We start from the raw sequence: 72089 nt of genomic DNA, 5'->3' as shown, positions 1-72089 counted from the left end.
AATGAAATCAAAAGTTTGTTCTTCAAAACAGCAACAAGATTGGCAAAACTTTAAGTGGACTTGCCAAGAAACAGAGAAGACACAAATTAACAAAATCAGGAATGAAAGAAAAAATTTCATTAGCCCCTACAGAAAGAAATTAAGAGAATTATAGCAAATCCTATTAACAATTTTATGCCATCAAATTAGACAACTTGAAATATATATACAAAGTCCTAGAAAAACAATTACCAAACTTAGAAAGAAATACTCGAGATAAATTAAAATCTCAATTTGCAATAGCCAAGACATGGAAACAACCTAAATGTCCATCGACAGAGGAGTGGATCAAGAAGATGTGGTACATATACGCAATGGAATGTTACTCAGCCATTAAAATGAATGAAATACCAGCATTTTTAGTAACATGGATGGACATAGAAATTATCATACTAAGTGAAGTCAGCCATACAATGAGACACCAACATCCAATGCTTTCACTGACATGTGGAATGTGAAAAAAGGACAGACTGAACTTCTTTGCAGAACCGATGCTGACTCATAGACATTGAAAAACTTATGGTCTCCAGAGGAGACAGTTTGGGGGGTGGGGGGATGTGCTTGGGTTATGGGATGGAAATCCTGTGAAATTGGATTGTTATGATCATTATATAACTACAGATGTGATCAATTCATTTGAGTAATAAAAAATCAATAAAAAATTAAAATCTCAATATACCTATAACAAGTAAAATACTAAACCAGACATCTTGTCACAATGAGAAGCCCAGGCCTAGACTGCTTCACTGGTAGATTTTAACAAGCATTTTAAGAAGAAATAATAGCAATCCTTAATAAATTTGTCCAAAAAATGTGATGTGGCATCATCTCCCAATATTTTATTAAGCTATATTAATCTGATACAAAAGACATAGACATCTTAGAAAACTAGAGAAGTATATTTCTCTTGCTTTTTTTTTTTTTTGGCCATTCCCACAGTATGCAGATGTTCCCAAACCAGGGACAGAACACATGCCACAGCAGTGACACAAGCCACAGCAGTGATGACACTAGATCCTTAACTGCTAGGTCACCAGGGAACTTTGAAAAATATACTTATTGAATATAGATACAAATTTTTTATAAAATGATAACATAATGATATGTATGATATGTATGATATGTATGATATGATATGTATGTTAAAACTATAAAACACTGATGAAAGAAATGAATGTCAAGATAAATGGAGCAATCCAAGTTCACTGATTGCAAGGTCAATAATGTTAATATGTCATTACTAGAATTTGGAGAATGCAATCTCAATACAATTCCAATCAAAATTTTAGCAGGATTTTTGTTTGTTTGGAAATTGACAAACTGATACTAAAATTTATACGTAAAGCAGATATTAATAGCCAAAATTTTCTTGAAAAAGAAGAACAAATTTGAAGGATTGTGGTTTCAAGATTTATTCTAAAGCTATAGCAATCAATATAGTATGGAATTGAAAAAGGATATACTACAGATGGCCAGCAAACACATGAAAAAATGCTCAACATCGCTGATTATAAGAGAAATGCAAATCAAAACTACCATGACATACCACCTCACACCAGTCAGAATGGCCATCATTAATGAGTTCACAAATAACAAGTGCTGGAGGGGGTGTGGAGAAAAGGGTGGGAATGTAAACTGGTACAGCCACTATGGAGAACAGTTTGGAGATACCTTAGAAATCTATACATAGAACTTCCACATGACCCCGCAATCCCACTCTTGGGCATCTATCCGGACAAAACGCTACTTAAAAGAAGCACATGCTCCCGCATGTTCATTGCAGCACTATTCACAATAGCCAGGACATGGAAACAACCCAAATGTCCATCGACAGATGATTGGATTCGGAAGAAGTGGTGTATATACACAATGGAATACTGCTCAGCCATAAAAAAGAATGACATAATGCCACTTTCAGCAACATGGATGGAACTAGAGAATCTCATCCTGAGTGAAATGAGTCAGAAAGACAAAGACAAATACCGTATGATATCACTTATAACTGGAATCTAATATCCAGCACAAATGAACATCTCCACAGAAAAGAAAATCATGGACTTGGAGAAAAGACTTGTGGCTGCCTGATGGGAGGGGGAGGGAGTGGGAGGGATTGGGAGCTTGGGGTTATCAGACACAACTTGGAATAGATTTACAAGGAGATCCTGCTGGGTAGCATTGAGAACTATGTCTAGATACTCATGTTGCAAGAGAACAAAGGGTGGGGGAAAAATGTAATGTATACATGTAAGGATAACTTGATCCCCATGTTGTACAGCAGGAAAAAATAAAAAATTTAAAAAAAGGATATACATAAACCAATGCAAGAAATAGAAACATAAAGTTGAACATAAAATCCAAGCACAAGAACACATTATAGTCAAATTTTTCAAAAATAATAAAGAGAAAATCTAAAAAGCAACCAAAGGAAAAAAACACATTATTGATAAAGGAAAAAATAAAAATAACATCAGATTTCTCATTGAAAATGATACATATGAGAAGGAAATGAAACAACATTGTTAAAATACTGAAAGACAAAACCCATTCACTTGAATTCTATATTGAGCAAAAATATATTTCAAAGATGAAGGAAAAATACAGATGATTCAGATACAAAAGCTGAACAAATTCATTGCCCAGTAGACTCACAATAAAAGAAATGTTAAAGAAAATTCCTCAGGCAGAAATAAAATGCCTTGTGGAAATCTGGAGCTAAAGGAATGAAGAGCACCAGAAGTGGTAACTTCATGGCTAAGTATATAACCATTTTTTTTCTTTTTCGGCCAACCCACAGAATATGGAAGTTCCCAGGCCAGAGATCGAATCCAAGCCAAAACTGTGACCTATGCCACAGGTGCAGCAATTCCAGATCCTTAACCCAGTACGCCAGGCCAGGGATTTAACCGGCACCTCCACAGAAACAAGCCAGATTATTAATCCACTGCACCAAAGTGGGAACTCCTATATAACCATTTGTATTACTTAAATCTCTTTAAAGGAGAATTTAAAGTATAAAATAACAATACTGTAGGGTTTACAATACCTGTGAGAGTATATTTTATGAAAATAGCATAAAAGCGAGGAGGAGAGAAATGGAAGTATGTTGTTGTTAGGTTTTTGTATCTTTTGTAAACTGGTAAAACATCACCTTCAGATAGACTGAGATGAGCTAAAGATACATACTATCAATTCTACAGCAGCCACCAAAAGGACAAAACAATGAATCATTGCTAATAAACCAAGGAAGGATAACAAAAGGAATCATTAAAAAATAATCTTAAAAAGGAGGAAAAGGGGGGAAAGGAGAACAGACATGGGACGAATAAAAAAAAAATAGCAAGACTCAATCCTAAACATACCAATAATGAGATTAAAAGTAAATGGTCTACGGAGTTCCCGTCGTGGCACAGTGGTTAACGAATCCGACTAGGAACCATGAGGTTGTGGGTTCGATCCCTGCCCTTGCTCAGTGGGTTAACGATCCGGCGTTGCCGTGAGCTGTGGTGTAGGTTGCAGACGTGGCTCAGATCCTGCGTTGCTGTGGCTCTGACGTAGGCTGGCAACTGCAGCTCCGATTAGACCCCTAACTTGGGAACCTCCATATGCCGCGGGAGCGGCCCAAGAAATGGCAAAAAAGACAAAAAATAAATAAATAAATAAAGTAAATGGTCTAAACACCAACTAAAAGAGACTGTCAAATTGGGATTTTTTTCTGGCATGGAGGGGCAAACCTGTGCCATGTGGAATTTCCCAGGCCAGCTATTGAATCTGTGCCAGACCAGCAACCCAGACCACTACGGTGACAACACTGGATTCTTAACCCACTATGCCAAAAGGGAACTCCCAAATTAGATTTAAAAAAACAAGAACCAAATATATGCTACCTATGAGAAATGTACTTTAAATATACATGCACATAGGTAAAAAGTGAAAGGACGAAAAAGATATATCATGCTAAAACTAGTCAAAAGAAAGTTACAGTGGCTATATTTATATCAGACAAGATAGAGTTCAAAACAAAAAATATAAAGTGCATTTCAGAATGACAAAATGGTTAAGTTCTCTAGAAGAAAGGACAATCCTAAATGTTCATAAGATTTTCAAAATACACAAAGAAAAAACTGATAGAACTAAAAGGAGTAAGAAACATCGATAATTATGATCAAAGATTTCAATATCCCTCTCTCAGTAATTAACATAACAAATAGGCATAAAATAAGCATGGAGATAGTAGGCATAAGCAACACTACAAACCAATATGACATGATTGATGTCTATAGAGAATTCCACCCAACAACAGAAAAATACATATTCTTCCCAGGAACACATGAAATATTTTAGCAATGTAGGCCATACTTTGGGCTGTAAAACAAGTCCTGATAAATTTTAAACATTCGAGTTATATAATATTCATTCTTTTACTGCAATGGAATAAATTAGAAATCAAGAACAGTAAAATCTCTGAAAAAGCCCAAATATTTGGAAGCTAAATAACACACTTCTAAATAACCCACAAATCAAGAAAAAACAAATGGGAAATTGGAAACTATTTTGAACGTGATGAAAACATGACATATTAGAATTTGTGAGATGCTGCTAAGGGGTATTTAGAAAATTTATAGCACTAAATGCCTATATTAGAAAGAAAAGTTCTCAAATCTATAACCTCAGCTTCCTCATTAAGAAATTAAGAAATGAAGAAGAATTAAACCCTAAGTAAGCAAAATAAATGAAGCAATAAAGATCAAACCTGAATCAATGAACATGAATACAGAAAAAAGAGAAAAATTAATTAAACAAACTCTGGTTCATTGAGATGATTAATTGATAAGCTTTTAGCCAGTTTGATCAATAAAAAAAGATACAAATTACCAATAATATCAGGAATGAGAACTGTGACACCACTTTGTGTTAGTCCTTCAATTTTGTTCTTTTTACATAATTGTTTTGGCTATATTCTAAGTACTTTGCATTTCTGTACGAAATTTAGAATCAGCTTAGCAATTTATAAAAAAGGATAGTAAGAGACTATTATCAACAACACAGATAAATTTGACAAATTATTTCAAAAAATAATTTCCTTTAAAAACTAATTACCAATCCACATGTAAGAAGAAACAAAAAGTTTCTATAGCCTTATATCTACTTTGTAAACAGAAATTATAGTCATAAACCTTCCCACAAAGAAAACTTACAGCCTAGATGGCACCACTAGAGGGCCCAAGAGCCAATCCCACACAACAGTGCACAAGCACTAGATCCGAGACTTCCAGGGCCCTACAGCCAGAGACCCCAGAACCCAGATCCACCCACCAATAGTCAGATACCATCTATAAGAAAACTGCAGTCCAACAAAGATTTAAGGAAGAAATGAAGCCACTTTTACACAACTCTGCCCCAAAAATGAAGGAAAGGAAACATTTCCCAACTAATTCAGAGGCTGGCATTACCCTGATACCAAAGGAAAAGGCATTAAACAAAAAACTTCAAGCCAATATATTTTATGAACATAGACACAAAAATTCTAACAAAAAATTAATAATTTTATCTGTGGTAGACTGAATAATTCCCCAATCCTCCAAAAATGTACAAGTCCTGGAATACTGAACAAGATGGTGGAGTAGAAAGAGACTGAGCTGACCCCATTCCATAAGTACACCAAAATCACAACTATTTACAGAGAAACATTTGATGAAAAAGATAAGAATCTATCAGAAAAGAAATAAAGAAGGAACCATAACAAGATGGATAGGAGGGGTAGAAACATGATATAGTGAAATCCTATACTCCCAGGTGGGAGATCCAAAACCAGAATAGCTACAACTGCAGAGGTTCTCACAAAGGAGTGAGAGGTCAGAGTCTCACATCAGGCTCCCCAGCCTGGGAGTCCTGCACTGGGAAGGAAGGCTCCAGAACATTTGGCTATGAAACCCAGCAGGACTTACTTTCAGGAGTCCCAAAGGGCTAGGGAAAATAGAAACTTCATTCTTAAAGGGCAGAAACCAAATCTTACAGGCTCTGGAATCCAGGACAGAAGCAGTAATTTGATAGGACCCTGGGTCAAACCTACTTGCTGATCTTGAACGTCACTGGGAGAGGTAGAAGGCAACTGTAGCTCACCCTGGGGACGTAGGCACTGGCAGCAGCCATTTTGAGGAGTTCATTCTACCACATGAACATGGGTACTGGCAAGTGCCATTTTGGAATCTTCCCTCCAGCTTCATAGCCCTAGGACCAAACCCCACCCCAGCCCAAACATCTACAGGCATGACTACTGGGACACCTTAAGCCAAGCTACTAGCTAGACATGGACACAGCCCCACCAACCAGTGGACAGGCTGCCATAATATCCCCTGAGCCCACAGATGCCTCTGGATAGGGTCTTTCCCACTATAGGGCCCAAGAGCCAATCCTACACAACAGTGCACAAGCACTAGATCCGAGACTTCCAGGGCCCTACAGCCAGAGACCCCAGAACCCAGATCCACCCACCAACAGTCAGATACCATCTATAAGAAAACTGCAGCACCACAGTTTTCTGTGTTGCTGTTTTCACATGTTTCTTCAGAAACATCCCACCTACCAACAGGTCAGACTCAGCTCTGTGATCAGCTGGGCCCTGGCCCCATGCACCAGTGAGCCCATACTAGTCACAGATCCAGCTCCAAACACCAGCTACATGAAGACTGAAATTCTACAATCTGTGGACCTGACCCACTCACTAGCAACCCAGATCCTGCCCTGGAAAAAGTTGGGCCCTGGCCTCACCCATTTGCAGGCCAACACAAACTTCAAGACACCCCAGGGCACACAGCCAAATGTATCGGGAAGAGGGCCCAACCACCAGTGTTAAACATCTACTCCAGGACCCTGGGCTTGAAAGCAGACCTGGCTTCACCAAACAGTGGGAGGGCAACAGCCCTAGGGTCTCCTGGGTCACGACCCCACCAACCAGTAACCCAGCACTAGCCCGGGGCCTGCCAGGTTCTGCAGTCAGCTGCCTCATGACCCAGCCCTACCAACAACTAGCTGACAGCTACTGCATAAGGCAGGACATGAAAACCAAATGAACCAGGGGCCAACCAAGCCATCAGACTGTCCATGTGGTGAGCCCACCACAACAGAAATATACACACAGCCATCATAGGGAGAACCCCTAGATATATAGGCAATCTACCCAAGAAAGAGTTCAGGGTAGTGATCATAAAGATGATCAAAAAGTTGAGGAGAAGAATGGATGCACAATGAGTTTAACAATGAGTTAGGAGTTCCCATCATGGCTCAGTGGGAATGAATCTGACTAGTAACCATGAGGATGCAGATTCAATCCCTGGTCTCCCTCAGTGGGTTAAGGATCTGGTGCTGCTGTGAACTGTGGTGTAGGTCACAGACACGGCTCAGATCCCACATTGCTGTGGCTGTGGCATAGGCTGGTGGCTACAGCTCTGACTCAGCCCCTAGCCTGGGAACCTCCATATGCTGTGTGTGTGGCCCTTAAAAAAAAGACAGTGAATTAAAAAATAAAAAGAACAACCAGAGATAAAGAATAAAATAATTGAAATGAAAAATACACTAGAAGAAATCAAAAGCAGACTAAATAATACAAAGAAACAGATCAGTGAGCAGGAAGGCAGAGTAGCAGAAGGCACTGATGCTAAGCAGAAAAAAGAATGAACAAATGTGAGAACAGTTAATGATACCTCTGGAACATCAAGTGCCCTAATATTCACATTATAGGGGTCCCAGAAGTAGGAGAGAGAGAAAGGGTCTGAGAACATAACTGAAGACATAACAGCTGAAAATTACCCTAACCTTGGAAAGGAAACAGACATCCAAATCCAGGAAGTACAGAGAGAACCCAAGAGAATCCAAAGAGGAACACACCAAGACCAATTGTAATCAATGTGGCAAAAAATTAAAGAGAAAGATAGAATATTAAAAGCAGCATTACATACAAAGGAATTCCCATAAGGCTATCGTTGACTTTTCAGCAGAAATTTTACAGGTCAGAAGGGAATGGCATGATACATTTAAAGTGATGAAAGGGGGAGTTCCCGTCGTGGCGCAGTGGTTGACGAATCCGACTGGGAACCATGAGGTTGCGGGTTCGGTCCCTGCCCTTGCTCAGTGGGTTGGCGATCCGGCGTTGCCGTGAGCTGTGGTGTAGGTTGCGGACGCGGCTCGGATCCTGCGTTGCTGTGGCTCTGGCGTAGGCCGGTGGCTACGGCTCCGATTCGACCCCTGGCCTGGGAACCTCCATATGCCGCGGGAGCGGCCCAAGAAATAGCAACAATAATAATAACAACAACAACAAAAAAGACAAAAGACAAAAAATAAAAAAAATAAAAAAAATAAAGTGATGAAAGGGAAAACCCTACAACAAGAAAATGAAGCAAGGCTCTCATTCAGATTTGGTGGAGAGATCAAAATGTTCACAGACAAGCAGAAGCTAGAACAATTCATGGAGTTCCCTGGTGGCCTAGAGGTTGAAGATTTGGTATTGTCTCTCCTGTGGCTTGGGTTTGATCCCTGACCTGGGAATTTCTGCATTTTGTGGGTACAGCAAAAAAGAAAAAAAATGGAAAGAAAGGAAGAAATAGAAAGAAAGAAAGAAAGAAAGAAAGAAAGAAAGAAAGAAAGAAAGAAAGAAAGAAAGAAAACGAAAGAAAGAAAAGAAAGGAAGGAAGGAAGGAAGAAGGAAAGGAAAGGAAAGGAAAGGAAAGGAAAGGAAAGGAAAGGAAAGGAAAGGAAAGGAAAGGAGGAAAGGAAAGGAAAGGAAAGGAAAGGAAAGGAAAGGAAAGGAAAGGAAAGGAAAGGAAAAAGGAAAGGAAAGGAAAGGAAAGGGAAAAGCTAGAACTGTTCAACACCAACAAACAAGCTTTACAAAATATGTTAAAGGAATTTCTCTAGGAGGAAAAGAAAAGAATTCAACAAGAAACTTGAAAACCATGAGGGAAAAAGTTCATTAGTAAAGACAAATATATCAAAGAAGGAAATCATCCATGCACAAACCTAGTCAAAAGTTTAAAAGTAGTAAAATCATTGATAATACCTAACAATAAGCAATTAAGGGATACACAAAATAATTAGATGTAAAATATGATATCAAAAACAGTAATCATGAGGGGAGTACAAATGCAATGTTGTTAAAAATGCATTATCAGTTAAGAAATCAGCAACTTAAAACAGTCATGTATATATATATAGATGGCTATATGTAAACCTCATGATAACCATAAACCAAAATTCTATAAAAGATACACACACATAAAAGAAAAATGGATCCAAACACATAACTAAAGATAGTCACCAAGGAGTTCCCATTGTGGCTCAGTGGAAAGAAACCTGACTAGTAACCATGAGGATCCAGGTTTGATCCCTGGCCTCAGTCAGTAGGTAAAGGATCCTGCATTGTCATGAGCTGCAGTGTAGATCACAGACGCAGCTCAGATCTGGCATTGCTGTGGCTGTGGTGTAGGCCAGCAGCTACAGCTCTGATTCAACCCCTAACCTGGGAACCTCCATATGATGCAGGTGCAGCCCTAAAAAGACAAAAAAAAAAGATAGTCACCAAATCATAAGAGACAAGAACAAAAGAAGAAGAATGAAAAAGACCTTAAAAAACAATTCTCAAACAATTAACAAATGGCAATAAAAAACATGTATATCTATAATTATTTTAAATGTAAATGAACTAAATGTTCCAAACAAAAAACATAAAATGGTTGAATGAATATAAACAGAAGACCAATATGTGTGCTGCCTACAAGAAACTCACTTCAGATCTAAAGACACACAGAAACTGAAAGTAAGAGGATGGAAAAAATATTCCATGGAAATGTAAATCAAAAGAAATATGAGGTTGCAATAATATCAGATAAAATAGACTTTAAAATAAAGGTTTTGTGGCTTCAATTGAGATGGTGGAATAGGAGTTCACTGGTGGCCTAGCAATTAAGGACTCTGCAATGTCACTGCTGTGGCTCAGATTACTGCTGTGGTTAAAGTTCAATCCCTACCCTGGGAATTCCCACATGCCATGGGCATGGCCAAAAAATATATATATGGTAGACTAGAATATCATAGAGCTCACCTCCTCCCATAGATACATCAAAAATACATTTACATGTGGAACAATTCTCACAGAATATCTACTGAACACAGGCAGAAGATTTCAGACACACAAAATTGCAAATCACCACAAAAGCAGGTAGGACAAAATTTTAAAAAGGGAATCAGGATGGGACCTGTGCCCCTGGCAGGGAGCAGTGAAAAAGAAAGTGTTCCTTCACCCCAGGAAAACACTTTATTTTTGTGGGAATCAACGAGACAGAAGAAGAGTTTCAGAGGCTCATAGGAAGAGTGTAGTAGCTGATTTGTGGCAGGCAGAACAGAGAGAGACCAGGACAGATTGTTCATGCCACCTCTCTGCATTCCCCAGGCTGAGATGTGCATCTGCTGGTGTGCACAGGGGCGGAGTGCTGAAACTCAGGCATCAGAGGACAGACCAGGGGAGAGGACTGAGGTTGGCCATGCAGACACAGCCTGAAGGGGCTAGAGTATGGTGTGGGCTGCAACTGGGGGGTGTTTGTAGAGGTATCCCAGGATGCCATACAAATAAAATGGCATTGTTAACGGGTGCACAAAGGAGGGGAAGGGCCCATAATAGCAGCCTATTTTTCAGTGTGCTCCCAGAAGGAACAGCACCACCTCTACAAGCTCTGGGAGCATGCAAGCACCAGTGGGTTGCCCACACATGGAGACCGGGGTCAAATCAGAGCCAATTTCCAGGGGCCACACAATTTACAAAGCAAGGCTGAAATCTGAGCCCTCTTCCTGTGGCTCAGCAACCCACACGTTTATGCCACCTCCACCAGCTTTGTAAACTCAGCACCTGTGGGATATTTGAGTGGCCTACAGGTGCTCCTGTGGCTGAGCCAAGTCTAGGGTTAGCAGCTGTGAGCTTTGCAGGCATGCATACACAGAGGCATGGCCAGAATCTGAACTGCTTCCATAGTTCCAACAGTAGGTTCAAATGCATAAGTACTGAATTCTTGGTAACTGACTTCAGTGGATCTACATTTAAAGATCTGTGCTGGTGGCTTTGGGAACACAGCACCTAAGGGACACCAGGGCTGACTGCCTGCATTCCCACCATTGAGGTAGGGCTAAAGTCAGTGCCAACAACAATGTTCTTTGTGAACCAGCAAAATGGATGACAAGCAACACTACAGAGAATACTCCCTGACAGACAGTTCCTGCAGAGTAATATCAAGTAGCTCCAATCCCCTAGGAGTGCTCCAGTCCTGCGTACCTAACACCAGAGCTCATGAACAGTTCTGGGGGTTTCTACTCCAAAACTGGGGAGCAAATCCTGCCCCTAACAGGGCAGTGACAACCACCAAGCAAAAAAAGGAGTCCTACTCAATATCCAGTGCAGGCTCTAATCACAAAACAAATTATGCCCCTTATCAAGGGGATAATGGCCAGCAGACACTGAGGAAAACCACAGCAGGCATCCATACTAAAAACAGCCTTCACACCAAAGATATTACACTCATGCAGGCTACAAGGGGGATACTCCTACATGAAAACAGCCCTCTGAGATCAGAGTAGGTAACTGTTTCTCCTAAAAACATAGAGTAAGAGAAATATAAGTAAAACAAAGAAGCAAAGGAACCACTCCCAACTAAAAGACAAACATAATTCCATGAAAGAACAATGAAACATATTTTTCCAGTCTAATAGGCTCTGAGTTCAAAAAGGAAGTAATAAAAATGTTGAAGGAATTAAGAAAGGTCATTGACAGAAATACAGATTACTGTAAAATGGGGTTAGGAACTATAAAGAGGAACCAACAAAAATTAGAACACTCATTTGCTGAGACTAAAGCTGAGCTAAAGGCAATAAATAGTAAGATAAATAATGCAGAAGAATGAACAACTGATCTGGAAGACAGAATAATATAAATGACACCATCAGAAGAGCAGACAGAAAGACAACTGAAAAAAAATGAAGCCTATGGTATAATATAAGGTGTGCCCATTTATGCATAACAGGGACCCAAGGAGAAGAGAGATAAAAGTGGATCAAAAATGTACTTGAACGGAGTTCCCATTGTGGCTCAGTGGTTAACAAACCCAACTAAGATCCATGAGGACACGGGTTCAATCCCTGGCCTCGCTCAGTGGGTTAAAGATCCAGTGTTGCTGTGAGCTGTGGTGTATGTTGCAGATGCAGCTCAGATCTGACATTGCTGTGGCATAGGTTGCCAGTTATAACTCCTATTCAACCCCTAGTCTGAGAACCTCCATGTGCCACGGGTGCATCCCTAAAAAGACAAAAGACCAAAAAAAATGTTCTTGAAGAAATTATGCAGAAATTTTCCCACACCTAAAGAAGGAAACAGATATCCAAGAACAGGAAGCACAGAAGGTCCCAAGCAAGATGAACCCAATCAGATCTACACCAAGCCATAATTATAATTTTAAAAAGCAAAAGTTAAAGAGAATATTCTAGGAGTTCCTGTCATGATTCAAGAGAAACCAATCTGACTAGCATCCATGAGGAGGCAGGTTTGATCCCTGGCCTCACTCAGTGGGTTAAGGATCTGGCGTTTTTGTGAGCTGTGGTATAGGTCACAGATGTGGCTCGGATCTGGCATTGCTGTGGCTGTGGTGTAGGCCAGCAGCTTCAGTTTCAATTCGACCTCTAGCCTGGGAACCTCCATGTGCCTTGGGTGCAGCCCTAAAAAGACAAAAGACCAAAAAAATGAAAATGAGGGAATGGATAAAAAGATACTTCATGTAAATAGAAATGACAAGAAAGCAGAGGTAGCAGTACTCATATCAGACAAAAAAGACTTCAAAACAAAGGCCTTAAAAAAATAAAGGACAACATATAGTGATAAAAGAATCAATAATGAAGAGAATATTACACTAATTAATATATATATGTGTGTCCAATATAGAAGCACCCAAATAATAAATACTAATAGACATAAAGAGAGAAATAAAAGGGAATACAATAATCAAGAGAATTTAACACCCCACTCACATCAATGGACAGATCTTCCAGATAGAAAACCAGTAAGGAAATAGAGATGTTAAATAATACAAGTTACTTAACTGATATTGTAAGGACATGACGTTCAAAAAAAAAAAAAAAAAAAAAACTCTTTTCAAATGCATATGGAACATTCTCTAATATTGACCATAAACTAGGAAACAAAACAAGCCTGAACAAGTTTAAGAGGATAGAAATTATATCAAACATCTTTTCTGACCATGACATGAAACCACAAATCTATCACAGAAAAAGAAACAAGAAAAAAAAAAACCATTACATGGAAACTAAACAGCATGCTACTAAAATAAAAGGTTCAATTATGATATCAAAGAGGAAATTTTAAAATATCTTGAGACAAATGACAGCAAAAACACAATCATAGAAAATTTATGGGATGCAGCAAAAGTGGTTCTTAAAGGGGAGTTCATAGTGATAGAGGCCTCCCCCCCCCAAAAAAAAAGGAAAAAACCCTAGGAGTTCCCACTGTGGTGCAATTGGATTGGTAGCATCTTAGGAGTGCCAGGATACAGTTTTGATCCCCAGTCCAGCACAGTGCAGTTAAGGGTCTGGCATTGCTGCAGCTGTGGCTTAGGTTGCAACTGATGGCTCAGATATGAGCCCTGGCCCAGGAACTCCGTATGCTGTGGTGTGGCCAAAAGGGGAAAAAAAAAGCCTAACCTACCACCTAGAAAAAGAAGAACAAACAAAGCCTAAAGTCACCAGACAGAAGGAAATAATAAAAACCAGAAAGGAAATAAATAAAATATGGATTTAAAAATAGAAAAAAAATTTAATAAAACCAAGAACTAGTTCTTTGAAAGGATAAACAAAATTGACAAACTTCTGCCCAGGCTTACCAAGAATAAAAAAGAGATGGAGCCTAAATAACAAAATAAGAAATGAAGAAGGAAAAATAACAATAAATACTGATGAAATATAATAAGAGAACACTAAGAACAATTGTATGCCAACAAATTGAACAACCTAGAAGAAATGGACAAGTCTCTAGAAATATGTATGTAGCACACCAAAACTGAATCATAAGGATAATTAGAACAGACTGATCACTAGAGGTGTGATAGAATCTGAAATTTAAAAAAAATTTAAAAAAAGACTCCCTACAAACAAAACTCCAGGACCAGATAGCTTCACTGGAGAAATCTACCAAACATACAAAGAAGAGCCTATACCAATCCTTTTCAAACTCTTCCAAAAGAATGAAGAGGAAGTGGCACTCCCAAAGTCATTCTATATAGCCACCATCACCCTGATACCCAAACCAGACCGAGACAAATTTGTCTACCAAAAAAGGAAATTATAGAACACTATCTTTGATGACTACAGATATAAAAATTCTCAAGAAATATTAGCAAATCATATACAACAACAATTAAAAGATCATATACCACAGCAAGCTGGATTCATCCTGGGGTCACAAGGATGGTTCCACATATGCAAATCAATCAATATGATGCACCATATCAACAAAAGAAAAGACCAAAAAAAATGATCATTTGAATAGATGCAAAAAAAAACTTTGATAAAATTCAACATCCATTCATGATAAAAACTCTTACCAACGTGGGCATTGACGGAACATATCTAAACATAATAAAAGCTATTTATGACAAAACCAGAGTAAACATAATACTCAAAAGTGAAAAGCTGAAAGCCTTCCTGCTAAACTCTCAAAGAAGACAAGGATGTCCACTCTCACCACTTCTATTTAACAGAGCAATCAGACTAGAAAAAAATAGGTATCTATATTGGAAGAGAAGGGGTAAAACTGTCATTATATACAGATAACATGATACAATATATAGGAAACTCTAAAGACTCTACACAAAAGCTACTGGACCTGATAAGTGAATTCAGCAATAGAGAAAGATAAAAAAAAATTATCATACAGAAATTGGTTGCATATCTTTACACTAACAATGAAATTTCAGAAAGGGAATATAGAAAGCAATACATTTTGGTTTTGGTCTTTTTAGGAACACACCTGCAGCATATGGAAGTTCCTAGGTTAGGGGTCAAATCTGAGCTGTAGCTGCCAGCCTACCACAGACACAACAGTGCCAGATTGCAGCTGCATCTTTCACCTACACCATAGCTCATGGAACACTAGATCCTTAACTGACTGACCGAGGCCATGGATTGAAACTGCATCCTCATTGATATGAGTCAGATTTGTCACCACTGAGCCACAATGGGAACTCCTAGAAAACAATGCACTTTTAAATCACACACAAAAAAATTAAATATGTAGGAATACAACTGACCAAGAAGGTGAAAGACTTCTATGTTGAAAACCATAAAACATTAATAAAAGAATTAAAGAAGAGGGGAGCACAGGTTTAAGGCATTAGACTGCTGTGGCCCTCTTTGCCTGGCAAAGCAATAAAGCTATTGCTTTCAACTTTACCCCACAAAAAAGCATTACAGAGGATGAAAAGAAATGGAACAATATCCCATGTTCCTGGACTGGAAGAATTAATATTGTTAATTAGCAATACTACACAAAACAATCTACAGATTTAACATGATCCATATCAAATAACCCATGACATTTTACACAGAACTAGAAAAAATAATCCAAAACTTTATATGGAACAATAAAAGATCCAGAATTGCTAAAGCAATCCTAACGGGAAAAAAGCAGAAGGCATAACTGTCCCAGACTTCAGATAATACTACAAAGCTGATTCTCTCGCCAGCCTGCACCAGGGCCAAAGGGGGATTTTCAGAGGGATTTCTCAATGGCCAGATGGAGAAACATCTTGCCCATGAGACTCACTGCTCCTGGCCTTGCCAGGAAAAGCCACAGAGCAGGGTACACTAAAAGGATATAAGTGCTGAACATTAAAAAAGAGAGACAAGAGATGGGATTAAGATGGCAGAATAGAAGGAGTGGAGCTAAACTTCTCTCCTAAAAACAACAAAATTCACAATTAAAGGCAGAGCATTCCTCACCCAAATGGACTGGAAACCTTAAAAAAGATATCCTAATCCAGAAGAAAAAGAGGAGGCCACATCAAGAGGTAGGAGAGGTGATTTCACGAATTAAACAATGCCTTACCTCCTGGGTGGGAAGCCCCACAGACTGGAAACTAACTGGTTCACAGAGACTCACCTACAGGAGTAAGAGTTCTGAGCCCCACATCAAACTCCCAACTGTGGGAATCTGGCACTGGGAGAAAGAGCCCCCAGAGCATGTGGCATTGAAGGCCAGTGGGGCTTGTGCCCAGGAGCTCCAAGGACAGGGGGAAACGGAAACCCCATTCAGAAAAGGTGCACACAGACTTTCACACGCACTGGGTCCCAGGGCAAAGCAAAGTCTCCATAGGAATCTGGGTCAAACCTGACTGCAGTTCTTGGAGGACATCCTGGGAAAACAGGGGTGAATGTGGCTTGTTGTGAGGGAAGGACATTGAAAGCAAAGCTCCTGGGAATATTCAGCAGTGTGCCATTCTCTGGAGGTGGCCATCTTGGGAAAATCTGGCCCCATCCATCAGTCTGAGAAGCCCCAGAGCAAACAAAAATCCAGGTGGGATCAAAACCCCGCCCCTCAGTAAACAGGCTACCTAAAGACCCCTCAGGCAAACAGCTGCCTCTAATCCCAAGCAGAGACTAAACCCCACCCACCAGAGAGAATAGAATCAGCTCCACCTACCAGTGGGCAGGCATCAGCCTCTCCCATCAGGAAGCCTACAGCAAGCCCCCAATACCAACTTCAGCCACAAGGCGGGTAGACACCAGAAGTAAGAGAGGCTACAACACTATTATCTGTAAATAGATCACCACACAAAAAAATCTATAAAAATGAAAAGACAGAGAACTATATAACTCAGATGAGGGATAAAGAAAAACCCCATAAAACCAGCTAAGCAATGAGGAGATTCTCAGTCTCCAGGAAAAAGACTTTAGACTGTTGATGCTGAAGAAGATGCAGGACATTTGAAATAAACTGGAGGCAAAGATGGATACCTTACAGGACACACTGACCAAAGAGATACAAGATATCGAACATAAACAAGAAGAGATGTGAAATACAATACCTAAAATAAAAAACTCACTAGAAGAAGCTAACAGCAGAATACAGGAGGCAGAAGAACAAATAAGCGAGGTGGAGAACAGATTAGTAGAAATTATGGATGCCAAACACAAAAGAGAAAAAAGATTGAAAACAAATGAAGAGGGTCTCAGAGAACTCTGGGACAACATTAAATGCACCAACATCCATATTATAGGGGTGACAGAAGGAGGAGAGAGAGAGAAGGAGACAGAAAACATATTCCAAGAGATAATAGCTGAAAACTTCCCTAACATGGGAAAGGAACCACTCACTCAAATCCAGGAAGTGCAACGAGTGCCATATAAAATAAACCCAAGGAGGAATACACAGAGACACATATTAATCAAAATGACCAAAATTAAAGACAAAGAGAAAATCTTGAAAGCAGCTACAGAAAAGAAACAAAACACATAAAAGGGAACCCCAATAAGGATATCAGCAGATTTTTCAGCAGAAACTCTGCAGGCCAGAAGGGAGTGGCATGATATACTTAACATGATGATAGGAAAAAACCTCCAACCAAGATTACTTTACCCAGCAAGGCTCTCATTCAGATTTGAAGGAGACATCAAAACCTTCACAGATAAGCAAAAGTTGAGAGAACACAGCCACACTAAACCAGCCTATGACAAATACTAAAGGAACTTCTCTAGGCAGAAAAGAAAAGACAGCAACAGGAAACAAAAATTCCATAAATGACTAGGCTCACCTGTAAAGGTATATATACAGTAAAAATATGAAATCATCCATGAACAATTATCTCACCAAAATCAGAAATCATGAGAAGAGGTGGGTACAAATGCAGGACACTACAGATGAACTTGCAATTAAGAGAAAAACAACTTAAAACAATCTCATATACATATAGACTCTTATATCAAAACTTCAGAATAACTGAAAACCAAACATATACAATTGATACACTAACAAAGAAAAATCAACTCAAATAAAACACTAAAGTTAGTCATCAAAACACAAGAGGAGAGAACAAGAGAAGAAGGAAAGTAAAAACAGCAACAAAAACAAATCCAAAGCAATTAATAAAATGGAAATAAGGACATACATAGCAATAATTACCTTAAATGTGAATGGACTAAACACCCCAACCAAAAGACATAGACTGGCTGAATGGATACAAAAACAAGACCCATATATATATGCTGTCTTCAAGAGACCCACTTCACTTCTAGGGACACACACAAATTGAAAGTGAGAGGATGGAAGGATATAGTCCAGGCAAACGGGGATCAAAAGAAAGCTGGAGTAGCAATACTCATAACAGACAAAATAGACCTTAAATTGAAGAATATTTTAAGGGACAAAGAAGAACATTACATAATGATCAAAGGATCAATCCAAAAAGAAGATAAAACAATTTTAAATATCTACGCACCCAACATAGGTTCACCACAATATATAAGGCAACTGCTAACAACCTTAAAAGGAGAAATCAACAATAACACAATAATACTGGGGGACTTTAACACCCCACTTACAGCAATGGACAGATCATCCAGACAGAAAATCAATAAGGAAACACAGGCCCTGAATGATGCATTAGACCTGATGGACATAAGAGATATTTATAGGACATTCCATCCAAAAGCAACAGAATACACATTCGTCTCAAGTGCACATGGAACATTCTCTAAGATTGATCACATCCTGGGCTACAAATCCAACCTCGGTAACTTTAAGAAAATTGAAATCATATCAAGCATCTTTTCCAAACACAATGCTCTACGACTAGAAATCAACAAGAAGAAAACTGCAAAAAACACAAACATGTGGAGACTAAACAACATGCTACTAAACAACCAATGGATCATTGAAGAAATTGAAGAAGAAATTTAAAAATATGTAGAAGCAAATCACAATGAAGATATGACACCCCAAAACCTATGTGATGCAGCAAAAGCCATTCTAAGAGGAAAGTTTATAGCAATACAAGCTCACCTCAGAAACAAGAAAAAGCTCAAATAAACAAGCTAACTTTACACCTAAAGCAGCTCAACAGAGAAGAACAGACAAGACCTAAAGTTAGTAGAAGGAAAGAAATCATGAAGATCAGAGCAGAAATCAATGAAATAGAAATGAAGAAAACCATAGAAAAGATCACTGAAACGAAAAGCTGGTTCTTTGAAAAGATCAACAAAATTGCTAAACCTTTAGCCAGACATATCAAGAAAAAAAAGAGAGAGGACTCAAATCAATAAAATTAGAAATGGAAAAGGAGAAGTAACAACGGACATCACAGAAATACAAAGGGTCATAAGAGACTACTCTGTGCAACTATATACCAATAAAAGGGAAAACCTAGAAGAAATTGACAACGTCTTAGAAAAGTACAATCTTCCAAGACTAAACCAAGATGAAATAGAAAAGATGAATGGACCCCTCACAAGAACTGAAATTGAAACTGTGATTAAAAAACTTCCAACAAACAAAAGTCCAGGGCCAGAGGGCTTCACAGCCAAATTCCATCAAACATTTAGAAAAGAGATAATACCTCTCCTTCTGAAACTATTTCAAAAAATTGCAGAGGAAGGGACATTCCCAATCTCATTCTATGAGGCCACCATCACCCTGATACCAAAACCAGACAAAGATACCACAACAAAAGGAAACTACAGGCCAATTTCACTGATGAACATCAATGCAAAAATCCTCAACAAAATACTAGCAAACCACATCCAACAATCCATTAAAAGGATTGTACATCAGGATCAAGTGGGATTTATCCCAGGGATGCAAGGGTTCTTCAATATCTGCAAATCCATCAGTGTGATACACCACATTAACAAACTGAAGAATAAAAACCACATGATCTTCCCAAGAGATGTGGGAAAAGCCTTTGACAAAGTCCAAAACCCATTTCTGATAAAAACCCTTCCGTAAGTGGGCATAGATGGAACCTACCTCAACATAATAAAGGCCATATATGAAAAACCCACAGCGAACATCATTCTCAATGGTGAAAAGCAGAAAGCATTCCTGCTGAGATCAGGAACAAGACAAGGATGTCTGCTCTTGCCACTACCCTTCCACATAGTTTTGGAAGTCCTAGCCATGGCAATCAGAGAAGTAAAATAGATAAAAGGAATCCAGATTGGAAGGGAAGAAGTAAAATTATCACTATATGCAGATGACATGATTCTACGTTTAGATAATCCTAAAGACTCTACCAGAAAACTGTTAAGAGGTCATCCACAAATTTAGCAAAGCCACAGGATACAAAACTAATACCCAGAAACCAACTGCATTTCCATACACTAACAATGAAAGAGCAGAAAAATGAATTAGGGAAGCAATCCCATTTACCATTGCATCCAAAAGAATAAAATACCTAGGAGTAAACCTACCTAAAGAGACAAAAGACCTGAACTCTGAAAACTATAAGACACTGATGAAAGAAATCAAAGATGACACAAATAGATGGAAAGACACATCATGCTTGTGGATTGGAAGAGTTAATATTATCAACATGAATATACTACCCAAGGCAATCTACAGATTCAATGCAATCCCTATCCAATTACCCAGACATTCTTCACAGAACTCAAACAAAATAGTTTCAAGGTTGTGTGGAAGCACAAAAGACCCAGAATAGCCAAAGACATCCTGAAAAAGAAAAATGGAGCTGGAGGAATCAGGCTCCCGGACTTCAGACTATACTACAAAGCAACAATCGTCAAAACCATATGGTACTGGCACAAAGACAGAAATATAGATCCGTGGAACAGGACAGAAAGCCCAGAAGTCAACCCACACACCTATAGCCAACTCATCTATGACAAAGGTGGCAAGAAGATACAATGGAGAAAAGACAGCCTGTTCAATAAGTGGTGCTGGGAAAACTGGACAGCCACATGGAAAAGAATGAAATTAGAACACTCCCTAGCACCATCCACAAAAATCAACTCCAAATGGATTAAAGACCTAGATATAAGACCAGACAGTATAAAACTCTTAGAGGAAAACATAGGCCAAACACTCTCTGACATAAACGACAGCAACATCTTCTCAGGTCCACCTCTTAGAGTATTGATGATAAAAACAAAAATAAACAAATGGGACCTAATCAAACTTCATAGTTTCTGCACAGCAAAGGAAACCCTAAACAAAACGAAAAGACAACCCACAGAATGGGAGAAAATCTTTGCAAGTGAATCCACTGACAAGGGATTCATCTCCAAAATTTAGAAACACCTTCTGCAGCTACATACCAAAAAAACAAAAAACCCCATCAAAAAATGGCCAGAAGATCTAAACACACAATTCTCCAAAGAAGACATACAGATGGCCAAAATACACATGAAAAGATGTTCAACATCACTCAGTATTAGAGACATGCAAATCAAAACCACTCTGAGGTTCCACCTTACACCAGCCAGAATGGCCATCATCCAAAAGTCTACAAACAATAAGTGCTGGAGAGGGTGTGGAGGAAAAGGAACCCCAGTACACTGTTGGTGGGATTGTAAATTGGTGCAACCACTGTGGAAAACGGGATGGAGATTCCTCAGAAAACTAAAAACAGAAGTAGCATTTGATCAAGCCATCCCACTCCTGGGCATCTATCCAGAGAAAACAATAACTGGCAAAGACACATGTACCCCGATGTTCACTGCAGCACTATTTGCAATAGCCAAGACATGGAAACAACCTAATGTCCATTGACAGAGGAGTGGATCAAGAAGAGGTGATACATATACACAATGGAATATTACCCAGCCATTAAACAGAACGAAATAACGGCATTTTTAGCAACATGGATGGACCTCGAAATTATCATGCTAAGTGAAGTCAGTCAGACAATGAGACACCAACATCAAATACTTTCATTGACATGTGGAATCTGAAAAAAAGGACAGAATGAACTTCTTTGCAGAACATATGCTGACTCACAGATATTGAAAATCTTATGGTTTCCAAAGGAGAGAGTTTGGGGGGGGTGGGGGGATGCACTGGGGGTGTGGGATGGAAATCCTATTAAATTGGATTGTGGTGAACACTGTACAACTACAAATGTAATAAATTCATTGAGTAATAAAAAATAAATAACGGCACAGTCCAGAAGCGCCCACACGTGTCCTCCCAACTCGGCCCTAGGCCTGTTGGTCCCGCTGTTACCAGCAATGGGTCTTGCCGGACCAGCGCACACCGAGTGTACTCCCTGGCCTGCCAGATGAAGGCGAAGCGGCGGCGGCCGGACCTCAATGAGATTCACCATGAGCTGTGGCCCCAGGTTGCCACAAGGACCCGACCAGACCCCGGCGGCTAGCCCGACCTCGACCTGCCAGGGGGCGGCCTGCATCGCTGTCTGGCCTGCGCATGAGTCCCGGCCGGGTGCGGCCTGAGGAGGAGAAGGGTCCGCCGTTCGGGCTGGGGGTGTTGAGATCCGGGCCCTAGGGAACGCAGGGTCTTCTTTCCTGGGATTCATGGGTCTGCTGGCCTCCCATCCCTTCAAGCCTGGAACCTAGCATCGGGAAATGAGCTAGGGTCAGGGAGATAGGAGTACCTGAGAGGCATCACCTTCTCACTTCTCCTTACCCCCCATTCCTACAGGAGATACTTCATCGATTCTGCCAACCTGAAGACCCACTTCCGATCCAAAGACCACAAGAAAAGGTATGAAGGTATAAGAAGAGAATTAACGGATGGGTGTCCGGCAGGCAGGACTCGAATCTGGTCAGTTCTCAGTTCCTGTTCTTTTTCCCAGGTTGAAGCAGCTGAGCGTGGAGCCCTACAGTCAGGAAGAGGCAGAGAAGGCAGTGGGTATGGGTTCCTATGTGCCTCCCCAGCGGCTGGCAGTGCCCACAGAAGTATCCACTGAGGTCCCTGAGATGGACACATCTGCTTGACAGATCCTGAGAATTCAAGGCAGAAGAGTTGCCCATGGACAGTGACGCAAGGGCCAGTCTGGGAGAGACTGTACCAGTCTGTTTTGGCCCGGGCTTTGGGGAGTGGATGGCCTCTTCCCAGTGCCCTCCCTCCCAATAAAATAACTGGATAAAGGGGGCTTGCCCCTGACTCTTTAGCCCCCAGGCCACTACTCCAAAAAAAAAAAAAAATGGAGTTCCCGTTGTGGCACAGTGGTTAACGAATCCGACTAAGAACCACGGGGTTTCAGGTTCAATTCCTGGCCTTGCTCAGTGGGTTAAGGATCCGGCGTTGCTGTGAGCTGTGGTGTAGGTCACAGATGCGGCTCGGATCTGGCATTGCTGTGGCTCTGGTGTAGACCAGCGGCTACAACTCGGATTAGACCCCTAGCCTGGGAACCGCCATATGCCGCGGGAGCGGCCCTAGAAATGGCAAGAAGACAAAAAAATAAATAAAGAACAACAACAAAGAAACTACAATGAGATACCAGTACATCCTACTAGAATAGCTAATGTCAAAAAACTGACAATGGGGGGGTTCCCATTGTCTCTACTAATACCCATGAGGATGCAGATTCAATCCCTGCCCCCACTTAGTGGATTAAGAATCCGGCATTGCTGTGAGCTGAGGTGTAGGCCACAGACACGGCTCAGATCTGGTGTTGCTATGGCTGTGGCATAGGCTGGCAGCTGCAGCTCTGATTCAACTCCTAGACTGGGAACTTCCATGTGCTGCAGGTAGAGCCCTAAAAAGACTAAATAAATAAATAAATAAATTTTTAAAATTCTTTGCCATTTGGTTATAAAATGGCCTTAAGCTGTCCTGATATCCAATTTTTCATTGTACATTGTTATCTACCAGGAGAGTTTGATGGTACAATAGTGTGAAATAAGTTGGACCCCATTCAAGGGTATTTTAGAGTATTTTAGACCCTCTTCTTCAAAATTTAAAAAAAAAAAAGAGAATATATCTGAAGAACTTGATAATAGAAGCTAACATGTGGTAGATGCTTAAACAATGTCATGGAGGTGGTACAATGCAAAAGAAAGGGCCTGCACAATGTTTTTAATCACACCTGGGTTCTAATCCTGGCACCACCACTTAATATGTTGTCTTGGATACGTCCCGACAACTTTGAGCCTACTTATCTTTCATAAGGAAAGACTAATCTCTTACTGGTAGAGCTGTATTGAAGGTTTAAAGGAGGTAACGGGTTTCCAGGGCTTGGTGCAGTATGTGTTCAAGCAGCACATAATTCTCGTCTTTGGCTGCCCCAGAATGCAGGGGTCTGCAATTCCCTGGCAATCATCCTGCAGCCAAGGGCTCGCCAGTCACATAGTTTCAGTCTTAAACTTTGAATAGGTAAATTAGGGGGTGCCAGCAAGAGGCAAAGCTAAGATGTGGCTGTGGATCCAACTTGCACATCAAAGGCGAAGATGTGCAAGTTTTTGGTGGAGGGCAAAGTCTGAAGTAATCTAATACCCACTCCCTTCAAATTATGTCCAGTCTGATAAGACTGCTGGGAACTGAGGTCCTGGTCGTAACTCAAACAATCCCTGGTAAAGTAAGATTTGTTACTGGTGCCGTTATCTACCCTAGTCCCTTTCTGAGGATCCCTGACACTGCCTGTGCCTTGTCTGATGGGGTGGGCTTCCTCAGAAAGGTGGCTAATATTTTATGTGGTATAATGACTTTTAGACACCAGAAAAGGAGTTGGCTGCTACACCCCTGATGTAGTCGCTCTCTTTAGGATGCAGTCGATGAATAAATACCAGAACCTTTTGAATCGTGGAATTCAAATGCTGGTGCTAGGTGAGATATGATCACACAAAGGCAGGGCCCAGCCAGAGTGCTTCAGTTCAAGGGATTCCTCCAACTCACAGCCAGTTCAGAAATGTCCCCAAGGCAGGCTTTGCCCCCAACACACCTGCCAACAGGTGCCTTGCTTTCTCTTTGCATGAACAAGGCAATGCTGACCACACCTCAGTGCCAGCCAGGCTTGTGTGTGCTCTTCTTTCCACTATCCTATTCCTATACCTTTATAGACTCAGAAGGCTCATCACTGTTCCCCCTACTCTCACTGCCCCCCAGGTAAGGATTTGTGGACTTGGGTGGGGGGAAGACCTGTTGCGGAATGTCTTGCTGCTGAGCTCTGCTGTGGATTGGTAAAGAAATCATCACCCTCCCAGGAACTCCTAAATCTACAAGCAGCCTAGCCCCTAACTGCATCTTTAGCTGTCCAAGAGGGTTTTGTGAAGGATCAGTCTTCCAACCAGCAAAACCTATATGGTGGGAGATAAACTGTTCACATAAGTGATCTGTTGATTATTTTATTTATCTTACAAACAGAGTAGGGGTTAAATAAAGAGTATTGGGTTTGCCAGTATCAGACACTTGGGACTGTTTTGTTTATTTTTTTCCCCTCAAAAAAAATAGAGGGAAAGAGCAGGGAGAGTTCTTTTAATATGCAGGTGCTTCAGGGAGAACCAAACCATTTCATTTCATCTGTTATTTCCCATCCCACTGGATCTGGTGCTTGGAGGAGGGGAGGGAGATGAGATCAGTGGATCAGTCACAAGCACTGTCATCAGCATTGCCAGAGAGGTCAAGGACAGACATCATGGAATCAGACAGCTTGCTGGCGAGTTTGTCTGCAGGTAGAAAAAAACGGTCAGTTACTTGGTTATTGGCTTGCCAACAGGAGGCCCACAAGAGCTAGCCTACGGTTACCTAGGTCTGCATCAAACTCCCAAACTGGCTCACTGATCACCTTCCAACACTAAACAAAACAACTGGTGGCCTACTGGCAGCCACTGCTCAACCTCGCAGGTAGACCCATTCATCTACCTGTGAAATGATCACCCCAACATAGCCTGAATCTCAGAGTGTCAGACTTACTAAGCTTCAGTATTTTTATCCCTTCCTAGTATCAAAACAGCTATTTTCTTTCACTATGTTGAACTTAGCACCCTGCCATTACCCTCAAATCTCTCACAAGAAAGAGGCAGCATAGCAGTAGGGGCTTTGATCTGAGCCTGAATGCTCACCTCCATCCTCCAGCCACACCCTACTGTTCCTCAGGATTGCCTCAGACATCACCTCCTTCAGGAAGCCTTCTCTATCACCTCAACCCCACCACCACCTCCAGGCTGGGTTAGGTTCCCTCACCATGCTATGTCTTCAGTGACAATTTCCTCACCAAATAAGACTTTTGCAATGAGTTAGTGAAAATTAATATAGCATGTGACCCAAATGGACCAGCCACACAACGCACTACCATTAACACAAAGGGGAAAGTTCTTTTGTGAACTGAGGCATAACTATCCATAATATATGTTGAGTGGAAAAATGATGTGGCAAAAATGTACGTTCAGGAGACTAGCCATTTGTCTAGAAAAAGAGGAAGAACATACCGATATTTGCCTGTGCACCTACCTCAGGAATGAGATACAAGAAATTAAATGGCTGCCTCTGGGGGGAGGCCTGGGTGACTGGGGGAATGAAAGGAATTAGAAGCAGCTGATAAATAAATGGCTATTTGATATATAAGACTAGGCCAGTGGTCCTCCAAGTGTGGTCCCCAGAGGAGCAACATCAGCACTAATGGGGAACAAGTTAGAAACATAAATTCTCAGGCCCCATGGACAACCTACTCAATCAGAAACTCTGAAAGCAGGTCCCAGAAACCTGTGTTTCAATAAGCCCTCCAGGCAATTCTAAAACGAGCTAAAGTTTGAGAACCACTGTGGTAGCAGGAGAGCCTCCTAACCCATTTCTGCCCCCAACCCTAGCCTGGGGTTGGACACATGGAAATGCTCACTCAGAAGCCCCTAAATAAGGCTCTAGGTGGGCCCTTTCTGGAGCACAGTGGGGTGGTCAGGGACCCCCACCTGTACGCTTCTGGATCTTCTTCTTATTCTTCAGGGCAGATGCCAGAGCCTGGCCCTGCTGCAGAGGGTCTGTCTCCATGATTCTCTGTAGCATCGGGCGGCGGTCCACTGAGCAGACTTCCACTGTGCTGTTGTTTCTGGGGTGTCGGTCCACATTGCGCTTAGCCCACCCCATCTGATGACGGTTTGGATTGGTACAATACCCAGTGAGATCTCCAATCTGGGGAAAGAAAGGGCGACAGTGAGGTCTGGGCCCTGGAGTACCTCCAAAGACTTCTGCAAAGGAGGCAGGGACAGGCTTGCATAAGAACAGAAGCCTGGAGCCATGCAAGACTAAGCTTCAAGTCTAGCTCCACCACAGACTAGCAGGTGCTTACTTATCCTCTGGGCCACAATTTGTTCGTCTAACAAATAGGAGTGGACAAATGGGTAGCTTGCATGGCTTTTATAAGAATAAAATGAAGAGTTCCCATCGTGGCCCAGTCGAAATGAATCCAACTAGGAACCATGAGGTTGCAGGTTCGATCCCTGGCCTCATTCAGTGGGTTAAGAATCCAGCATTACCGTGAGCTATTGTGTAGGTCACAGATTTGGCTCAGATCTGATGTTTCTGTGGCTGTGGAGTAGGCTGGCAGCTGCAGCTCCTAGCCTGCGAACCTCCATATGCTATGTGTGCAGCCTTAAAAAAATAAAATAAAAAAGAATAAAATGAAAAAGTAGAATTACTTGACAACGACAATTGGTATTAAAATGATTCTCTGCTCAAAGTGACCCTTCAAAGTCTTACTCAATTTATCAAATGTTCTGACACCTATTTTATGCCCAGCTCTATAATGGGGAAATGCTGGAGAAATGAGTTGGATGCAGTTCCATTTTCAGGAAGCTACCAGACTAAAGAGGAAAAAACCAACCACACCACAAGTTAGAATGTGCTAAGTCCCCACCAAAGAAATGCAGCACGAGTGACAGAGGCTGAGGGGGTGGTGGTGGTCAACATACTTCTGCTGATGGGTCACTCCTGACTAAACACTGGAAAAGCACAGAGCATACCTGGGCACCCAAAAAGGTATCTATTTGGCTGGAATAGAAGGTACATGTGGGCAGTAAATGGTAATATTGACAGAAAGCTATGTGCCAGGTACCCTTCCAAGCACATACATATACATGCTTGTGTATATGTATACATGTATTCACACACACATAATGTATTAACTCATTCAATCCTTGCAACAATGCTCTGACAAATGAGGTACCTAAGGTCACACAGCAAGTAAGCAGTGGAATAAATTAGAACTCAAGCAGTCAGGATTCTGTATGTATGACTATCTGCTACACTAGAGCGGGGAAAAGGCAAGGCTACCACACTGTACAACCCTGGAGCACCATTCACAATATAGCATATCTAAATGGTACTTCCCAGAGTTGTGCGATGGAGTGGCCCTACTCAGGGCCCTGAACCTGAGTCTGGAACTTGTAGTACAGAGTAGGGAACTACTACTGGTCCCTGAGAGAAAATGATATGTTTGTTCTAGGGCTAATGGGCTCAGTGAGAAATATCAGGGGATAATCCTTAAACACATAACTTTAATTTCTTAAACTTTTTTGGTTATGCCCACAGCATAGGAAAATTCCCAGGCCGGAGACTGAAACCATGCCACGGCAGCAACCCGAGCTACTGCAGTGACACCAGATCCTTAACCCACTGAACCACCAGGGAACTCCATTAAACACATAACTTTAAACTGATTTTCCTACAAACACTGGGGGAACTTTCAAAACTATGAAGATGGAAATGGTGTGATTCCTACCAATGCCCCAGTGCAGGCCTCATCATCTCTTACAGAATACAGGTAGTAGTTTCCTTTCTGGACTCCCTAATTCCACTCTGGCTCCTTTCTTTCTGACTTGGTATTTACTGCAGCCACCAGAGTGATAGCTTTTTTTTTTTTCTTTTTCTGAGTCCAAGGCATGCAGAAGTTCCCAGGCCAGGGATCAAATCCACACCTTAGCAGTGACCTGAGCCACAGCAGTGAAAAAACTGGATTCTTAACAGCTAGGCTGCTAGGGAACTCCCAGAGTAATAGTTCTAATAACAAACACTTGACCTTGTCGCTTCCCTTCTAGGAGTTCTCCTGTGGTGCAGTGGGTTAAGGATATCTGGTATTGTCACTGCAGCAGCTTGGATTGCTGCTATGGTGTGGGTTTGATCCTTAGTCTGGAAATTTCTACATGCCATAGGCACAGCCCAAAAAAAAAAAAAAATCACAAAACCCACCCAGACACTATGTGGCCATCAAAAACGAAGGACAGCTCTTCAAGTAATCACATGAAACAATCTGCAAAATGAATCTGTACATGAAATAAGCAATGTGCTGAACAATACAAACAGCATGCAACTACTTGAATTAAAATTGATCTATTATCTGCTTGTGTGTGTTTGTGTGTGTGTTGTGTGTGTGTTTGTGTGTAAAGATGGAAAAGCTCTGAAAGGATACTCAGGCCTGCTAATAGTGACCACCTCCAAGAAGGGAGCAAGGTAGCTAGGAGAGAAAAGCAAGAGATTTGCTTTTCACTGTACACACTCTTTACCTTTTCAAATTTATACCATGTACCCAGTCAAAAAATACTGTAAATAAGTGCCCATCGGGGCTCAGTGGTTAACGAATCCGACTAGGAACCGTGAGGTTGCGGGTTCGATCCCTGGGCTTGCTCAGTGGGTTAAGGATCTGGCGTTGCCATGAGCTGTGGTGTAGGTCGCAGACGTGACTTGGATCCCTCGTTGCTGTGGCTGTGGTGTAGGCTGGCAGCTGTAGCTCCGATTTGACCCCTAGCCTGGGAACCTCCATATGCCACAGAAGTGGCCCTAGGAGGACAAAAAGACAAAAAAAAAATTATAAATAAACAAAATAGGAAAAAATTTTTAAATTCTTTTCCTGTCCCTCAAAATGATCCATTTTTCAGTGTTTACCTATCACCCACCATCTAAAGTCAAACTCAAAGCCTTTTGTCCTCTGACACCAGATTCATCTTTCCCTGCCTCCACCCCCACTCCAGCCACTTCAGACCACTAGTGATTTTCCCAAAATACCCTGCTCTTACTTACCCTTTTGTGTCTTGGCATGCGCCCAGGATGAGCCCCTGCCAACAGGCTGCTGCCCCCATTGCCCAGAGATTTCCTTAGACTTCAAAAGGTGGCAGAAGCACCAAGGCCCCCAGGAAGAATTCGTTGACCCATGAGTAGTATAGGTTAGGGCCCTTAGACCCATGCTTTCCCAACCTCTGCCCCCAATTCCAGCCTATGTGTCTCTCATCAATCACAGTGTAGATGTCTATGGCTGAAACCACTAAACTGTGACCTCCTGAAAGACAAAGATGGGGGTACTGGCAGAAAAAGAGGTTGAAAAAGCCTCCCAAGAGTCATAGCATTGAACATCAACTTGATCCAGCAGGTGTTGGGGGGCCATGAAAGGGCAAGTGACATGGTCAGATTGGGCCACTACAAACCAGGTGAGAGATGAATATAAGCTTAGGTTAGTGTTACAGGGATAGAAAGAAGCCAAAAGCATCTCTTGAGATTTAGGAGGAAAAAGCCACAGGGCTTGGTGACTGACTGTGTATAAGATCCAAAATACTAGTTAGAAGGAAGATTCAGGGATGCCCAAGTTTGTAACTTGAACAACTGGGTGGATTAATGGGGATCCTGTTCTCTGCGCTAGAGCTGGACTGGGAAAGCTGCTTAAGAGTATGCCTCCTCCTTGGACCTGTCACTGGTTGGCAAATAAGGCACCTGCCAAGCACCCAGGAGCCCACCAGAAGTGAATTTTATGACCCACATCTCCAAGCATTATAAGCAGACCTTGTGAGAGCCAGCCAGAAGGGACTGAGCATTTCCCAGAGCCCTGGGCAGAGGATAAGGTTGCTATGAAAAAAAAAAAAAAAAAGAGAGAGAACAGGTACCTTATACACGGTGGTTTTATTTTCCATGGCATCTGCTATTTTCACCATTGGAGAATGGAGCCATTTGATCTCCATTTCAAGCGGGTCCATGTCACCCAACAGCTCATCAGATTCTCCAGTGGCCAAGCCTTTAACACAAACAATATCACTGTCAGGCCCCTGGCTCTTCCCTGCTCCCAGACCTCTGGTCAGGCCTCAGTGGGAAGGATATGCGGACGCTGCCCAGGGGAGTCCAGAGGGAAGGCTCCGTTATTCCTGCTGGGAGCCCACATGACAAAGGATTAAAGGTGTGGGTTTTGCAGTAGGGTGCTCGCCTGCTGGGAGCTGGTCTTCCTCAGCTTCCTCATCTGGCAAATGAGAATGCCACAAGCCCTATGACATAGGGGTCCTGTGAGTCTCAGCAGAGGATGCCTGAAATGCACTGGCCTGAGACACTACTCCGTAAATGGCAGCTACTGGGATTCCCTCTCTAAGACCAGGCCTCTCTCCCTAACGCTCTGGTGCCATGCCTAGAGCCGGCCTCCACTGCAAACCACAAATGTGCGCATTGCCCTAGGCCCACATGACCCTCATACCTCTTCTAAACTTGGCCTCCATCCCCTTCCTTGAGCCTCTAATCTCTCATCACTCTTCAAGATCCAACACTAGGGCAACTAGGAAACTCTCACCACTAACCTCTCCCTATTCTCAATATTCAGGACTTCAGTCTTTTGCCAAAGTGCACTTTGAGTGCCAGAGCCCCACCTGTCCCTCCAATTCCACCCAACTTCCCACTTGATAGAAAAATAAAGTTCAGAAAGAGGGCTGACTTGCCCAAAGCCACATGGGGAAGATACTCTGAAGCAGGCAAGCCTCTTGTCCTCATTCGTCACATGAAAAGGCCAAGAGAAGAAAAATTATTGGCCCTCAAGAGAAAAAGCCAGGCTAGCCAAGGCTTTCTCCACTGCCCCCCCCAGCGTCCAGACAGGCCCAGAGAGCACCAAGCACTTTTCTTGGGCGGAGTAGAGAGAAGAAAAGTTATCAACCAGAGGTGCAAATAGTAGAGCACCCAAAGAGATCAAACTTCCTACAGGAGTTTCTCAAAGTCTCACCTTTGTACTCCATCAAATAACCACATGCCAGGCACTTTAAGTATCTTATATATTAAATAAGTCTTCACAACTATCTTATCAGGTGGGTACTACTGTCCCCATTTTACAGATGATGTTATGGGACATGGGGAGGTTAAGGAATTTGCACAGCACCACCTAGCCAAAAAACTCAAATTTGAATCCAGGCAGTGCATTCTTTTAACCACGTAGCTACTCTGAGCTGGGAGAGTCTTCAACAACAGAGCAAAAGAAGTAGTTTGAATGCCACCTCTGCCTGCCACTGACAATGCACTATTCAGCAAATATCACCCTTCTGTGTTTTAGATGCCTCAGCTGCCAATGGGGGTAGAAATAAAAATCTAGGAATGGATACACAATGGCTGCAGCACAGCCTGGGGCAACATGAGAGAAGGGGTTTTTGAGAGGAGACTCTCAGTCCATTCCAGATCTCAAGAGATGGGAAAGGAACCTCGCACTTCCAAAGCGCCTCACCCCACTCCAGATACTTTGTTGATTTTTTTTCCTATCCACCAAGAGCCCACATCCAGCCGGTACTCCCACCCCCATGACCCAGATTACAATTCTCTACCCCTGTGAAAAAAGACATTAAGTTTAAGACTGGTTAATCAGGAGTTCCCGTCGTGGCACAGTGGTTAATGAATCCGACTAGGAACCATGAGGTTGCAGGTTCGATCCCTGGCCTTGCTCAGTGGGTTAACGATCCGGCGTTGCCATGAGCTGTGGTGTAGGTTGCAGACGCGGCTCGGATCCCGCGTTGCTGTGGCTCTGGCATAGGCTGGCAGCTACAGCTCCGATTAGACCCCTAGCCTGGGAAACTCCATATGCCGCGGGAGCAGCCCAAGAAATAGCAAAAAGACAAAAAAAAAAAAAAAAAGACTGGTTAATCAATTTCCCCTGAGACAGAGTAGGGCCACAGCAGGGGGAGGTCAAATGTGGGATCTGACCAGCTCTAATGGAAAAAATTAAAATCATTATAACTTTTTTTAAATGTGGGATTTGTTGTCAGGTCTGTGTGGCTCCACTAGAGTAGGACCAGGCATTTGGCAGGCCAGTTCACCTGTCCACACTTACATTCCATGGTGTCCTCATTGGCCTGCTCGGTATCCTCAATGTCGAAGACCTCAGTCATCTCCTTAACAATCTCAGCGCTGAGATGGGTAGGCAGAGTGTGGGTGGAGGGTGGGAGTGTGTAGAAGCTGATCTTCCCACTGCATTGGGAGGTGGGAAGAAATTGGTGGTGATGTCATTAAGAGAGCAAATGACCAGGGAGTTCCCAAAGCGGCACAGCAGACATGAATCTGACTAGTATCCATAAGGTTGCAGGTTCAATCCCTGGCCTCGCTCAGTAGGTCAGGGATCCAGCATTGCTGTGAACTGTGGTGTAGGTTGCAAGCGTAGCTCAGATCCTGCGTTGCTGAGGCTGCAGTGTAGGCCAGTAGCTATAGCTCTGATTCAACCCCTAGCCTGGGAACTTCCATGTGCCACAGGTGCAGCCCTAAAAAACCAAAAAAAAAGGAAATGACCAAAGAGAAAATGAATTCCCAAGTCAGAAACTAAGGGTCAACTAGAAAACCCAGACAGTAGCTTCTGAACAAGAGGCTGAGTTGCGAGAAAATCACTGGGCATAAATAAACTGCTAAGCAGGACGTGACCTGGTGCCTTGGCCTTCCCTGTCCCAGGACCCAGGAAGTCCGGCTACCCCGCCACTGCAATGAACACAGATGAGGCCCTATGTGGAGCCTGACTCCCAGCATGCCTCACCCTTACCCCTAGCCCCTTCCTCACCTCACCCAGTCAGCCAGGACAGCTTTGGCTGCCTGCTCCTGACTGTATATGCCCCCCTTCTTCTTCTTCCCCAAGCGGTGGGCCACTGCAGTCAGAAAGTGTTCAGTGGTCTGGAACCCGGAGACACCGTAATAGCTGGAAATCTGGTGAAGAGGAAGAAGAGAAATCATGAAGAAAAAGGAAGGGCCCTTGAAGCAGGGTAGGACATGAGCAAGAGTCCTATGTACCTCCTCCTGGTTGCAGCGCTGCAGGATGGTCTCCACCGGGGTCACGGGGTCTGCCAGCTTCTGCACCTGGATACAGTTGCGCAGGATAGTGCCAACCTCTGAGTTGGGTCCTGGGACGATGCCTGGGGCATCCAGCAGCCTGATGAACTTATCTAGGTAAACCTCCTGCATGAACCTGAGCAGGCAGGTAGGGGGTAGGGGAGATAAGAGAGATCGCAGGGTGGTGGGGAGCAGAGGATGTGTCTGGCATCCTCTAGGCCCCAAGCACCCAGTTGGGAGGAGAGGTGAGGGGCAGATGGATGACACACAGATGAATGTGGAGAGATGTAGGGTCTGACTGTAGTCTAGCCTCCACCACTGGGGACTGAGCTACAGGACCATAGGCAAGCTTCTGACTCTTTGAGCCTCAGTTGCTTCATCTAGAAAGCAGAGCTGCTCATCAGAGCCCAATTAGGCATGGTTGTTGGGAGGCTTCCAGGAGCTAAGGGAGGAAGTACCCAGCTGGGTGACCAGCCCACACCCCAAGTGTGCCAGGTAAATGAGAGCTATTAGCGAGACTCCCGCACCCACGGAAAGGTCAGAGGCTGGTCCAAGGTAAGGGACAGGGGTTGAAGGTGTGGGAGTTGGGGGAATGGCAGGGTCAAGGAGCTGTGAAGTGAAGGAGCAGGCAGGTGCTTACTTGGTGACCCCAGGAACGGCTCCCACACTGCACGCCCGGCTGCGCTTCAGGCTATTGATCAGGCTGCTCTTCCCAACATTGGGAAGGCCTACAAAGGAGCAGCAGATGGCTCAGGGCAGGAAGGGCCCTCAGGAATACTTGGGACAGCCTGTGTGTGGGAGGCCAGGCCACAGGGAAGCCAAACACAGAATCTGGCTGGCCTCCTGCCTTCCTGTCCCAGGCCCTGACCAAGCCCCACCATGACATTTCTATCTCTTTCCTCCATATGTGAGTACACTGGCTAGACATGTCCCTCTCTCTAGATGTGCACTCACTCCTACCTACAACCAAGCTAGGAACAATGCTCTATGCAAGGCCTCTGTGACACAATCCAATGGAGGGTGGACCTTGGGAAGTGGCATGAAATAGAACTATCTGTCCTGGTGTTGTAATTCACCTGGCACAGGGGAGGGGGCTCATCTCCAGATGTCAATCTCTGAGCAGCTTTCTGCCTGTGGTGTGTGTTTCTCTGGGCATCTATAAGCACTTCTCACTCTACGGATGTCCTTGTCTGTTTCCTCCTCACTGGGTTTCCCATTCCCACCATTTTCTTTCGCTGTGTGTTAGAACTTACACATGTACCACTCTCTCACAAATGTGCCTGTGTTGGGGGAAGTTTCTGTACATTTCTTGTGTCTCTTGGTTGTTTTCATTCTAAACTTTTCCCATTTCTGTCTTTCTCATTTCACCTTTTTCTCTAACATATCTTTCTTTCTCTGTGTATCTCAGCACTTCTTTCTCTGCCAGTTTATCTCACTATCTCTCCTTCTGGCTATTGCCCTTTCTCTCCAGTTCTCCCCACTCTACCAATTCTGCCTCTTTGTAATTCCCTCTCAGCTCAGTCTGTTTTTTCTCTCTGTGTGTACGCCCCTGTGTACGTGTTTCACTTCATCTCTTTTCCTGCCCGTGCCTCCCTAATCCTGTCTCTATTTCTCTATATATACATATGTATCTCTCTCATCATAGACCTGTATCGTTCTCTGTGATTCTGGGTGTGTGACTGTCTGAAAGTCAGTCAAGTGTATCTGGGCACATGTATCCCTCTATGGCTCTATTGGCTTGGGGAAGCGGGGTGAAGAGGCTGGATGAGTGTGTGGGATGGGACTGGTCTGTATGTATTTTCCTCTGGGTCTGACATGTCTCCTCACTTGTCAATCTGTACATGTGTTGGTGAATCTGTATGTGTGTATAGGTTTGGGTATGCATTCCCCTTGTGTCTGCATCTTTGTTCCTGCCTTTTTCTATGTGCACCTCCCTCTGAATCTCTCTCTATCCCTGTGTATGGCTTGCTCTATCATTCTTTCCTTGGGTATGCACATCTGGCTCTCTACTTACATAGCGGGGGTCTCTAGCCCTCTTATGTCTCTATCTGCAGGTCCCTGAACATGTCTTTTCAATCAAATCTCCCTCTCTGGGTACCTCTGTCATTCAAATCTGTCTTCCCTTTCTATTCTCCACCAATCCCACCATTTGGCTTCCCAGATCTTTTTCTGTGTCTATGCATTTGCTCAGTATCCACCTCTCTCTCCACTGTCTTTTTCTCTTGGCTTCACTTCCTCTCCCTGCTGGTCTATCTCTGCCTCTGTCAATTTCCCTATTCCCTTCAAACCAGCCTTCCTTTGGTACATTGGATTCCAGACAGCCCCAGGTTTGAGCCTCAGCTCTGCCTTGTCAGGGTGGAGCTCCACAAGTCCCTTTCCCTTCTCTAGTCTCCAGTGTTCATATCTATGAAAGGGAAATGTTCACCCATCCCTCCCACAGGTCTGGCAGGATGAGATGGTGTCAACTCCAAGCCCCGCCCCCTGCATTTGGTCCACGATTCTAACACTTAGAGCATGGTGGTGATTCTGAGTATGCCTTCCTAGGTTCACCAATCCAAATTACAAATCACAAATCCCTTCCTGAATGGCTCCTCCCCAACCCCTGCCCTGCTAAAAAGTAACATGAAGTTTCCAGAATTCTTTCCCCCAGTGAAACCCCTGCACAAGGAAGAAGCCTAGGCCCCATGACCTCCCGAGGCCTTACCCACAACACCCACACGGATATGGGTGTGCACTTCACCAAGGCGACAATAGTTCCCCAGAACCCTCATGAGGTTTTCAGCTCCAAAGCAGGCTTTGCTTTTCAGTAGTGACTCAGAGGCCTGCTCCACTGGCACACTACAGCGATTCTGGAAAATGAGGGATATTGCAGAAGAGGCATCAGGTGGGAGATGTGGTCTGAGCCCAGATTCCCATTTCTCAGGGAAACTTTCAGGACAGCTTCCCTGTGATCACCAAGACCACCAGACTGAAGCGGAGAGCTTCTCACATAGGCCCCGAACACCTGCCATTTCCCTCCTTCCATAAAACCTATTTTTCCACTGACTTTGCATCTTCTAGTCTTTTCTGTCTCTACCTCTGCCTAGACACACATGTCCCTTGCCTCCCTCAGCAGGGGCAGGAATAGTATCCTGGCTTTCAGACAGGCCAAGTTTGAGTTCCGAGTTCTGCCTCTCACAGGCATCCTGCTCCCCCTTCTCTAGGCCTCAGTGAACCTCGTCTGCACAATGGAGACAGTCCCTTCCCTCCTCCTCCTTCTATGGAAGGAAGAGATAGTGCCTACCCACATAAAGCCTATCATTCCTTGATTCCTCACACAGGACAAGGCTATTTCAACCTCCATCTCCTTATTCCTGCCCAGAATGCCCTTTCATCCCTTCCTCTGTCCTTACTTATCCACCATGATGCTGTAAAATAGGAATTGACCTACCTATCTATTAATAAGAAAGAGGTTAAGGAGATATATCCTTAAAGTGGAATACAAATGAAAGAAAATATTAGAAAAGGATGCTTCACATTTTTGCCATCAAAAAGGCCAAAAAATATATAAAAGAGATATGTTTCTCCCACATGAACAAAGATTTAAATGTTTAATGACGGATAACAAGGGTGAAGGGGAAATAGGTCCTCTCACACATTCATCTACCCCATTAGCGGGAAGATAAATCAGTACAGCCACTAGTGGGGACAGGTGGAGGAACCAGGGTGGTTAGGGAGTGATTTGTCAGTGTCTAGGAAAATTGTAAAATGCACAAAGCCTATGACCCAGCCACTCCACCTCTCAGTACCCAACCTACACACTTGACCACTGGCCAAGAAGACATGTGTAAGGGTATGTGTTGTAGTACTGGTTATAATAATTTTTTAAAAATTGGAAACAAATTTTATTTACTGCCAGAAAGGTAGAACTCTATAGAAAGACCTCCAAGGAAAAAAAAAAAACAAAAACAGAAACCACAGGATGACATATATAATATCCCCAAACACTATTTTCTCTTTACACACACGCACACACATATCTCCACATGTAATATAAGGCACAGAAAAACATCTGGAAGGATACACACAAAACTAACAATGGTAATTCCCTCTGGGTGTGGATAAAGGAGACTGGATTAGGGGTACCGGTGAAAGGATATTTAAGTTTCACCTATACAGCTGACTTTTGAGTAACATGGGTTTGGAGGGTGGCTTAAATATAAATTTTTTTCACTAATATATACCTTAGTACTACATGGTCTGCAGTTGGTTGAATCTGTAGTGGCAGAACCACAGATACAGAGGACCAACTATAATTTATACACAGATTTTCCACTGATGATGCAGAAGGTGGATGTCCCTTAATCTCCGTTTAGTTCGAGTCAACTGTAATTGTTTTTTATTTTTTCTACTTTTTTTGGTGGGGGAGCGGCTGTGCCTGCAGCATGTGGAAGTTCCTGGGCCAGGGATCAAACCCACACCACAGCAGTGACCCAAGCTACTCCAGTGACAATGCAGGATCCTTAACCCACTGTGCCACAAGAGAACTCCTTCCTATTTCCTTTTTTAATCAGTAAGGTTTTTTTTTAATTTATTATAGTTGATTTACAATGTCATGTCAATTTCTAATCAATAAGTTTTACACCTGGTGCAAAACTGAAAAATACTCTCCAGGACCTAGTTTTTGTCCCTAGAAGCAACTAATATTTCTGTATACTTTAATATTGTATATTGAAAACACTATGTTAATGATATAATTAGAAATCAGTTTAGCCCCAGGCTACCCTGAAAAAGGCTAGATGCCCCTGGCCCCAGCTTACCAGGTTTTTGACCTGATGCTGGGTGCTGGCCTTGAAAGCCACGGTTGGCAGCTCATTCCTCAAGTAATCCAGCCACTTCTCCACAACCTCCTTGGGGACCAGGTCTGGGGAAAATAGGAACAGACAGGACTGGTAAGGAGAACATCACTTGGATGGCTCATTCCAGAGATGCAGACACCCACACCCAAGGCTTGACCCCACCTCCTACCAAAAGATATCTCTCTGGCCCTGCCAGTCTCCATCCAGTCCCCAGGTTATAGTTTAAAAGGACAGTCTAGGAATTTCTGCTGTGCAGGTTTGATCCCCGGCCCAGCGCAGTGGGTTAAAGGATCCACTGTTGCCGCAGCTGCAGCATAGGTCGCAACTGCAGCTTGGATATGATCCCTGGCCCAGGAACTTCCATATGCCTCAGGGCAGCCAAAAAAGAAAGAAAAAAAAAAGGACAATCTAATCTAGGGGACCAGTTGGCCCTCCCTGAGGAGACTTCTGTTTCCTTAAGGAAAATGGATAAACTATTCCAGATGCCTTCCTTCCAGGCCAGGAGGTCCAGGGTGCCAGACACCTCCCAAAGACTATGCTCTCCATCCCCCTCCATGGATCATTCTAGGTTGTACCAAATGTCAAGGATAACTTTGAGAAGAAGACAAGAAGGGCTACCATTTATGAAGTACTGGCCATGTGTGTACCAAGCACTTTACTATTAATTTTCACAACAACCCTGTGCGGTTAGGACGATCAGAGCCCATTTTACAGCTAGAGGAACAGAAAGAAGCTCTCAGGTGACACAACTTGTTCAAGATCCCAGAAAAAACAGACAGCACAACTGAGATGAGACCCAGACTTGAGTGACTCCTAAGCCCGTGTGCTCTTCTGTCCTAGTATCTGGGTTTCATTGTGGAGGAGACAGAAACTCACCAGGGTTGGTCAGCACAGATAAAGTTCAAAATGGCAAAAACAAAGGACTGAGAGGCAGACAGGCTCTAACTCCATCCCTAACTTCTGCTATATCATGTGTGTGTGTTTAGACAAGTGACTTCACCTCTCAAATGCCTGGCCTTAAAAACTGGAACAAGAATTCCTACCTTGCACAACTGTTACAAATACCATTGAGTTGCTGGGTCTCAGGGGCTGGTCTGAGCTAATTTTTCAAGAAGGCCTGGCCCCTACCCTGTCTTAGCCAATCGTCCAACACCCACCAATCTTGTTCAAGACCAGGACCAGCTTCTTGTTGCCTTCTGCCCCCAGGACAGCCTCCTCCATTTGGAAGCAGCGGCAGCCCAATGGGTCTCTGGCATCCAGGACTTCTAGAATTACATCAGAGTATTCCACCACCTGCAGGGCAAAAAATGGAAGATGAAGGTAAGGAAAGAACTGGGTAGCAATCAATAGGCTCATGAAAGAAAATGTCTCCATCTTTTGAAGAGGAGATGGGACTGGATTGGTGCCCTCCCTAAAGGAGCCTTAAGAAATGGACCCCCCATACCTTACGGAACTCCTTATAATAAGCCTTCCTTGTGGCCTCATCATCCAGTTGAGGAAACATATTTAACTCCTGCAAAACTTCCTCCTAAAGGAAAAAAGAGAAAGAGAGAGAGAATGGTGCAGGGGAGCAAAGAGGGTGAGAGCCATCTATGGAAATCATGGCAGGCTGGGAGAGCCATGGGAGTCCCATCTCACTAAAGAATAGCTTTGAACAGCCAACAAAGTCAGGAACTAGAAGAAGAAAGCATAGATCCACATGGACCACGTGTGCCTATTTGTAAGTGTGTGTTCAAGCATCAGCTAGAGGCCTGAATGTGCACCTGTGTGTGTAAGGGAGGAGTGTAAGAGGGAGGTGTAAGTAAGAAAAACCATCTATGGAGAACGTGGGATGGAGAAAGCAAAATGTGTACTTAACATTAGAAAAGGGACTTTGAGGAGTTCCCATTGTGGCTCAGCGGTAACAAACCCGACAAGTATCCATGAGGACACGGGTTCAATCCCTGGCCCTGCTCATTGGGTTAAGGATCCAGCATTACTGAGAGCTGTGGTGCACGTTGAAGACGCTGCTGGGATCTGGCCTTGCTGTGGTTGTGGCTTAGGCCTGCAGCTGTAGCTCCAATTAGATCCCTGCCTCGGAACTTCCACATGCCAAAACCTGCAGCCCTAAAAAGACCCCCCCCCAAAAAAAAGTGCATATTCTGTGAGACAAGAATATATGCCAGTAAAGCAGTAAGAAGTCCTAGAAAGAAGATGACTACTCTCTCAACTTTCCCCTCACATTCTTTTTGTTTTTTTTTTTTTGTCTTTTGTTGTTGTTGTTGTTGTTGCTGCTATTTCTTGGGCCGCTCCCGCAGCATATGGAGGTTCCCAGGCCAGGGGTTGAATCGGAGCTGTAGCCACCGGCCTACGCCAGAGCCACAGCAATGTGGGATCCGAGCCGCGTCTGCAACCTACACCACAGCTCACGGCAACGCCGGATCGTTAACCCACTGAGCAAGGGCAGGGACCGAACCCGCAACCTCATGGTTCCTAGTCGGATTCGTTAACCACTGCGCCATGACGGGAACTCCTCCCCTCACATTCTTACTCTTCCTGTCCCACTATTCCCTAGGCCAACACCTCCCCACTCCCACTCCCCAGTCTTTTGGTTCCAGCTTGGAAGAGTTAACCTATCCAGAGATGTATGATCACAGAAAAAGCTAAAAATGGCTCTTCACCTCCTTCTCACCTTTTCTCCCTGTCCCCACCGTTTTCCATCTTCTCTGCACTGATTCTCTACTCTCCCTCTAACAATCTCACACCCTTTCCTTTTCCCTTTCATAGAGCAATAGCAAAAGATCTTTTTGCACAAACCCACACCAGTCCTACCAAGAGGCAAAGACTCTTACCTTGCGCTCAAACTCCTCTTGGCGTCGCAGGACATCCTGACAGTAGCTCTCGATGGTCCTGCGTCTGTGTCTCTCTTGCTCCCGGGCAGCCTGCTGCTTCTCCCTCATCTCCTCAACCTAACAAGTGAACACACATCAGACCTGTAGCTGACTAGGTCTGCAGCCTGAGGGAGGGATGGAAGACCAAGAGTAACAGGGTACTGGTGACAGAGAAAGAAAACAGTGTGATACGACACAGGTGGAGAAACAGGGATACAGACTTTGGGCATATGTGACAGCAATAGATAAGGAGTTTGAGAAAAAGAAAGAGATGAAGGAAGGGAAAGTGTGGCAGAGACTATTCCAAGGAAGGTATGTGAAGCTGATGGGAATTCCCGTTGTGACTCAGTGGGTTAAGAACCTGACTAGTATCCATGAGGATGTGGGTTTGATCCCTGGCCTTGATCAGTGGGATAAGGATCCAGCATTGCCTCAAGCTGCAGTGTGGGTCATAGACGTGGCACAGATCCCCACATTTCTTTGGCTGTGGTGTATGCCAGCAGCTGCAGCTCTGATTCAACCCTTAGCCCAGGAACTTCCATAGGCTGTGGGTGGGGCCCTAAAAAGAAAAAAGAAAAGGAAAAAAAAGAAACAAAGAAGATATGTGAAGTCGAGAGAGAATATGTTCTAGACAGAGCAAACCACTTAAGACCAGAGAGGAAAAGAAAACAAGGAAATGGGATGCTCCATCATTTAAAGAGAAGTAAAAGAGATTGTAGAAGAGAAAGAAGGACATCCCAGAGAGTGAGATGATAGGAAAATTGAAGTGAGAGTGTTTCAAAGAAAGCATGGTCTCAAATGCTGAGAATCTGAATAAGATTAGGGATGTCAGAGCATGTGCTGGTGAGGTTAGCAGGGATCATTCCAGCAGTGGGTGCAGTGAGAACATAAACCAGACAGCAATGGGCTAGGAGGTTGGGAGGTGAGCAAATGGAGATGCCAAATCAAGTATCAAGCCAATTGCCCTCTCTTCCCCCTTCTACAAAAAGCCTTGACAACCCTAACAATTCTGGCCTTTGCCTTTCTTTGTTTTTGGTTTTTTTTTTTCCTTTTCAGCCACCCCCTTGGCATATGCTGGATCTTTAACCCACTGCACTGGGCCAGGGATTGAACTGGCACCTCCGCAAAGATAAACTGAATCATTAACCCACTATACCACAGTGGGAATTCCTGACCTTTGCCTTACTCTGTGGACCTGGCAGTCAAGCCAAACCCTCTCTCTCCCCTAAGGTAAAGAAAGGGCTTACACTCTTTTGTGGGGTTTTTTTGTTGGTGGTTTTTTTTTTTTTTTTTTTTTTTTGGCCAAGCAAGCACCAGAGCAGTGACCTGAGCCACTGTGGTGACAACACCAGATCCTTAACCTGCTGCACCGCAGTAGAACTCCAGGGCTTACCCTCTTCTTCTTTAATTCAGCCTCTCGATTGGCATGATCACTGGAGTGAACAAACTGGGGAGCAGAGGTCACTTTGGAGGCTGCTTTCTTTCCATTCTGCTTTGCAGGCTGGTCACCACATACGAGGGGGAAAAAATGAACAGAGCTAACAATGAACTCATGAAAATCACCCTTCCCAGGATGGGGGGAGTGGTGTTAAAGCTACTCAGAAGTGTAGTTGCGGGGCAAAGGAGGAGAGATGCAAACAAAAAGAGCTCTGTCACCGGAGGTCTGCCCATATGACTAGAGAGACCCTTCCTACCCTAGCCAGGCTTGGACTAAGTGAAGGACCCCAGAAAGGTGGTAGGGGTCAGTGGGAACTAGAAAGATTTCCCAAGTAAAGGCCAAGGGAATGCTAAGTAGTTCTCCAAGTTCACCCCAGGAACAACAGTCGTAGCACTACCTGGTAACTTGTTAGAAACACCAATTATCAGATACCAAGACAGACCTACAGAATCAGAAATTCAGGGGTAGAGCCCAGCAATCTGTGTTTTAACCAACCCTACAGGTGATTCTGGAGGGCTGGTGAAAATTTGAGCACTTTAACCATGCTAAAATTTGAGAATTATTGCTCTAGGCCAAGTCCTACTTGTATACAACTTTCTAAGCTAGGAGATCCAGGAGCTAGGGCCAAAAACTATTTGAGCCTCCCTCCTCCTCATGAGCGATAGGGACTTGGGAATAAGACAGACTCAAGTCTTAGCTGTGCTACCTGGAACTTAGGAACTTTCTCACTGAGGTTCAGTTTCTTCATCTAAAAAAATGGGACAATGGCATCCTTACCAAGGTAAACCAAGCACAAAGCAGTGTATGGTTTGTGGTAAGAACTTAATAAATGCTGCTGATTCTCTGCTGAAGACACCCAGAGAGGGAGGGAAAGCCAGCTATGCTGATTCAAATGCGGTGCTCTGTCTGGAGTCATTCAACACCTACTGGCTTTGTGGGGCTCTTCTAGGGCAAGTAACCTATTCCTGACCTTACCCCCAAAGAGTATACCTTACCTGAGGGTAGAACCAACTTACCTTCTTGCAGCCTTTGGAACCTTTACCTGGCTTTTTATTTTCTACAAAACAAACAAATAAAAAAAATCATCAACCTATCCAACATTTGTTGAAACCTTAATCTAGGTCACGCCACACTGGGAACCTAAGGAAGCCTCGGAGACTATGTCTGTCTAGGCCTCACACAAGACAGATATGGAGCTGGCAGCAACAGTGTTCAGAGGAGGTACTGGATATGTTTCGGGTATTCAGTGCAAAGTGAAGCAGTTCTTAAGGGAATCTGTGAAGAGAGCAACCTGAACCTGTGCTTCTCACTCCTCTCTTCCCCAACCTCTAGCTGGGGCAGCTCAACAATTTTGGCACCAGGCTGGAGTTGGGGGGCTGGCAGCATGAGTAGGTGATCTGGAGTCCCTACTAAGCTAAGTCAGGTTACATGCCCTCAGCACAGGGGGAGAGAATTGCCCCTTCCTGCTGACCCTGCTCGTGCCATTGCCTCCAAAGGAACGTGCCTGACTCAGCTAAACTGCAGCCTCCCTTTGATACAAGGAGGAGAGAGCTCACCTTCCACAACTATGCCCTAATGAAGCCCAGACACTTAAGAGGCCTCTCCCCTCTTCAATGAGAAGTCCTACCTGCCATCCCCTTCACAGCTGGCCCCTCAGAAAGTATGGCTTCCCTTAATTCTCACCATTTAAAAAGGGGCTAAAGGAATTCCTACGGGGGGGGGGGGTTATCCTAGAAGTTCGGGATACATACTACAAACAAATACAGGAGCAGCTTGAGATTACCAGACAGAGAAAGGGCACCCTAATCACATCAGGCGATTCATACCAAAGTAGAGTCAATGTAGGAAACAGAGCATTCAAATACTACTGCAAATTCTTAAGTAGATTCAAGAAAATACTTCAAAGGAACTGTGTGAGAAAGATTCCCCAAACTTGATACTGAATAAAAATTCAATAGATATAGTGAAAAACAGAAGATCCAACACTAACAACCAAATTAATAAGCTAGAAGATCACGGAAAAACTTGCTCAAAAGAGAACAAAAATCCAAAGAAATGGAAATTATGAGTAAAAAGAGAAAATGGAGAATGGACTCAGCAAAACTAGTATCTAAATAAAAGGAGATCCTGAAAAAGATATGAGTGGAGAAGCAATTATTTTTTTAAATAATAGATAAAAGTTTCCAAAGTTGAAAACAGGCTTGAAGCTTCAGACTAGAAAGGTTCATGGAGCATCAAGATTAACAAAAAAGGAGTTCCTGCTATGGCACAGCTGGTTAAGGACCCGGCATTGTCTCTGAGGTGGCACAAGTTCTATCCCCTTCCCAGCACAGCAGGTTAAGGATCTGGCACTGCCACAGCTGTGGGGTAGGTCATAGCTGCAGCTCAGATTTGATCCCTGGCCTAGGAACTTCCACATGCCATGGATGTCCCCCACCCCCAAAACAAAAAGATTTCAAGCTAAAGGAAACAAATAATGGTAGGCAAGAAATCCATTAAGATAATGCTAGTAGTGTGGCTAAGAAGTATAACACATACTAAGAAAGTATTTTTAAATTCCAGGAAGCATATTATAAGGAAATAGAACTGAAATATCAAATTATTCAACAAAATCCAGGAATCAAGCAATTGTGGTTAGAAAAGCAAAAGCATAAAACCATGCTAAAGGCCTCGTTTTGGAAGAGTAAAATAAAAGTAGTTATTATTTATTCTTGGTAAAGGGATAGAGAAACTTAGTTATGTTTCATATATACATGAATGTAACTACCTATATAATTACAGGTGAAGGAATTCTTCTAAAATTTGTTTGGCTTTTTAAAATGAAATAAATAAGGGACTAAGAAGAAACAAACAAGAAATACAAAATCAGGAGTTCCCTTCGTGGCACAGCGGAAATGAATCCAACTAGGAACCATGAGGTTGTGGGTTCGATCCCTCGCCTTGCTCAGTAGGTTAAGGATCCAGTGTTGCTGTGAGCTGTGGTGTAGATCGCAGACAGCTCGGATCTGGTGGTGCTGTGGCTGTGGCGTAGGCGGGCAGCTACAGCTCCGATTGGACCCCTAGCCTGGGAACCTCCATGTGCCACAGGTGCAGCATAAAAAGACAAAATAATTTTTTTTAATTTTTTAAAAAAGAAATATAAAATCAGATGGTAGAGGAGTTCCTGTTGTGGCGCAGCAGGAACGAATCTGAGTAGGAACCATGAGGTTGCAGGTTTGATCCCTGGCCTCGCTCAATGGGTTAGGGATCTGGCGTTGCCGTGAGCTGTGGTGTAGGTCGCAGGCGCAGCTCAGATCAGGCCAGCAGCTAGAGCTCCGATTCAACTCCTAGCCTGGGAACCTCCACATGCTGCAGGTGCGGCCTTAAAAAGAAAAAAAAATAAGATGGTAGAGATTAAACCAAACATATTAGTTATCATAATGAATGTGAATGGGTAGAATTTCCCTGTAACAACAACAACAAAAAAATCAAATCCCAAGCCTCCTTTTATTCCAAAGTACTCATGCTGCAATGAAAAGAATGTGAGGTTTGGAATGAACCAGGTCTAGCCATTTTACTCAACAATTTCCATCTGCCTAACTTCCCCGGAAAATGAGGGCCTGCACTGAATACAGGCACTCGATGAAAGAAAATACATCACTTAGGGGAAAAACATCTGCTTCAGAGAGGAAAAGGAAGGGGAGAGAAGTGGGGAAGAAGGTAGTGATGCAGTCACCACTCACTTACACTGCAACACCCAGAAGCCCCTTGTTATTGTTTCTTTTAATAGCTTCAGAGAGAAAAAAGCTACCATTTTTTAGCCAGCCAGACCCAGGTTCCTGTTCTTGCTCAATAACTACCTTGAAGGATTTTCTTCATCCACCAACTGTCACATCAATACTCAAAGATGGATCTCTCCATTCACCTATCATCTCCTATACTCTTACCTCACTACATGCCTGTACACCCAGCCTAGCACTGACTCTACCTCCTATCCTCTAAATACTCCCAATCTCCCAACTTCTTGCTTTAATAGAGACTTAGCTCTTCCCTAAGGACAATGATTCACCTGCAGGGCTCTGGAAAGGTGGCTACTGTTTTATATGAACATGAGTACCTTGGGGCCAGTAGGAAGAGGCCCAACTCACCATTGCCAAATGAATTTCTCCTTCTTGTTAAAAACGTGCAGAGGAGGGGAGTTCTAGTTTGGCTCAGCAGGTTAAGGATCCGGTGTTGTCACCGCAGTGGCTCAGGTCATTGCTGTGGTGTGGGTTCAATCCCTAGCCCAGGAACTTCTGCATGCCTCGAGAGTGACCCAAAAAAAAAAAAAAAAAAAGTGTGTGTGGCAGCAGGGATAGAGGGGGGGAAATCCTGTTGTTTTTGAGATTGCTGCTACGCCTGTCACCTACAAGTCACTTTTTCTTCATTTATTGAAGCACCTGACTCACAGCTTTACTTTCAACCCAACTCCTGCCATATTCAACCTGGGAAACATCAGTAATCACCTGGTCACTTGTCACTTCCTCACCATCCTCACCTCCAGGGACCGCCTTCCATACAGCCACCTGCCTACTCACTGCCACGGTGACATCTGTGATCATCATCTGTGACTGCCTGTACTTCGGAAAGCAGTCTCATACACCCCTCTCAACTATCTTCAAGTTCATCTACTCAAATTCCTAGAGACTTCCAGAAACACTGATGTTACTCTCTTCTTTATTCAATACCCACTCTATCTCCCTCCCTGAGCAGCTTACATTCCATAATCTGTCACTACAGTGGATTACACACTTGTGCCATCAAGCACTGATGGTTATAAATCTTTTAAATGATAAAACACACCCTCCTTTTTTTTAATAGTTGGAAAGTTTCCTTTCTTTCCTTCTTTCTTTCGGCCACGCTCACAGCATGTGGAAGTTCCAGGGGCAGGGACTGAACCCTTGCCACAGCAGTGACCCAGGCCACTGCAATGACACCAGATCCTTAACCCACAGTGCCACAAGGGAACTCCTACACCCCCCTTTTAAATAACCATTCAAAAATGTACAACAGTTGGAACTGTATTTGAACACACTTTGGAGAGCTTGTCAATAACCTTCCCAGACTTAATCATTATTACCATTTGGGTTCAAGGTATCGCTAGCCCAGGGTAGGCAGCTGCACCATGCAGCACCTCCCGATTCTTCCACTGCAATCATGCTAGTTAGTCTGATCAATAGTTTAGCTGCAATCTACCAATGAAGTCTTTGTTTTGTAGGTGCATATAAAGTTTTCCTATTTAATGTTCACCATTTTCACACTAACATAGTGTATATGATTGTTCTTTAACAAGTAATACAGTCATATGGTTCCAGATTAAAACCATGTATTTTGAGGTCACCCTCCCACACTTGTCCCTAGCTACTGCAGTCCCTACAAGAAGCCACTTTACTATTTATTCATTTTTTGGCCAACTTGCAATATGCAGAAGTTCCAGGGCCAGGAATCAAACCCTCACCACAGCATGGACCCAAGCTGCTGCAGTGGCAACGCTGGATCCTTAACCCACTGTGTCACAAGAGAACTCTGAACTCTGATCACATTATTAGCTTATTGTGCATCCTCCGGTCTCTTTATGCAAATGCAAATTCCCCCCACTTTCCGCCAAAGAAGGCTGATATACTATGTACTCCTGCCAGCAACTTGCTTTTTTCTCTTCATCTAACAGTTTTTCCATACAATACAGTCTTTCTATATAAGATTTCCTCATTTTTTTTAACTATCAGGGTTTCTTTGTATGCATATACTCTATTTAACCAGCTAATTACTGTCTTTTCCATCATTATCAGTAATTCTATTATTATCTGGTATTTGATGTTCTTAAATAGAGTAAAACTAATTTTGGTTACTTTTCTTGTGTTGCTTAAAAAATGATTTTTTGCTTTGGTATTGACATAATCAGTCAGATTCTTGATGAAATTTTTGATTAAAATAAATGAATTTTTTTTCCACAGGGCCCTACATAGGCAAAGCCACTGGGTTACAAAATTCTCATCCAGTCTACCCAGTGTGATATCTAAATGTTATCATTTTCTGTTTAGACTATGCAGGAGAAAGGCCGGGAAGCACAGAACCAGAACTGCCCTATTGTCCTTGCCTCCCCTCTTATAAGGAAGAGTCCATGTATCACATGTCTTCTCCCTCTAGGCTGTAAGCATTGTGGTGGGAGGAGGGGGATTTGAGTTAGCACTACTAACTGAGACATTCTAGTGCCTGGCAAACAGCTATGCCTGGGTCCTTTGGACACGAAGATGAACCAGACGTGAGTGAGAAGTTAACAGAGTAGTGAAGAGACAGACCCAAGCATACAGTGTCAATAGTCCCAGTTCCTGTGAGTGCACAGACAAGTGGAAACTAAGGGAAGAGGTTAACAGAAAGGATTCACAGGATGAGCGATGTATAAGTTGAAAACTGAAAAATAAGCAAGAGTTATCCAGTTAAAAAATTAGAAGGAGGAGTTCCTGTCATGGCGCAGTGGAAACGAATCCAACTAGGAACCACGAGGTTGCCAATTCAATCCCTGGCCTCGCTCAGTGGGTTAAGGATCCGGCATTGCCGTGAGCTGTGGTGTAGGTCTCAGACGAGGCTCAGATCTGGTGTTGCAGCTGTGGCATAGGCCGGCAGCTGTAGCTCCAATTAGACCCCTAGCCTGGGAACCTCCATATGCTAAGGGTGTGGCCCTAAAAAGACAAAAAAAAAAAAAAAAGAATGAGAAGGAAAGGAAAAGAATCTTGAGGGCAGAGGGTAGAAAGAACAGCAATTTGTCCACACTGTCTGTTTTATAGGTAAGAAAAACCCAAAGCTCAAGAGAGGTCAGACAATAATTTAGTGACAGGACAGTGTATGCATCCTCTGAGGGACTAAATTCCAAAGCGAAATAAAGGCTGAATCTTTTAAGCCAGTACTTACAGAATGCTCATAATGTGCCAGGCACTATTCTAACTATACTACCTATTTTAGGTCATTAAGTCCTCATAATAACACTGTCAGGCAAACACTAATACATCATTAAGTAGTCACTATTATTACCCCCCCCCATTCCCCCGTTTTTTATTTAAGGAGACTGCTGAAGTTAAGCAACTTGCCCAAGGTCTCACAACTAGTAAATGGAAGAGGTGAGATTCAAACTCAGTCTGGCTCCAGAGCCCATGCTCTTAACCATTGGTACAAGTTATGATACCAACTTATAAAGAAAATATAAGAAAAATAAAGAAAAATGCTAGGTTGTGTTAAGGTTATAGGCAGTGTGCTATGGTATTTACTGCTATTCACCTGCAGTCTCTTGATCAAGTCACTTAACTTTGCTGAGCCTCAGTTTCCTTATCTATAAAATGGGTATGGAGGATAAGGGGAGCACTACCTCAGAAGGAAGTTGGAAGACAACAATAATACCATATGTAAAAGACAGACTGAATGAGCTGGTACATACTGGGTGATTTTCATTTTATTTTTTTTTTCTTTTTATGGCTGCACCTGCAGTATATGGAAGTTGCCAGGCCAGGGGTCAAATCTGAGCTGTAGCTGCCAGCCTATGCCACAGGCACGGCAACACCGGATATGAGCTGTACCTGTGACCTACGCTGCAGCTTTCGGCAACGCAGGATTCTTAACCGCCTGAGCGAGGCGAGGGATGGAACCTGAATCCTCACAGAGATAAGACTGGGTCCTTAACCCACTGAGCCACAACATGAGCTCCCATACTAGGGAATTTTTAAAAGCGGCCATGAAATACTATGAATATTCATTTAGGTTTGGGATTGGGAAGAAGTGGTTAAAAGAAACTCACTGTGCCTAAGTTTCATCATGATGACTAGCTTGAAAGCAGGTAGATTCAAATCTCCAGGCTTTTGTTTCCTGTCAAAATGGAAGGAGAACCAATTTGAAGACAGAGAGGGGAACCACAAAGCTACAAGCCCCCTCCTGAGCCCCCTGAAGGCAAAATAAAATGTTAAAGAACATAATAAGGAAACACTAACAATTACAGGAATTGGGAGAAGGGGCTGTACTGGAGCTGGTGCCTGTTATGACTGAGTACAATCACACTACTCAAAGAAAGGCTAGGACTAAACCTCTCTACCTGGGTGGAGTCAGTGCCTCAATGCAGCGGATGGGATCCTTGATCCTCAATTCTCTACCCTATAGGGTTATATACTCCAGATAAGGAAAGGACTAGCACTAAACCCTTCTACTCTAAGAGAAGAGGGATATGCAAGGACAAGCTATTCCTACACAGGGTATTAACAGTATCTCTCTTCCCCAAATAGAGGGTTCTAGTCTCATCTACCCTGGAAGTGGGGAAGAAAGACGTATCTCAGGAATCTACCCTGGGGAAAAGGAACCTCCGAATAGGGCTTTTTATCTATGCCTATGTGGACTGAGGCCCATGCAAAATCTTGGGGGAGAGAGGGAAAAAACTGCATCTGCATGTATAGGTGAGGTCTGTTCCTTGGCGACTGGGGGGAAGGGAACAGGATGCCTTTTGTCACTCTATTCCAGGATACAGAGGAAATGGAGAATCTGCCACAATGGCTGTGTGCATCTCTGCTGCATGGGAGAGAAGTTCTGTGTGGCAGGGAAATGAGAGGGAGTTCTGAGTCTCTTTACCTTGGGGAGGGCCATGGGATGGGACTGATTATACCTAGCTCCACTACAAGGTGACATTAGTGCCATACTAACAAAAGGGCAATTATGCAAACTTCTATGAATGGGGTTTGCACTCTGCCTGCAGTGGGCTATTCCAGACTCTTCCATGGAGATGGGATGAGCACAATCTGCTTATCTTGCATGTGGGCTGAAGTCAGCAGTGTGCTAATATTGAAAGAAATAGGACCTCTGGTTCTCTCCATGTGGGAAGGGGGAATACAGCTATAAATTCAGTGGAATGGCCCTTACACTAGGGGAGCAGGGAGTCCTGTTTGTTTTTTCTGGCTAGAGAGAAAAAGATCTGAGCTCCTCTACCTTGGATAAAGGAGGGTGTCCATATATGCACACACTGTGGGGTGATCAATGATGTCACTGCCTCTCAACATTGCAAGGCTATACCTTTCTATTCCCTTTTCCACAGCTGGTGATGCTAAATCCTTGGGGAAAGGGGGAGAGGAGGGATGATCTGTGTCTACCTAAAAAGATCAAATCTGAGCCCCTCTATTCTGGAGGCCCCAGGAGAAGCAGTTCTGACTGTCCCTTCGTGGGTTAAGATCTGTTGCTGTTTGCTGCGGGGCATTTTTGGTGGGTCAAGCCTTTACAAATTTAGTAAGCCAGAGCCTGGGGAGGGTGGTCAGGTCTGATTTTCCACAACGGGGTCTCATTCCAACCTAGGAGGGGTAAATCTACATAGTTCTCCGTGGACGGAGGCTTGTGCCTCCAACCACATAGGGAGCGGTGGTCTACCACCTCTGCAGGAGCAGGGGCGGGGCATTAGTCAATTAGTTACACGGAGGCGAGGCAGGGAGGTCTCTAGGTTTCGACGGTAAGGAAAGGAGGCTCACTCCTCTGTATATTAAAAGTTTCTGAGCTGGTGGTCGGGCGAGGGTGCGAGTAAATAAATCAGAACTTCGGTCCTAAGGGAAGGTGCGCAGAGGTGAATCTGTGTGCCTCAGCGCCGGTATAAATCTGCGTCTTTCACCCTCATGAGGAGGGAAATGTGTCTCTCTATACGAATGGGGCTGACATCGCCACACCTTTATGGTATCCACGCCTGTCTACACAGGGAGAGTGGGGAATGGAGCCTCAGTATTCTAAAAATGAGGCGGGTACTCCACACAAGCGGGGTCTGTAACTCTCCATACAGTGTGTCCAGGGGTCTACACTTGTCTAGGTGGAGTGGGTCGATGCCCCCTACCCCGCAAGAATGCATTTGGGCGCCTGTCCACGTGCGGAGCAATCCCTGTCCCTCATCTGGGCCCTTCTACCCTGGAAGGAACGCCACTCTTTACCTCTCTATTAAAGAGCAGAGGGCACCTTTGCTTGCACCCCAAATAGATGATCCTTTCTGCGCAGCTGGCTGGGAGAGCACTCCCCACGAAAAAAAGAGAGTCGTCTCTTACCTCCGCTTCCGGCGGAGATCCGAGTGGAGAAGACAGCGCAACCCTGACGGGCCAGAAGCTGCGCTGCTGCCGCGAGGCTCCGACTTCCGGATCCCAGCCTCGCGGCGCAGACTCCTTCCGCCCAGCGCCTCCGGGGGTGGGGCTTCGGATTGACGGCTGGCGCACGCCCATCCCTTCTGCGCGGCCGCACTAGCCCCACCTCCCGGCCGCCTGGTTAGGTAAGGAAATAGCTGAGTGGGGAGGCCGGCAGGCGGGAGAGGGAAGCGGCGGTTGGCTTGTGTGGCCATATAAGCTACTTATAAGCCAAGTCTTGTCTGCGGGCCTGTGTCTGGGCTTAAATATGTGTGTTCTCGAATCTTAGTAACCAAGTGATCGCCAGGACCGCATCAGACAAGGGTGGGGGGTCGGTGCCTTTGTCTACAGTGGAAGATGGCGACTGGCAGGGTGTGAGAAAATGGCCGCCTGGATCACATGTTTTGCTGAGTATTCCCACCTGAAGTGACTGGGTTAGCTGCTCCCAGAAACCCTTCCGGCTTGCAGGGTCCCAGACAAAGCTTGAAGAAGCCACTCCCAGCTCTTTCTGCAGTAGATCCACGGCCAGACACAGGAACCAAACAGCTGGAAGCCTCTCCCACTCTTTTGCCTTCTTCCCCTCCTCCCTCCTTCCCTTAGGCCTCAGAGCAGCCTCTGCAGGAGAAGCTGGATTTATATCTCTGGAGTAGGGGCAAGTAAGGGTTTCTTCAGAAGCCATCTCAGGGAGCTCCAGACCTGGCTGGCGAATAAGGTCTCCCCCTAAAAACAGTAAATATTAGTCTGAAAATGTCTTCTTCCTGATAATTTAATTCCAGCCCGTCCTCTTCCTCAGCCTAAACTCTGGGATGAGGCTGAGCCCTATCCCAAGGATATGTTCCTCAACCTCTAGCATATCCAGGCAGAAAATGGCTCCCTCTGCCTACTCCTATCCCTTACATACACAGGAATCACTGCCCCTACATCCATGGAATTCTTCTAACCCCTTACCCCTGAGAAACACAACTCCTGTGGACCCGAAGCCAGCCCTGGCCGCCTTCACCTTACCCCCTGCATTAGCAAATTCTTCCGTTTTCTTTAAGACCTAACTATTCAGTTCTGTGAACTTTCCCAGCTGAATTAGAAACTCAGAGCACCTTGTTACATTTATCACTTAGTATTGTAATCGTTTATGTGTCTGTACCTCCACAGGAGAGTGAACTCCGTGAGAATGGGAACCATATATATATGTAATATATATTTGAGTGAACTCCATGAGAATAGGAACCATAAATATATAATATATATTTGAGCCCTCTGCAGGACCCAGCACAAGACTAGTACACGGCAGACTTAAGCAAATGTTTATTAAATAGGTAAGTTTACAGGCCTGTACTACAAATCAACGGGAAATGGACATTTTAGTAGATAACGTTGGGCAATTTGGCTTACCAAAATGAGAAAAATAAAACTGGATCCATGTTTATTTTTACATGAAAGGGTAGAGAGTGTCTTATGACCTAGGATTGTGGAAGGACTTTTTTTTTTTTTTTGTCTTTTCTAGGGCCACACCCACTGCATATGGAGGTTCCCAGGCTAGGGGTCTAATCCAAGCTGCAGCCGCCGGCCTATGCCAGAGACACAGCAAGGGGGGATCTGATCCGCATCTGTGGCCTGCACCACAGCTCACAGCAACGCTAGTTACCTGACCCACTGAGCAAGGCCAGGGGTCAAACCCGAAACCTCGTGGTTCCTAGTCAGTTTTGTTTTGTTTTGTTTTGTCTTTTTGCCTTTTCTAGGGCCACTCCCGCGGCATATGGAGGTTCCCAGGCTAGGAGTCGAATCGGAGCTGCAGCTGCCAGCCTACACCAGAGCTACAGCAACGCGGGATCCAAGCCGCGTCTGTGACCTACACCACAGCTCACGGCAACGCCGGATCCTTAACCCACTGAGCAAGGCCAGGGATCGAACCTGCAACCTCATGGTTCCTAGTCGGATTCGTTAACCACTGCGCCACGACGGGAACTCCCCTAGTCAGATTTGTTAACCACTGAGCCACAGTGGGAACTCCTGGAAGGACTCTTAAAAGTCCCAAATGCACAAACTATAAGGGAGAAAATTGTAATGAAATCCTTGATAGGAATGAAAATTGGTATTACTACTTAGGAAAACAATGAGGAAGTAATCAGAATAGTTGAAGATGGCCCTGGGACCCAGCAGTTCTATAGAGATGTGCATGTATCAGCTTCAGAATCACTGGGAGGGCTTGTTAAAACACCATTGGCTGGGCCCCATGCCCAGAATCATGTTTCTGTAGTAGAGTCCAGGAATTTGCATTTCGGGTTTTTTTTTAATTTTCTTTTTTTACATTATAGTTGATTTACAGTGTGCTGTCAATTTCTACGGTACAGCAAAGTGACCCAGAATGTGTATCTGTATATATATATACATTCTTTCTCTCAATTATCCTCCATCATGTTCCGTCACAGGTGACTGGATATGGTTCCCTTTGTTGTACAACATGATCTCATTGCTTACCCACTCCAAATGCAATAGTTTACATCTATTAACCCCAGACTCCCAGTCCATCCCCCTCCCTCCCCTGCCCCCCTTGGCAGCCACAAGTCTATTCTCCAAATCCATGAGTTTCTTTTCTGTGGAAAAGTTCATTTGTGCCACATATTAGATTCCAGATATGTGATATTCTGTGGTATTTGTCTTTCTCTTTCTGACCTAATTTACTTCGTACGAGAGTCTCTAGTTCCATCCATGTTGCTGAAAAAGGTATTATTTTTGTTCCTTTTTATGGCTGAGTAGTAGTTCATTGTGTATGTATAGGAATTTGCATTTCTAACAAGTCCCGAAGTGATGATGATGAAGCTTCTGCTGCTACTGCTGCTGCAAGTCCAGGTACCACATTTTGAGAGCTACTGACAGAGAAAATGAAATTATCAAAGAATTTAGTTTTCTTCATTGTGCTTTTGTGTGTTCTCCATGTAGTCATTGACTATGTATTATTTTAGGGTGAGGTTTTTGTTTTTTAAATTTTCTTTTATCTTTACTTCCCACTCTGATTTCCCTCCTTTAGGCAACCATTCTAAAAATGTTTTATGCATATCTTTTTGTTTATATATGTTCTTACAAAATATGCATTGCTCCTTTACATGTGTATGTTCCTCTAATTTTTTAATTTTCAATTTTTCAAAATTCAGAAAAATTGAAATAGGTCAATGAAAGCCCATATACCCTTAATATTTTGCCAAATTTGTTCTACTTCTCTTTGTGTGTATATGTATACATCTTCTTGCAGGCAGTATAACACCTTGCCCCTCGAAATTTATGTGCTAGAATAAGGACATTCTCCTACATAACCACAATACCATTATACACACCTGAGAAAACTTACTAATTCAATAATACCATGAAAGATACCCTGTGTTCAGATTTTCCAGTTGGGCCCAAAATGTTCTTAGACCTGCTCTAATTTTTTGTAAAGCTTTATTGAAGTATAGTTGATTCACAAGGTTGTGGTAATTCCTGCTATACCACAAAGTGATTCGGTTATACATGTACACACATCCATTCTCTTTCAGATTGTTTTTCCACATAGATTATCACAGAATATTGGGTGGAGTTCTCTGTGCTGAATAGCAGGTCCTCGATGGCCAATCATTCTATATACCTCAGGGTGCATATGACAATCCCAAACCCCCAGTTCATCCCTCTCCCCCTCCCCAATCTGTCCCCTTTGGTAGCCATAAGATTTTCAAAGTCTGTGAGTCTGTTTCTGTTCTGCAAATACGGGCATTTGTATCCTTTTTCTAGATTCCACATATAAGTTATATCATATGATGTTTGTCTTCTCTGACTGGCTTAGTTCACTTAGTGTGATAATCTCAGGTCCATCCATGTTGCTACAAATGGCATTATTTCATTCTTTTTTTTTTTTTCTTTTTTTTTATGGCCTCACCTGAGGGATATGGAAGTTCCTTACTAATTCAATAAGAGCATAAAAGATACCCTATATTCAAATTTTCCACTTGGGCCCAAAATGTTCTTAGACCTGCTCTTATTTTTGGATCTCAGTATTTAACCAAGGTTTGTGCATTATGTTTAGTTGTTGTGGTACTTTAACCTCTTTTAATCTAGAATGGTACCTCTATATTTTTTGTATATTTGATATTACACTGATCCTTTTGAAGAGTCCAGGCCAGTTTCCTGTAGAATGTTTGGATTCATCTGCTCTTTCCACATGATTAGATTCAGGTTAAATAATTACAGCAATAACAGTACATAGGGGATATCATTTAGTTCATATTGTTATCTCCTCAAGAAGCACATAATACTAGGTTGTCCCACTATGGAGAATGTTTTTGCATTTTTGTTTTATATAAATGGTATCTTACTCCATTTCTTACTTTTTTAAAATCCATTGCTTTTAACTGCTCATGCAAACCACAGTGTGCCTTCACTACATTTTCCGTGAATATTCCCCCAATGATGGATAGGATTGCCTCTAGCTCCATGATACCACAAATAATACTGTGATAAACATCCTTGTGCATGTCTCCTCGTTGGCCTATATGAGAATTTCTTTTGAAACATATACCCAGGAACAGAATGATTACATCATAAAGTGTGACTAAGAATGCCAGTACTGCTAAATGGTTCTCTGGGATGGTTATACCAGTCCAATTTTACCATTAGTGCACAAAGATTCCTGGATTCCTACATCTTCAGACACTTGACATTTTCTAGCTCCATAGTTTTTGCTGGCCTGTAGATGTAGAATAATAGATTACTTTGTTTTTAGTTTATATTTCTCTGATTACTAATTAATTTTTGAGCATCTCTTTGTATGTGTGATAAATACGTCTTCTGTAAATTGCCTGCTTGTGTAGATGGCCCATTTTTTCTGTCAGGGTCCCTATCTTTCCTGTTGATCTGCTAGAGTTCATTATATAGTCTAGCTATTAGTCCTCTGTCAGTCTCAGACATTGCAAATATTCTCTCCCTGTTGTAACTTTGCCCATGATAGCCATCTTTGAACAGAAGTGTTAATTTAATGTAATCAAATGCATCACATTTTTGTTTTATGGTTTTTGGTTTGGGGATGATAATTTAAAAAGTAGTTCCCTCCTTGTAGGTCACAAAGATATTTTACTGTTAACTTTATACTTTTACCTTTCACCTTCAGGCTTTAATTCATCTAGAATCCACTCTCATATGTGGTGATAGGTAAGGATGCAAATTTATTTTTTCCACATGGTGAGCCACATTTCCCACCATCTAATACTAAACAATCCTTCCTTTTTCATCCATTTGCCATGCCACGTTTGTCATCTATGATGAAACATACACACACAGGTCTGTTTCTGTTCTCGTACTAATACCACCTTGTTTTTAATATTTTGTAACATATCTTAAATCTGATAGGGCAAGTCCCTCCTCTTTAGTAGTCTTCTTTTGGGTTGTCTTAGTGATATCTTCACATAAACTTTGTCTTTTTTTTTTTTTTTGTCTTTTCTAGGGCCTCACCCATGGCATATGGAGGTTCCCAGGCTAGGGGTCTAATCCAAGCTGTAGCTGCCAGCCTACGCCAGAGTCACAGCAATGTGGGATCCAAGCTGCGTCTGCGACCTACACCACAGCTCATGGCAATGCCAGATCTGTAACCCACTGAGCGAGGCCAGGGATCAAACCCGCAACCTCATGGTTCCTAGTCAGATTCAGTAACCACTGAGCCATGACGGGAACTCCTTCACATAAATTTTAAAAGAGTTTATCAAGCTCTTCAAAAGCCCAACTGTAATTTTGATTAGGATTGTACTGAAATTATAGATTAATTTAGGGGAGTTGACACCCTCAAAATATTAACTTGTCGCATCCAGGAGCTTGGAATATCTCCTAATTTGTTCAGTTCACCCTCTATCTGTGTTCTTTATTAAGAGTTTAAAGTTTTGTCTTTAGAATTGTTGTGTGTTTTTACTAATTTAATTCCTAGTGGCTTTATAGTTTTTGTTACATTGTGAATATTTTTATTTCTTTTTGAATAGATAAAACATATACAGGAGTTCCCTGGTGGTGCAGCAGGTTAAGGAACCTGCATTGTCACTGCCGTGGCGTGGGTTTGATCCCTGGTCCTAGAACTTCTGCATGCTGTGGGTGTGAACAAAAAAAAAAAAAAAAAACTGAGAAAAAAATTTTTAAAGATAATATGTACATATTTTGAATATCAAAACTATATAAAAATTATACTTTGAGAATTGTCACTTATCCTTGTCCATTCTACCCAGTTGCCACTGTATACACTCCCCACAGTTACCGGTTTTAGTCATTTATTTTTTATTTTTCCAGTGTTTCTGGTTTTTTTTTTTTTTTCTTTTTAGGGTCGCCTCTGCGGCATATGGAGTTTCCCAGGCTAGGGGTCCAATTGGAGCTACAGCTGCTGGCCTGCGCCACAACCATAGCAATTCAGGATCCGAGCCATGACTGTGACCTACACTACAGCTCACGGTAACGCCAGATCCTTAACCCAATGTGCGAGGCCAGGGATCAAACCCGCAACCTTATGGTTCCTAGTCAGATTTGTTTCCACTACGCCACAATGGGAACTTCCTCCAGTGTTTCTTTATGCAGGTACAAACAAGTATAAGGATATATCATATTCCATCTCCCTCTTACACAAAAGATGACAAACTCTACATACAATTATACGTGTTGCTTTTTTTTGCAGGTCCTTCCATATCAGAGCGTTAGAAAGTTTCCAGTACATAGGAAGTCATTGTATAGAAACACATAGAGTACTTCCTCAAACTGTTATGTTATGTGGATGTACAATAGTTTAATGACTGCAGTACCCTATTGATGTTCAGGGTGTTTTCAGGACTTTAGAATTACAAATGGTGCCATAATGAATAGATATTTTATATATATGCAGATATTGCTATAGGATAAATTCTGAGAATCACATTTGTAACTTTGGTAGATGTTGCCAAAATCCCCTCCATAGGTGTACCATTTTGCACTTATCACCCATGTATGAGTTTATATGTTTTACCACAACCTCACTCAGAAGGTGTATTGTTAAAGACTTTTGGACTTTTGATGTGATAGGTGAGAAATGGTATCTCACTGTAGTTTTCATTTACCTGTCTCTTACAATGGGTGAGATTGAGTATCTTCATATGTTTAAGGGTCATTTTTGTCTTTTTCTTTGAGTTGTCTATATACACTTTTTTTTCTGTTGGGTTCTTGATTACTGCAAGCTTGTTACATAATTAGAGAGATTAGACCTTTTCTATTGGTTTACTCAGGTTTTCTAGCTATAGACTAATGAAAGCTTTACCTCCTCAATTGTAATTGTAATTTCGAATTTCTTTCTCTTTTCTGATCACAGTGTTTTTGCTATCTCCAATATTATGTTAACTTGTAGTGGAGAGAATAGACACCTTACCTGGTTTGTGATTTTAGCATATAAATGCTGTTTCCTGGTTAAATGAAGTGTGGATTTCTGGATTTGGGGAGATACACATAATTATATCAAGGAAGAAACCATATGTTCCTCTTCTATTGAATATTTGTTATAAAGAATGGGTATTGAATTTTGTCAAATAACTTTTTGGCATCACTGAAAATGATATGATTTTTCTCTGCAGCGTCAATATGTTAGATTGTATGCATGGATGTCCTAATATTTGATGGCTCTTGCATTTCTGGAATAAACTCCACATAGTCATGGCTTCTGTTTGCTAACATTTTATTTAGGATTTTGCATTGATATTCATGAGTGAAGATCACTCTATATCATTTTCTTTTTCTTCTTTTTTTTTTCCTTGATTTTTTTTATTTTCCCACATTTTCTTTTTCTTGTGGAATCTTTGTTATATCCTGGTATCAGTATTATATGTACTTCACAAAAAGAATGTGAAAGTGTTCCTTTAGCTAAGCTCGAGAAAATAAAAATAGCATTCAGATGTTCTGCTTTTCAGTATTAGTAGCCCTCACCTGTGAAAGCATCATGGCCTATTGCTTTGGAAGGAAAGTAGTTCTCTGTTTCTTCCATGGAAATAGGTCTATATGGACTTTTTTTTTTTTTTTTTTTTTTTTTTTTTTTTTTTTTTAGGGCCGCACCTACAGCACATGGAGGTTCCCAGGCTAGGGGTCTAATCAGAGCTATAACCACCGGCCTGCTCCAGAGCCACAGCAACATGGGATCCAAGCCGCATCTGCAACCTACACTACAGCTCCCGGCAACACCAGATCCTTAACCCACTGAGCAAGGCCAGGGATCGAACCCGCAACTTCATGGTTCCTAGTCGGATTTGTTAACCACTGAGCCACAAAGGGAACTCCTGGACTTTTAGAGTTTGGTAAATTATATTTTACCAGGATGTTTTAAAATGATTTGCATAGAGTTGTATGAGGAAGTTTTTTTATAATGTTTAAAATGTCTTCTTACTATAGTTATGTATATCTTTTCATTCCCTGGTTCGTATATTTGTGCTTTCGCCATTTCTTGTGTGTGTGTGTGTGTGTGTGTGTGTGTGTGTGTGTGTGTGTGTGTGTGTGTGTGTGTCTTTTTGGGGCCACAAATGAGGCATATGGAGGTTCCCAGGCTAGGGGTCAAATTGGAGCTGTAGCCACCTGCCTACACCACAGCCACAGCAACGCTGGATCCGAGCCATGTCTGTGAGCTACACTGCAGCTTATGGCAATGCCAGATCCTTGACCCACTGAGCAAGGCCAGGGATCGAACCTGAGTCCTCATGGATACTCATCAGATTCATATCCACTGAGCACGACTGGAACCCCTCCTTTTCTTTATTATTATTAATGGCTTATATATTTTTCACAGAATTGGTTGTATTTATTTTTTAGTTCTACTGTTGCCTGGTTTCTAACTCCTTCATTTGAACTATTCTCTTTAATTCTTTCCTTCTTTCCCCCTTAAAATTTGTTTCTCCTTCCCTAACTTTCTGAATTGGGCACTTATTCATTTAATATTTCCTTTGATTTTTTTTTTCATTTTATGGCTGCCCTGTGGCATAGGGGAAGTTGCCATGCTAGGGCTCAAACACTGGATCCGAGCCTCATCTGCAACCTATGCTGCAGCTTGCACCAACGCTGGATACTTAACCCACTGAGCGAGGCCAGGGATCAAACCCACATCTTCATGGATACTATATTGGGTTCTTAACCTGCCGAGCCACAATGGGAACTCCCTCCCTTGTTTTTATTTTATTTTATTTTTCTTTTTAGGGCTGCACCCACAGCATATGGAGGTTCCAGGCTAGGGGTCAAATCGGAGCTACAGCTGCTGGCCTACACCATAGCCACAGCATGTATGCCACATCCTAGCTGTGTCTGCGACCTACACCACAGCTCACGGCAACGTCAGATCCTTAACCCGCCAATCGAGGCAAGGGATCGAACTCATAACCTCATGGTTCCTAGTTGGATTTGTTTCCTCTGTGCCACAAGGGGAACTCCCCTCCCTTGTTTTTAATATAAGTATTTTGCTATGAAGTTTTCTCTGCTGTTTTATCTATCTCCATAGATTCTGAAATGGGATGTTTTCATTATCATAATTGTCTGGAAGTTCAACAATTTTGGTTTGAGTTTCCCCTTTGACCCAAGAGTTGTTTGACAAAGATCTGCTTTTACATACTCAGACGGAAGATCTTTTTCACACTGATTTCTAGTTTTATCCACTTGTGATCAGAGAACATTGTCAGTATTAGTTCTGCCTTTTGGAATTTATTGAGATTTTCTTCTTGCCCTAATATTGATTTTGTTATTTAGGTTTTTTATATTCTTACTGGGTTTTTGTTGTTCATTTGATCTGTCCTGGAATGAGAAAGGTGAGCTAAATTTCTCCTGTTTTTAGTGTGTTTTCTTTATATCTCTTAACATTTCAGCTTTGTGAAAGTTGCTATATTATTTGATATAAAAATAACTTTAGGAGTTCCCTGGTGGCTCAGCAGGTTAAGGATCTGCTTTTGTGTTTGTTTTGGCTGCACGAGTGGCATGTGGAATTTCCTGGGCCAATGATCAAACCACAGCAGTGACCTGGGCTGCTGCAATGACAACACTGGACACTTAACCCACTGCACCACAAGGGAATTCCCTGTAATACACTTTTTATTTTGGAATAATTTTAGTTTTACAGAACAGTTGCTAAAATAGTGCAGAATTTACATATACCCTTCATCTAGTTGGCCCACATGTTACTATCTTATATGACTACATTTTTCAAAACATAAGAGATTAGCATTGGTACATTGCTATAACTAAACTCTTGACTTTATTCAGATTTCACCAGATTTCACTAGTATCTTTTTTCTGTTCCAACCTCCAACCCAGGATCCCACATTGCATTTAGTCATATCTCCTCCAATCTGTGACAGTTCCTCAGTCTCTCTTTTTCATGACCTTGACAGTCAATTAATGCTTTTCATTCTGAGTTCTAACATGCCTGATAAATAAGATTGCAACACCTGCTTTCTTCATTTGCATTTGACTGATATATCTTTGCCCTTCTTGTATTTCTTAAACTTTCTGAATCAACTTGGTTTTTGTGTGTGTGTGTGTTTGTTTTTTGTTGTTTTTTGTTTGTTTGTTTTTGTCTTTTTAGGGCCACACCCACAGCACTTGGAGTTTCCCAGACTAGGGGTCAAATAGGAGCTGTAGCCTCTGGCCTATGCCACAGCCACAGCAGCACAGGATCCAAGCCGTGTCTGCAACCTACACCACAGCTCACAGCAACACCGGATCCTTAACCCACTGAATGAGGCCAGAGATCAAACCCGCAACCTCATGATTCCTGGTCGGATTCGTTTCCGCTGCGCCACAACAGGAACTCTTGTTTTAATTGACTCTCTTGAATACAGTAGTTGGTTTTTGCTCAGTGATCCAATGGAAAAATGTTTGTCTTTAAACGGGTGATCTAAGGAGTTCTCATCATGGTTTGGTGGTTAATGATTCAGACCATGAGGTCGTGGGTTAGATCCCTGGCCTCACTCATTGGGTTAAGGATCCGGTGTTGCTATGAGCTGTGGATGTTTGGTGTTAATATTCTCACATTATTTTAAGTTTTATTTTCTTTTTTAGCTATGTGTTTATATATTAAGAGCATTTTACTATGTAGTCTGGTTTTTTTAGTTATCTTTACATTTAGAAAAGTTTATATTTGGGTCTAGTGATTAATTTGGGGTGTCTTATTTTTTGTTACATTTTTTCCAGTTGTTTATTGCTAATATAAAGAAATGTTATTGATTTTTATAAGTTGACTTTGTGCTGAACTCCGTTTAATTCTAATAGTATATCAGTTGAATCTGTTGGGGTTTTTTTTGTTTTTGGGGGTTTTTGTGTGTGTATGTGTGTGTGTGCTTTTTAGGCCTACATCCATGGCATATGGAAGTTCCCAGGCTACAGGTTGAATCAGAACTACAGCTGCCAGCCTACACCACAGCCACAACAACACAGGATCCGAGCCACATCTGTGACCTACAGCACAACTCATGGCAACGCCAGATCCTCTACCCACTGAGTGAGGTCAGGGATCAAACCCACATCCTCATGAATATTAGTCAGATTCATTTCTGCTGTGCCACAGCGGGAACTCCGAATGTTGGTTTTATCTCTTCTCTTCGAAACCTTACACCTCTCATTTCTTTTTCTCTGTTTATAGTATTAAACAAGACTTCCAGCTCTTTTTGTTTGTTTGGCCATGCCCCACAGCAGGCAAAAGTTCCCTGGCCAGGGATGAACCTGTGCCACAGCAATGACAACATCTTTAACCTGCTGAGCCACCAGGAAACTCTAGGACTTCCAGTTTTATTTTAGACAGTAGCTGGTAAGAAAGAGTAAGCATCTAGTCTTATTTTCAGTCTTCAAAGAAATGAATTTTAAGTTTCTCCATTTACTACAAAATATGCTATAAGGTTTTGCTGTGTAACCTACACCAAGTTAAGAAATTTGCCTTCCATTCCTAGTTTGCTAAGTTTTCATCATAACTAGGCATGTAACATACTTTTTCAACATTTTTTTGTCTTTTTGTGTGTGTGTGTGTGTGTATGTCTTTTTAGGGCCACAACTACAGCATATGGAGGTTCCCAGGCTAGGGGTCTAATTGAAGCTGTAGCTGCCAGCCTACACCACAGCCACAGCAATGCCAGATCCGAGCCACATCTGCAACCTACACCATAGCTCACGGCAACGCCAAATCCTTAACCCACTGAGTGAGGGCAGGGATTGAACCTGCAACCTCATGGTTCCTAGTCAGATTCATTTCCCCTGTGCCATGACAGAAACTCCCACTTTTTCTACATTGAGTTAATCATGTGATTATTCTCCTTTGGTCTATTCACTTGGTAAATTACAATGATAGATTTTCTGAGGTTGAATGCATTCTTGGAACAAACTTCATTTGATTGTGGTGCATTTTTTAATATATTGTTGGATTCAAATGGCTAATTTTTATTTAAGATTTGTGTAGCTGGATTCACAAGTGAAATGAGCATGTAATTTTCTTATATTGTACTTGTCTGGGTTTTTTGTTTGTTTGTTTGTTTTTGCCATGCCTACAGCATGTGGAAATTCCCAGGTCAGGGACTGAACCCAAGCCACAGCAGTGACAACACCAGATCCTTAACTGCTAGTCCACCAGGGAACTCCTGTCCTTATCTGGTTTTAAAATCAATAGTTCAAAATTGTACTAGACAAATAAAGTGAGCTTTCATTTTCTATTTTCTCAAGAACTTGTATAAGAAGAAAAGTACCTCTTGAGAGTCCAGCATTCTATACCTATAAACCTGTCTGGACCTGGATGTGGGAGGAAGGAAGGTCCTTGCTTACCATTTCAATTTCATTAATACTTTAGTGATCTATTCAAGTTCTCTATTTCCTGTGCCATTTCTATCATTTTATATTTTTCTAGGCAAAAATTTTACCTAGATCTTTTCCAATTGTTTTGGTCTAGTTCCTAACAGTCCAGTTTCTGGCTTGAGTACCTGGAAGTGCTTTCACAGAGAGGAGGGTACAAGAGGAGCAGCATGTCTTTCATTTGGGGGCCAGAGGAAGTTTGGCTACCTCTGCATTTTCAGCAAAGCAATGGCTATGTCTGATTCTCTGTTACTTTGGATATTTGTGATTATATATGAATGTGTACACTTCTATAAAGGTGTGTGTTTATACATAATAGTCTAGTGTGTTTATGTTTATATAAAAATGTTGGACTGAAAAAGAACAATTTTTCAAACAATTTTTCTGTGTAGTTATTTTTCAGCATCTGTTTGCACAGGTCCCTGAGCTGTGATGGGATATTTCCTTGGGTCTCTCAATGTCCTTGTGTACGTCTGCGTCTTTGCCAGCTGGTAATTCATTCTGTGTGCTTTTCCATGTCTCACAGTATCTGCAACTATTAGGGTTCGTGATTCTATGTGTATCTTTATGTCTCTGCACGTGTCTGCATCTCTAGGGACAGGGGATTCTGTACGCATCTCTGTTTTACTGTAGAAATATATGTATGGCGTGCACATGCTACGTGGCAAGTTCAGACTCTCCAAGTCTGGAAGAAACATTACAACAGGAAATGCTCTGGATTCCAGCTTCCGGATGGAATTTCACTCAGAAAAATACCCCTTCCTGGTCCTCCCAATAACTGCAGCCTTCTTTGTCTTTCTTAAAGAGGCTGAGTTGAGGGGGTTTATGCTAACCTTGACCTCAGAGGCCATGTCTTTCAGGAGGATTTGGCAGAGCCATGAAATTCCACACCCTGCCACTCACCTCTTGCCAGGCCTACTTCTTCCTCCTAAACCCTTTTATAGCTTCACATTATCTACCAGACCAATCCTGATCTAAATTTTCCAGGGAGACCAGAAGAAGACACAGGGAGATGAGGAGAAAGAATAAGATTTTTTAAGGAAATAGATAAAGGTAGACGTAGTAACAGGGAGATAGACACATGAGAACAAGAGATAAAGACAAAGATTCAGAGACCAAGAAATAGGGCCTGCATGGTAGGAGCAGATAGATAAATTTAAAAAAAGGTTGGGGACAGAGACATGTATAGGTAGACAGAATGAGTAGTGTGGAAAAAAGAGGGACTGACAGAAATGAGGCTGGAATGTAGGGAGAGAGAGGTGGGGACAGAAACAGACTGAGGTTAGAAAAGCAGTTATATATAACACATGAGAACAGACAGAGACACAGAGATAACAGCCAAGTAGATAGAGAATGACTGGGATTAGAGGGACAAAAGACAGAAATGGAGATGCTGAGGAAGAGGAAGAGGTTGATGGATGATATAGAAGCTAATGTATTTTTTAATTGAAGTATAGTTGATTTACAGTGTTTCAGGTATACAGCAAATGATTGAGATTTATTTTTTCAGATTATTTTCCATTATAGATTATTACAAGATGTTTAATATAGTTCCCTGTACTATACAATGGGTCCTTCTTTATTTTTAGAAGCTAATATTTTTGAGCATTTGTTATGTCTGAGGCATGGTTCTACAAGTACATATGTGTTAGTTCATTTAATGCTCTTGGTAACACGGAAGCAGATACTGTTATCAGCCCTGTTTTACACATGAGGACACTGAGGCACAGCAATTCAACAGCACAACTAGAATCAGAATCCAAACAGTCTAGCACTAGTGGATCATACTCTTGGCTACTTTGTCAATGACAGGGAGAAACAGAGGGACCATGGGCTAGGGACGTGATAGCAAACAAATGAAACACACATAGGGACAGAAAGAGACAAGACAGGCACATGAAGAAAGCCACTGAATAAGAAGATGGTAACACGGGTAGAAAAGGAGTGCTAGAAAGAGATGAGAAAATCCAATAGGGAACAAAGGCAAAAGACCAACTTAGGGGTATGTGTGCAAGAGAGACAGATAGGAGTTCCCTGGTGGCCTAATGGTTAAGGATCCGGCATTGTTACTGCTGTGGTACAGGTTCAATCCCTGGCCCAGGAACGTCCGAATGCTGCAAGCGCAGCCTAAAGAATCAGAGGCAGAGAATGTAAATGTTAGTTGGGGCGGTGGGGGGCAGGGGGGGAACAGGGTGAAGACAGAGATTGGAACAGAAAGGTGTGAACAGAAATAGAGAAAGATAGGTAGGGAACAGAAACAGATGAATGCAGCAACACAGATAGAAAGGGTAGGTACAGAGTGATGGAAACAGGGGCAGACAGAATAGAAGCCAAGGAGCCAAAGGAAATTGAAAGAGAAACAGAAAAGACAGGAATTGTGGAACACAAATTCAGAAACAGATGAGTAATATGGTATAATGTGAGGATGGAGACACAGACCAAGAGAAGAAACATAAGTTAGATGGGGATGGGATAGAGACAAGGCAACCCTCAACAGAGACAGTGGTGAGTGAGAGCAAGAGCAAGAAAGGGAGAAGAGATACTGAGAGAGAATGGGAGAGACAAGAAAGAGGAACCACCAGGAAGATGTAAACAAGAAGGACAGGAGAGCAAAATGAGAGACAGAGATGGGGGACATATGAGAGGTGGTGACAGTGATGGTGAACTGGGGTGGAGGCAGAGACAATAAAAAAACGAGAGGAGTTCCCGTCGTGGCGCAGTGGTTAACGAATCCGACTAGGAACCATGAGGTTGCGGGTTCGGTCCCTGCCCTTGCTCAGTGGGTTAACGATCCGGCGTTGCCGTGAGCTGTGGTGTAGGTTGCAGACGCGGCTCGGATCCCGCGTTGCTGTGGCTCTGGCGTAGGCCGGTGGCTACAGCTCCGATTCAACCCCTAGCCTGGGAACCTCCATATACCGCAGGAGCGGCCCAAGAAATAGCAACAACAACAACAACAACAAAAAGACAAAAGACAAAAAAAAAAAAAAAAAAAACAAGAGAGAATGAAGTCATTTTGATTCAGCAACCATTCACAAGTCTCTGATATATCAGGGCTGGCACTAGGTTGTGTGGTGCCTAGTGGGCTGTGAGCTCAGGAAAGCAGGGCCTTGGCTTTTATTATTCACTGCTATATCCTACACCCACAATATAATTCCAATCATGTGGAGGGCTACCAGTTATTAAATATTAGGTACCAGGGGTTATGCATGCACTGCATGAATATGTCATTGGATATTCACAACTCTGATGTAGTAGGTATTATCATCCCTAGTTTACAGATGGGAAAACTGAGACTTAGCATGAGTGATGATTAACTTACCCAGAGTCACACACAGGAGCTAGGATTGAAGTCCCAGTCTGGACCAATGGGGAGAGTATGTCATGAACCAAGGATTAGGATGAACTCTGTTCTGTCTGTGCACCCCAAGGTACAAAAAATCAAATTCCAGGAGTTCCCACTGTGGCATAGTGGATTAATGATTCAGCTTGTCTCTGTGGAGGTGCTGGTTCGATCCCCAGGTTGCTGCAGCTGGAACGTAGGTCTCAGCTCTGGCTCAGATTCAGTTCCTGGCCCAGGAACTTCCACATGCCACAGGTGCAGGCAAAAAAATAAACATAAAAATCCAGTCTGCCTGAATCCAAGGCCTACATGTTTGACCACCATGCTACACTGCTCCAGGGTAGACTCACTCACAGACTGATGAAAGACTGCTGAGCCAAGGTATGTCCTGACTCCTTACCCTCTGAAGCTCCCTCTAGCAAAGGAAGCTGAGTGGCCAGCTAATTCAGAAAGACTGAGAAAAGTCCTATGAGTGACAGGGATAAAGCCTTGTGGGCAAACCTCAGCCAAGGAATATCAGAGAATGCTTCTTGAGGAAGTAGTTCAAAGAGGCCAGAGGTAGATTTACACAGAATCCAATGAAGCTTCAGGGTCTCTCATTTGCACAGGTCCCTTCCAAGGCCCTACTTAACAATCTGTGAAAAACCAGAGCACTGAAGATGTGTCACTCTATAAGAAAACTGAAATGCCCTGATATAGCTCATATATGAAACTAAACAGAGGTTTTCCCAAATTTGACAATAGTCCTAAAAATATATGTTATTATAAAGGTGAAACTTTTCTAAACTATCAATAGTTTATTACTAATAGTAAACCAATAGTTTTTGTACTAATAAATTATCAACCATGCTATTAAGAGACTAATATTCTATTCTCTCTATTAAAAAACAACTTTATCTCATGCTTCAGTGGCAAAATAAAAACCATCAGACATGAGAGATTTGTTCCAGGACCCTCATCTTCCCACCACTGAATCTCTAAACCTCCCAGTATCCGTGTTCATCTTTTGTCTCATTCTTTCCTATTACAATGAAGGGCGTGAGGACCTCTCCTCCTCTCTGAGGTCCAGGGCCCAGAATCCCAGCCCCTCCTTTCCCTTCCATTATTCCCTTTTTCTTCTGTGTTCCTGTCCCGTCCCTCTCTGTGATCTCTGGGTCATTGCCAGCAGAAAACACAGTCTAGTATATCCCATTTTTTGTTTTTTAGGGCTGCACCCATGGCACATGGAGGTTCCCAGGCCAGGGCTTGAATCTGAACAACTCAAATCCAAGTGTTTGACCACCTTGCTACACTGCTCCTAAAAATGACTTGTGAATGGTTGCTGAATCAAAATGACTTCATTCTCTCTTGTTTTTTTTTTTTTTTTTTTTGTCTTTTGTCTTTTTGTTGTTGTTGTTGTTGTTGCTATTTCTTGGGCCGCTCCTGCGGTATATGGAGGTTCCCAGGCTAGGGGTTGAATCGGAGCTGTAGCCACCGGCCTACGCCAGAGCCACAGCAACGCGGGATCCGAGCCGCGTCTGCAACCTACACCACAGCTCACGGCAACGCCGGATCGTTAACCCACTGAGCAAGGGCAGGGACCGAACCCGCAACCTCATGGTTCCTAGTCGGATTCGTTAACCACTGCGCCACGACGGGAACTCCTCTCGTTTTTTTATTGTCTCTGCCTCCACCCCAGTTCACCATCACTGTCACCACCTCTCATATGTCCCCCATCTCTGTCTCTCATTTTGCTCTCCTGTCCTTCTTGTTTACATCTTCCTGGTGGTTCCTCTTTCTTGTCTCTCCCATTCTCTCTCAGTATCTCTTCTCCCTTTCTTGCTCTTGCTCTCACTCACCACTGTCTCTGTTGAGGGTTGCCTTGTCTCTATCCCATCCCCATCTAACTTATGTTTCTTCTCTTGGTCTGTGTCTCCATCCTCACATTATACCATATTACTCATCTGTTTCTGAATTTGTGTTCCACAATTCCTGTCTTTTCTGTTTCTGAATTTGTGTTCCACAATTCCTGTCTTTTCTGTTTCTCTTTCAATTTCCTTTGGCTCCTTGGCTTCTATTCTGTCTGCCCCTGTTTCCATCACTCTGTACCTACCCTTTCTATCTGTGTTGCTGCATTCATCTGTTTCTGTTCCCTACCTATCTTTCTCTATTTCTGTTCACACCTTTCTGTTCCAATCTCTGTCTTCACCCTGCCTCCCCCTCAACTAACATTTACGTGCCTACACCACAGCCACAGCCACAGCAACACAGGATTTAAGCCACACCTGTGACCTACACCACAGCTCACAGCAATGCCAGATCCCTAACCTACTGAGCAAGGCCAGGGATCGAACCCACAACCTCATGATTCCTAGTTGGTTTAGTTTTCGCTGCGCCACGATGAGAACTCCTCTCCCATCTTTCAAGAAATCATTATGGAGTTCCCATTGTGGCTCAAGAGGTTAAGAACCAGACTAGTATCCATAAAGATGCAAGTTCAATCCCTGGCCTCACTCAGTTAAGGATCCGGCAATCCCTGGCCAGTGGTGGATGCGGCTCGGATCTGGTGTTGCTGTGGCTGTGGCATAGGC

General features: G+C 42.9%; 1 protein-coding gene, 1 long non-coding RNA gene, 1 other non-coding gene and 1 pseudogene across 3 annotated transcripts; 2 read left to right on the top strand and 2 right to left on the bottom strand.

Moving 5' to 3' along the window:
* Positions 1 to 22305: 22305 nt before the first annotated feature.
* On the top strand, positions 22306 to 23046 carry LOC146394615 (zinc finger protein 593-like; annotated as a pseudogene).
* A 2333-nt stretch (positions 23047 to 25379) lies between these two features.
* GNL3L (G protein nucleolar 3 like) lies at positions 25380 to 53373 on the bottom strand. Its single transcript, XM_005673659.4, has 16 exons — positions 53286 to 53373; positions 51026 to 51093; positions 44238 to 44278; positions 43177 to 43284; positions 41745 to 41861; positions 40358 to 40441; positions 40071 to 40206; positions 38875 to 38978; positions 36780 to 36924; positions 34716 to 34803; positions 34037 to 34211; positions 33810 to 33952; positions 33096 to 33232; positions 30913 to 31040; positions 26956 to 27175; positions 25380 to 25716 (listed from the first exon to the last, which is right to left on the bottom strand). The coding sequence occupies exons 2-16, from the start codon at positions 51042 to 51044 to the stop codon at positions 25634 to 25636; spliced, it is 1728 nt and encodes a 575-aa protein (XP_005673716.1). The 5' UTR covers positions 51045 to 51093; positions 53286 to 53373; the 3' UTR covers positions 25380 to 25633.
* Positions 28324 to 28382, bottom strand: MIR10388 (microRNA mir-10388). Its single transcript, NR_162172.1, has one exon. It is a non-coding gene; the product is annotated as a microRNA mir-10388 (primary transcript).
* A 9212-nt stretch (positions 53374 to 62585) lies between the features above and the next one.
* On the top strand, positions 62586 to 66558 carry LOC146394614 (uncharacterized). Its single transcript, XR_014835492.1, has 2 exons — positions 62586 to 64029; positions 64330 to 66558. It is a non-coding gene; the product is annotated as an uncharacterized LOC146394614 (long non-coding RNA).
* Positions 66559 to 72089: the final 5531 nt, after the last annotated feature.

Source organism: Sus scrofa, chromosome X (genome assembly GCF_054392235.1).
Source record: "Sus scrofa isolate SSC_HxYL_T2T_F1_AM1 chromosome X, Sscrofa_HxYL_maternal_Yorkshire_Landrace_v2.0, whole genome shotgun sequence".
Lineage (NCBI taxonomy): Eukaryota > Metazoa > Chordata > Mammalia > Artiodactyla > Suidae > Sus > Sus scrofa.
Note: the sequence above shows the minus strand (reverse complement) of the source record. Positions and strands in the feature narration are given on the sequence as shown.

Coding starts and splice junctions, on each gene's coding strand:
- GNL3L (XM_005673659.4), bottom strand. Junction 33,233..33,809: donor GTCCTGGCTGACTGGGTGAG/GTGAGGAAGGGG, acceptor CTCCCAATGCAG/TGGGAAGATCAGCTTCTACA. Junction 27,176..30,912: donor ATAAAACCACCGTGTATAAG/GTACCTGTTCTC, acceptor TTCTTTCCCCAG/ATTGGAGATCTCACTGGGTA.